The sequence below is a fragment of the Camellia sinensis genome, chromosome 12 (genome assembly GCF_055761805.1).
Source record: "Camellia sinensis isolate YWXY chromosome 12, ASM5576180v1, whole genome shotgun sequence".
Classification (NCBI taxonomy): Eukaryota; Viridiplantae; Streptophyta; class Magnoliopsida; order Ericales; family Theaceae; genus Camellia; species Camellia sinensis.
The window spans coordinates 129,553,255-129,625,343 of NC_138972.1; the positions used below are offsets into that span (position 1 = coordinate 129,553,255).

At 38.2% G+C, this 72,089-nt stretch overlaps 1 protein-coding gene, 1 long non-coding RNA gene and 1 other non-coding gene across 3 annotated transcripts; all 3 read left to right on the forward strand.

Moving 5' to 3' along the window:
• The first annotated feature begins 21,599 nt into the window (after positions 1 to 21,599).
• On the forward strand, positions 21,600 to 24,790 carry LOC114271048 (uncharacterized). Its single transcript, XR_003632197.2, has 4 exons — positions 21,600 to 22,047; positions 23,724 to 23,873; positions 24,189 to 24,355; positions 24,642 to 24,790. It is a non-coding gene; the product is annotated as an uncharacterized LOC114271048 (transcript).
• A 115-nt stretch (positions 24,791 to 24,905) lies between these two features.
• Positions 24,906 to 26,811, forward strand: LOC145804778 (uncharacterized). Its single transcript, XR_014347167.1, has 2 exons — positions 24,906 to 25,075; positions 26,346 to 26,811. It is a non-coding gene; the product is annotated as an uncharacterized LOC145804778 (long non-coding RNA).
• Positions 26,812 to 34,277: 7,466 nt separating this feature from the next.
• LOC114271047 (zinc transporter 8) lies at positions 34,278 to 41,879 on the forward strand. Its single transcript, XM_028212663.2, has 3 exons — positions 34,278 to 35,211; positions 36,652 to 36,801; positions 41,360 to 41,879. Exons 1-3 carry the CDS (start codon positions 34,585 to 34,587, stop codon positions 41,663 to 41,665), a joined length of 1,083 nt encoding a protein of 360 aa, XP_028068464.1. The 5' UTR covers positions 34,278 to 34,584; the 3' UTR covers positions 41,666 to 41,879.
• Positions 41,880 to 72,089: the final 30,210 nt, after the last annotated feature.

The following is a 72,089-nucleotide window of genomic DNA, read 5'->3' on the forward strand; positions in this document are numbered from 1 at the left end:
GGCAAGCAGTGTATGGCATGGAATTTTCAAGCAAATGTGAGCATGGCTACACTCCCCATCATGCAATGGACTCAAGGGAGCATGACCCTCAACCCTCGGGCCATCAATTATGCATTTTGATGCGTGATGGCCTAAGAAGCCAAGTTTGCCTCGTGATGGCTTGAGAAGCCAAGTTTGCCTCTTAATGTAAATGCATGGAACAAACAAATGAATGCCAACACCCTATCATATTGAGATCAAGGGCATTAGTGACCCAAGGGTTGAGACGTGTTTCGTCACTTTGAGTACGAACACACCTCACCCCTCATGCTTGGTTTGATACCCCAAGCCAAGCAATGCAATGCATATATACAAACATGGCTCAAGTTATGCAACATAAGGCTAAGATGCAAAACATGTCAAGTGCAATGCAATCTATTATGCAAGCATGCAATGTCCAAACATGCAATGCAACTAGCTAAACAACATGCAAGCATGCAAATGTAATGCAATGTAAGCATGCAACCAATACAATGTAACATACCAAACATGCAAAGTATGCGAGGATGGACTTATACTGAAATGAGAAGGCCTCAGCCCTCTCCAAAACAGTGGCCAATGAGGGTGTAAATGGTGGACAAATGTTTATGCAAACATGCACATCAATGAGCCTAAGACTAAAGCACAAAAGAAAGAGCATTCTACCACCACTATCATGACCACACATGGTACGAATTAAACAACCAAAAATAGAGTTTCAACATGCAAAATGAGCCCCCAAAACCCACTGATATGGCAGCCCCAAAGACTTAAACACTTAAGCATGCACAATCCTCATTTCAAGGCACAACAAAACAACTCTTCAAGGCATGAAAGAGATGATAAATGCAATCATACGAGCATGGGTTATGGACTGAAATAGCATGGGAAATGACTCCAAACCACTGAAACAACCCAACTCAAGCATGCTCATGACTCACACCCTCAAGGCTCACAAGCCAAAATACAAAGGGGCTATACCAAACATGGTAAATATGATCAAATAAGCTCCCAACAGATTTTAAGCATGGTAAGACATAGCTAAGAACTTCACAAAGTTAGGCCAAAACATGAGAGCATAGTAGGTTAAATGCATGATGCACTTCTAGACCAAAGAGAGGAATACAAAGCAAGTATATTAAACATGAAAGAGGCCATTAATCCGACCAAAAACAGAGGCATAATATGACCCATCAACACCCAAAAACCTCTGAAACGAAGCCAAGAACAACTAATCATGCATGCTACCCTTATGAGCCAAAAACAAGGACAAAAGAGAGACAAAAGAGAGACAAAAGGAGAGCAGTGTCCCTCCCCTATGAAAGACCTCAAAACCTATTCTTCACCACTGAAAATCCATTGGATTTCAGTGGTGAGAAGGCCAATACACAAAGATAACCAAGGCTTAACAAAGAAAGCACAAAAAGGGCCAAACAAGGCCTAAGAAGGGGAGGTCGACCCCCAATACCAAAACAACCTTAATGAAGTATCTTAAGCATGCAAATACAAGACTTTTTTCAGTTATACACGAAGCTCAAATCAGTATGCAAAGCAAGTCAAAAGCTAGTGCAAGATTGGGGAATCTAAGGCAAAAGTATTACCCTTGAAGAACACCTCAAGAACAGCAAGTCCAGCCACCTTCTTCTGATCAAAACCAGCTAAAAACCTCAAAAATAAACCCTCAACCCCTCCCAAAGTCGAAGTATGGTGTAATGGTGTGTGTTTTAGTGCAAAAGTAAGAACAAATCACCCTTTTACGCCCTCAAACACACATAAATGAAGAGAGAGAGGGAGATATAGAGAGAGAAGATGTATATCAGATATATATATATATATATATATGTATTTTGCTCTGGTTTTTGCTCAACCCATCAAAGGAGAAGAGGGGTCTCTTATATAGACAATGCAAAGATTAGGCTTCCAAGGGAAGCTATTCAAAAAGGGTCAAGGCTTCCAAGGGAAGCTAAGCTAAGGGTGCAAGCTTCTTGAGGAAGCTATGACAAAGGGTCAAGCTTCCTCAAGAAGCTTGGACCAAAATGGTGCAAAGGTTCAAAACAGCCACACCCGTGCATGGGGGGCAGGGTCTGTGCATTCCAGCTGGCACAACTGGCATGCATTATGCCTAAAAAAGGCAAAAAGGTGGTATCGGCCAGAAAATGAGGCCATTGGTCAAACAGATGGTCGGCCAGCCACACAAAGTGCCGACCGGCCAATTGACTATTTCACCAATGGCCGGTAGTCTCAAAACACAGCCGGTGGCCTCAAGCCATGGCCGGTGGGTATCAGGGGTAGTTCGCAAGCTACTCTCTACCCTCAGGTGCAAAAAAAAAAAAAAAAAAAAAAACGAACAAGTCCTTGGTGTAAAACCAAGCACAGAACAAGCAAGTCGAGAGATCTTGAGGCAAGGCACGTAGCCAAGACCTCCGGAAACTCAAAACAAACACGAACATGGATGATCACCAAGTGTTCAAGCGGTGACGTCCAAGTCTTGAGGACGGTCAAAAATGGGGTGTCTACAGTTGCCCCTTTTTAACAGAACTCGAAAGTCATAACAATGACGGGAGTGAGTGTCAAAGCCCAGAGACAACCCATTTTTGACAAGGCCGAAGACTTAGACAAACATACAAGCTACAGATAAGATATGCGCCCGAGGGCAGGGGCAAAATGCAACTGACAATGCAAGAAGCCGAACATAACATATGATCATGCAAAGAAAGCTGTAACGAAGCATATCATGTAACAGTTTTAAGCAATCAAACACAAATCCAACTACATTATAATGCAGAAAGGATGTAAGAGAATTATGTAATTCTCGCTACGTTTCACGCGAAGAATACAATACCTGTGCGGCTTGTCTGGTTGCACCAGCTTCAAATGAACCGTACATACAATATCGTGCCTGAAAGAGAAAGAAAACTTAACAGGTACAATATCGTTAGCAATATGCATAACAATGCAATTGAAAGTGCATGACAACGCAAGTCGAATAGAACGCATGACAAATACGATTTGAAAAAGCATAACAATGCCATGAAGGTAAACACATGTAAGTAAAGCATAACGCGACAATGCATGCAATGTGTATAAGAAGAACTTGAACACATGTAGGTAAAGCATAACGCGATAACGCATGCAATGTGTATAAGAAGAACTTGAACACATATAAGTAAAGCAACGCGAGTATGCATGCAATGTGTATAAAAAGAACTTGAACACATGTAAGTAAACCAATGCATGTATGCATGCAATGTGTATGACAGGAATGAACACATACAAGTAAAGCATGCGGGTTAACGCAAGCAATGTGTAACCTCCTGTAAGATGCATAAACACATGTAAGTAAAGCACACGTAGAAACGCATGCAATGTGTATAAAAGGAACTTGAACACATGTAAGTAAAGCATAACGTGACAACGCATGCAATGTGTATGAAAAGGAACTTGAACACATGTAAGTAAAGCAATGCACGTATGCATGCAATGTGTATGGCAGGAATGAACACATACAAGTAAAGCATGCGGGTTAACGCAAGCAATGTGTAACCTCCTGTAAGATGCATAAACACATGTAAGTAAAGCACACGTAGAAACGCATGCAATGTGTATAAAAAGGAACTTGAACACATATAAGTAAAGCATAACGTGACAACGCATGCAATGTGTATGAAAAGGAACTTGAACACATGTAAGTAAAGCATAATGCGACAACGCATGCAATGTGTATAAAAAGGAACTTAAACACATGTAAGTAAAGCATAACGTGACAACGCATGCAATGTGTATAAAAAGAACTTGAACACATGTAAATAAAGCAATACACGTATGCATGCAATGTGTATGGCAGGGAACTTGAAGGGGCAGATTCAACTTGAAGCATGGTAAAGACATGTTATTCATGAAATTGAAATGCAAAACACTGCAACACAGTATAATTGAAGCGATTTGTGGAATTCACAAGATAAGAAAAGGATACGGGAAGGGACGTTCCTCGCACACACCGAGCATCGCTCATAGAAGATACGACTTGAGGTCAACTCGAAGGCCTACTAATGTTCGGAAAGTGCACTTCCTTGCACTGTCTTGAGTAATGAAGGTGGCAAACCACATAGTTGTCCCGGACAAGGGCACGGGAGGTGTATTGACCACAAGGGGAGGTTTATCGGTATTAATTCCGATACTTTGCTGCCCTGCTCTTCTTTTTCTTTACTTTCCTTTTTTTCTGCTAGTTTAAGCACATTGCACTGCCTCAGGCAGGTTTTACTTTTTCAAAAGTGTGTATTTTTGCAAAACACATAAGGGAAATGAAACAGCTATTTTGTTCAAAAAGGTGTTACATTTGTGCTTTCTATGCATCACATCGCATGGTATCACATAACAATGTGAACGAAATTGAACTTGGTTTGAAAATTGAGCATTTACATCGTGATAATCAGGTAGTGAACCGACTTACAACTCGATAAGCAAAACAAAGAAATTCGATAAGCTGACCAGGTGTAATACAACTCGATTAAGCAAATGCAAATATTTGAGGAATGTGACATATAACTCGATAAGTAAATTTACAACAACTCGATAAGCAAATAGGCGTGACGTCGCAAAAATCATCATCGGAGGGCATCGGAAGTGGTGGCATTCCCCAAATTCTCAGCATGTTCAACCATATAAACAACTCAGGGGACAAGAAGGAAGACCACCGGCCACCAGGGAAATCCTTCGACCTCATGAAATGGCCATCGGCCAGCATATTTGATCAGTCGGCCAAAAGTGGTGGTCGGTCGGCACTATATTTGGCCGGCCGGCCAAAACTGGCAGAGACCAGCAGAATGTTGACATCTGTCCTCCACTCAACCTTATCCCCTACAAAAGGCTTCAGCTTCGTAGTTTTTTCTCAATTCCACATTGATTTGCTCCAAATGAAAGAGTTTCTTGCCCAAAATCTCACAGCCTAGATTGCCAACTTGGACGGCTTGGAAAAGCTGAATTTTCAGAACTTCGACATATATGCACTATTCACTCTGAGTTGCACCCCGCTGCACTTTTCGTTTCTTCACGCCGCGGCAAGGTTTTGGAATCCGATGACGCATGTCTTTAGCTTTAACGGGCAAGAGGTATGTCCTACCTTCGAAGATTTCCAAGCTTTAATGGAATCCGAGCGCAACGAGGAGATCTTACCCCGGCTTGACTTTGGCCATGCTCAAACCTTAGGGCGAATGTGTGGACTCACTATATACGACGCTCGGTCTCTGATTTGTGATGGAATGCTAGATATTCCGAGTTTGATTTGCCGATTTTTCGACGCCGGTGACCGCGGCAACCATCATTGGCAAGGCTTCCGTGCGACACGTCTTCTGTTTGTGCATGCTATCTCATTTTTTGTTTGTCTCAGGCTCCGGAGGATCTAGCGTCCGGTTGATCGAGGTTGCCCAAGGCTTGAAGGAGGGTAAGAGCTGCGTTGCCATGACTCTGGCTGAGACATTGATGGGCTTAGACGTCTTTTATCGCCGAGAGACGACCAGATTTGCGGGGAGTCCACTACTGCTGCAGGTAATGTTCCCACCCAATCTCATATGTGTATTGCTTACATCACTCGGCCCTCAAGCTCGATTTTTCTCACAAAACCCTTTTCTCACTTTTCTCTTCTCGTACGTCTCTCTACTCTTTATTCTCTCATTTTTCATCCCTTCCCAAGTATGGTTGATGGATAAACTGCAGGTCGTGGACTCTTGCTCAGCATACTCATCTCGCGGTTACTTCTTCCGATAACGTCTAGTCGATGCCCTTGATGAGGGCTGGTGGTTTGATTGGATGTGTAGCTTGCCCGCAGACCGCATTGCTTAGCGGTGCCCTTGGCTCAACCTACCGGCAATGGGCTATAGCATGTCCCGGCAGACTGGGATTCAGTCGATTGGCTTTACTCACTGTGTGTTCTATTTCCCATTCCGGTTCCAGCGCCAGTTCGGCCATGATTAGACTTGCCCGGCAGAGGGGATAGAGTATCCAGCTGCATTCCCAGCCCAAGGTGCGCAGCTTGCTCGGCAGGCCGCAGCGTGGAGGACTAGAGAGCTCCTGGCCCCCGCTTCCACTTTCAGTTGCACTTTGTCTGACGAGTGCATAAATTGGCTCAATGAAGAGGCGCAGATTGGGCCCAGCTTGGCATCAGAGGCTTCGACCAGCTCTGGAAGGGGGCGCAGGACCACCTGACCTATCTATGCCTCGGATTTATTGCTTCATTAGTACTTTCAAGTTTTCTTTATGAATGTAATAAAAAAATCAACTTCAATTTGTATGCAAGAGCAGGAGAACTCTGTATTGAAATCAATGAAATTGAAGGTTGTGGGTACTGAAAATTTTCCGTTTTGGTCCAAAAATGGTCTAAGTTGTAAAAAGATTAATTTGAACAAAGTCAGCTTTTATCAAAACTGTTCAAAACCATTTTCGATATGGATCGGAACTGGACACGCCTGAGATTTGTCACTGAGATGCACAACCCCGGATTCCAGCAACTGGAAAGTTGCCCCTAGTCTGAGTAGTACCGCAGCACTTCTTGGCAACGGAAAGTTGCCTCTAGTCTGAAAAGCACTGCACCGGAGATCATAACCGAACTCTTGAATGCTGAATAGACAAAGATGGCCGAGGTGATCAAATGGACAAAGTTGATCGGGGAAGTGTTTATGGCTGAACTTCAGGACGAAGTTGCCTACGTATCCCAAAGATGGGAATCAAGCCTTATGTAGTTCAGGCTCGAGTTCACTTGAGTATTTTCACTCTCCTTTTGCGCTCTAACTTTTGCCAATGTCGCCCTTTGCGGGTTTTCAACCTTGCGAGCTCAGTTTTTATAATTTCTAATTTTTTGTGCTCTAACTTTTGCCTAGGTTGCCCTTTCAGGTTTTCGGCCTAGCGAGCCTCTCAGGGGTAATATTTCTTCAATTTGTCCACGTTGATCGGTTGTGAGAACTCTAGGTCATCTAGATCCATCAGAACCACAGCCCCACTTGACCAGATCGACTTAATGATGTAGGGACCAGTCCAATTGGGCCTGAACTTATCCCTTGGGTCATGGATGGAAGCTCAGTTGTCCTTGAGCACCAAATCTCCTTCTTTTAGATTCTTGGACTTAACTTTCTTGTTGAAAGCCTAGGCAATTCTACGCTGATAACCTTGAACATGGTACAGTGCTTTCAATCTTCTCTCATCAAAGAGCATGAGTTCTTCAAATCTGTTCTGCTGCCAATCTGCCTCAGCTATCTGACACTCAGCCAGCACTCTCAAAGACGGAACCTCAATTTCAATAGGTAGAACAGCCTCCATCTTATAAACCAATGAGTACGGAGTCGCCCCAGTAGAAGTTCTAATTGAAGTCCGGTAGCCCTACAGAGCGAACGGCAGCTTATCTGGCCAGTCCCGGTAGGTTTCCACCATCTTCTGTAAAATGCGCTTGACATTGTTGTTGGCAGCCTCAACCGCTCCATTGGTCTGAGGCCGATATGTGGATGACTTGTGAAAAGCCACATTGTATTTCTCCAACAAGTCAATCACTTCCTTCTTGAAGTGAGAACCATTATCTGAAATTATCTCATTTGGGACCCCATAGCGACAAATGATGTTGTTTCTGATGAACTTCGCAACATGTGAAGCCTTTAACACTGCATAGGATTGGGCCTCAACCCACTTTGTAAAGTAATCTATCGCGACCAGGACGAACTCATGCCCGTTTGATCCCTTCGGAGTGACAGCCTTGATCACATCGATTCCCCAAACCAAAAATGGCCATGGCGAGTTCATATTGTACAGCTTCGACAGTGGAATGTTCATGCGGTTTGCATGGATCTGACATTTGTGGCATCGCCGATCAAAGCCGATACAATCTTCCTCCATGGTAGACAAGTAGTAACCCTGTCTGAGGATCTTCCTAGCTAGCAGTACCCCGTTCATATGTACACCACATTCCCCCCCATGAATGGCCTCTATTAGGCGCTTCGATTCTTCGGCTTCAACGCACAGCTTATGCATTCCCAGATGACCTCTGTTATATAGCTTACCCCCACACATGATGAATTGAACGGCCATTCTTTTGATTACCCTTTTATCTTTGGCATTTGCCCCCAGTGGATACGCCTTCTTCTCCAAGAAGTTCCAAATATCGTAATACCAGGGGTTCTCATCCTGAACCTCATCCATAGCAGCAATTGACTTGTAGGCTGGTGCAAATTTCTGGTCAATAATGATTGGACACATCCGGACTCCAAACGGGATGTCTATCATAGAAGATAGAGTTGCTAATGAATCTGCGAACCTGTTGTTCTCTCTTACTAGATGAGCAAAGTTTAACTTCTCAAACCGAGGAATCAACAAGTCTAAGGTTTGGTGGTACATTATCATCTTTTTCTCTTTGATTTTCTAATCTCCTTTTGCTTGAGACACAACAAGGTTCGAGTCCCCAATGACGTCCAACCGTTTGCCCCTAGTTCCAGGGCTGCTTCTAAACCGATAATACACGCCTCATATTCTGCTTCGTTGTTTGAGACTTTGAATCGGAGTTTAAAGGCTAGAGGGATACGGGAATTATCGGGTGCTATCAGCAACACCCCTATCCCATACCCGTGTTGGTTTGACTCTCCGTCAAAGTACATCGTCCAAGTTTCATCGTCGATATGCAAAATGGCCTCATCTGGGAATAAGTACTCAACTGCTTCACCCCCTCCCACCGGGTGATCGGCTAAGAATTCTGCCACTGCTCTTCCTTTAACTGACTTGCGCGTCACATATTTCTGATCGAATTCTGAAAGCAACAACAACCAACGAGCCAGACTACCCGTAAGTGCTGGTTTCTCGAAAAGATATTTGATGGGATCCAGTCGTAAAACCAACATTACGGAGTGAGCTAACAGGTAGTGCCGCAGCTTCCTGGTAGCCCACACCAAAGCTAGGCAAGCTTTCTCCAACGGCGTGTAACGAGTCTCATACTCTAGCATCTTCTTGCTCAGATAGTAGATGGCTCTTTCTACTTTGTCCTCTGATTCTTGTGCGAGCATACAACCCATTATAGTTTCAGTTACTGAAAGATACAGAATCAACGGCTTCCCCGGCTCAGACGGTGACAGCACAGGTGGGTTCTGTAAGTATTCCTTGATCTGTTCAAAAGCAGCTTGGCATCGGCCGTCCCACAGGAATTTCTTTCCTTTCTTCAAGAGGCCAAAAAGTGGTTCACAAGCCAAGGTTAATTTTGAGATAAACCGTCTTATGAATTGCACTTTACCTAGAAAGCCTCGCACCTCCTTTTCAGTCCTCGGTGGTGGCATTTCTAAGATGGCCTTGATTTTGGAAGGGTCGACTTCGATACCTCTCTGTGTAATTAGGAACCCCAGCATTTTTCCCGCTGTAATGCCAAACGTACACTTCTGAGGATTCAGCCGCAACCGAAATTCTCTGATCCTTTGGAAGAACTTTTGCAAGGCAGTGTAGTGCCCCTCTCTTTCTTTAGACTTGACAATCATGTCGTCCACATACACCTCAACCTCTTTGTGGATCATGTCATGCAATATTGTGGTCGCGGCCCGTTGATATGTAGCTCCAGCATTCTTCAACCCAAACGGCATCACTTTGTAGCAGTAAGTCCCCCACGAGGTGGTGAAAGCAGTCTTTTCCCGATCTTCGGGTGCCATCACTATCTGATTGTAGCTTGAGAAGCCATCCATGAATGAAAGCAACGCATGCCCCGCTGTGAAATCCACCAACTCATCGATATGAGGCAAGGGGAAGTCGTCCTTCGGACTAACTCTGTTCAAATCCCTGAAATCCACGCATACCCTGATCCTGCCATCCTTTTTCGGCACCAGAACGACGTTGGCGAACCAAGTCGGGTATTCGGAAACCAGCAGGAACCCTGCGTCAATTTGCTTGGTGACCTCTTCCTTAATCTTGAGGGCCAGTCTGGGCGGATCCTTCTGAGTTTCTGCTTGATGGGTCGAGCCTCGGGGTCTAGAGGGATCCGGTGCTGTACAATCTCAGGATCGATTCCAAGCATGTCTTTGTAGGACTACACGAAAACATCTTTGAAATCTTTTAATAAAGAGACTAAGCGCTCGCGTTCCTCTGAAAACAACGTGGACCCGATCTGGACCAGCCGCGGGTCCTCCTCAGTATCCACATTCATAGTAGTGATTTCATCAACTAAGGGTTTAACAAATCTCTCCTGCTCTTGCTCAATTAAGTGTTGCAAAATCGGAGGAATTTCTTCCTCATCGTTTTCATCAAAATTTTGAAAGTCTGAGTTAATGCAATAAATCAAGGGCACAGAAAAGTACTCAGAAACCACAGCCACATCATTCTCATTAAGCATATCCAAATTGTCTAATTCTTATGTTACAACAGACTCAAAAGAGAAAGAAAAAGATGACTTGGACAGGACTGTGGCATCCGAGTTGTCACCCCCAGGAATACCGAACTCAGACTCAGTCGAGCTGGAACCTGATTCCGACTCACAAGACTCGGTGGAATCAGATTCTGGCTCACTACCTGACCCGGTGCTGCTTGACAAAAATCCCTCTTCATACTACCAAATGAGAGATGGTGCGATAGATGCATCCAAAATGTTTGCTGGTAGGCCCGCAGCTGTTTCATTCCCGATCATGGACACCGAGAAATTATCCCCCAAGCACTTCTGTTCGATCGGAGGATCTAAAAATAGACAAGCCATTGCTACTCCCATTTCAATTTCAAAGTCCTCAGACTCCACTTCCTTGCTTTGCTTAGCCTCAGCTAATGGGTCCATCTGCTCTTCGGCAACGTCATCCCCGGATAACTGCAGGTCGAAGAAGATCTTAAGCCCCGGCACGCGCTTCTTCTCCGCATTCAACCATGGCTCTAGGAAGCCACAAAATGGAAAGTCCTCCCCCTTCCGGACGAAGCGTCCGTTTAGGGTACCCTGGATGGGCCGGTGCATTAATTCAAAAGGTTTCCCCGTCTGCTTTGCTCTGGCTCTTCCAGCCATCTCCTTGCCTTTCCTTATCCAATCGTCTTTGGTGGGCAGATAACCTAAGCCAAAGGTATATGGGTTGTGTGGCACTTCGGCCAATGCTGCGATGCCCTTCCGGCCACTCTTTCCCAATCCCATCCCGGGGATGTGTTGAAGCTTATTCATGAGGTATATTGACTGAGCACTGACATACACCCCTTTATTAACAACCAAGATGTTCTGCACGATCCGGGCCTCAGCCAGAGTGAAACCGGATAAGAACACATCCTCCATACCGTGCTCAATTTCTAGGACTGGTGTAGACACGTCCGGCGGTGGATGGATCGATGAATTTCCAAAAACAATGGCTACTCCCTTTCCATGGGGGTATTTCACCATCTGATGCAAGGTAGAAGAAACTGCCTTCACTTGATGCAGCCACGGCTGCCCCAAGAGTAGGTTGAAAGCGGCGAGAACCTCTAGGACGTGAAAGTCAATTTCATGCTGCCTCGGCCCAACCTTGGTCTGAATTTTCACTGTCCCCATGACTTCTCTGCTTGTGTTGTCATATGCTCGAATCACCTGGGTTGTCGGCACAAAATCCGTGGTCTTTAAACCGATTGCATAGGCAGTCCTTGCTGGACACACATTGATGGCGGACCCTGTGTCAATAAGAACCACCGGTATCCATTTATTTCTACACTCCACAGAGATGTAGAGTGGCTTGTTGTGATTCGCACCCTCAGGTGACAATTCCTTGTCGGAGAAAGTTATCATCGGGGTAGCTCCTCCCGGAAAAAATAAGCCCACTAGCTGTTCGGGCGTGGTGTCTATTGAGAGCTTGGCCTTGTCCATGGCCGATAAGACAGCTTGTCGATGCACTCGCGATGCCATAAGCAGTCCCCAAATAGAGATGTCTGCTTGTATCTTTTTAAGCTGTTTGAGCACAGCCTTATCTTTAAGTAACTTCTCCTTTTGTTTTTTAGCTTCCTTATCCTTCCCAGACGCCTCTGGCTGATCTAGATGTGGAGGCTTAAAATACCGTCCACTCCTTGTCATATGATCGACCTCGCCGATGTATCAAGTATCGTCCAGCCGGTTACTTCCCCAATCCTCATCCGTGTGGGCAAGACATAGATCGTCGTCTTCCCACCACATTTCATCGGCAGCCGACAGACACCTGTCCGGCTCCGGTATGATCACACTCGCAGTACTTTCTGTCCACACGCTCGCAGCGTTCTCCGTCCTCATACACACAGCACTTTTAGTTCCCGCATGGGCCTTAGCTTTCCTGATTCTCTCAGAATCCTTAAACCTTTCCTGTTCTGACTGTGTCAATACAACTAGCTGTTCAATAATTCCTGTGTTCAAGATGCTCCAATCCTGAGCGAAATTCTCGACACTGGTGCTCTCCGGCGATGTACTCTGCTCTTCGGCCCTTCTGGCCGTCACTAACATTCTCGCCCCTGCCGGGCCTTGTTCTGGTTAGAATTCTTCCACAATATCTGGTTGATCATCCAACCACCCGATAGCCTCTGTCTATTCCTCATAATCAAACCAGTTGATTGATGCATCCCCTGGGTCTTGGTCATTGAAAAACTGGAAGTTGGCAAGGTCCTCTTCCATAGCCGTCAAATTATCCGTCCCCTGCTCAAATCCATCTCCTCGGATCATACACAGCTCTGCCCTCTCCGGCAATTCTACAATGGGTCGAACCTAGCCTACTGATAGAATATAATCACTTGGATTGTAGGCTTCCTCAGCAGAACTCCCAGATTCCTCAGATTCTAGCTCAACAATCCCATTCTCCACTGAAATCATCCCTATCCCGTCTTCGATGGTCATCACCATTGGCTTTGGTTGGGTTCTGGAGATGTCCAACATGTACAAGTCAGTGCAGTCATGGAGGAACACCTCCGGTTTAGGTAGGTGGGAATGAGTGATATATATGCTAGGATCGTAAGACACGACCCCAGTCTGGATAAAATTGATTCTTTTAGGAGGTGGAGCTTGGTTGTGTGGTGGGAGAGGGTTTGTTGTAACATTAGGTTTCTCGGGAGGCAAAATCACCCCGTTATCGATGAGATCTTGAACCTCATGACATAATCGGAAGCACTGGTTGGTGTCATGACCGTGCTGTTGGTGAAATGCGCAATATTTGGCTGGGTTGTGGGTAGGGGGAAGTCTTTCCGGCAATGGCCGCGGCTCTAGGGCCTTCAAGTGCCCTTTTCTGATTAAAACCCCCAGAGCCTTGGACAGGGGCATATATAGTGGAGCGAAGGTTCTTTGGTTTTTGGGTGGGTATCTGGCTTTGTATATTGCTTCCGGATGCACCGGAGAAAGGCGTAGCTGCCATGGGTCTTGGAGGGGGAGGGGGAATGGTGGTGACCATGCTCACTTCTGAGGCTCTTGCAGTTGTAACGCCGCTCGGGCCTGCATTGGTGTTGCGATTGAAAGTTCTTCTGGGTTGCTCCCGATCATTATCAATTAAGCCTTGCTTTAAGGCATCCTCAATCTATACTCCCATCTCATGCAGATCATCAAAGGTATGGAAGGGGAGCACGATCATTTTCTGCATCAACTTAGGCTGGAGATTGCGCACAATCATCCGAATTTGATCTTTATCTGTGGGCCTTAGGGTCATCATTAAGGCCTTAGCCCTCCATCTGGTCACGAACTCCGAAAAGCTCTATTTAGGCTCCTGCCTCGTTGTCTCAAGATCACGGGTCGTAATCTCGATTTGCATGTTATATGAGTATTGCGCAATGAAGGCCTCAGCCATCTCGTCCCAGTTTCTCTTGACATCATCTTCTAATTTGGCGTACCAGATGGCCGCCACACTCGACAGGGTCCGGCCGAATAGAGACAGCTTCTGCAGTCTGGTGAGGCCCATCGGCCTTAAGATGTCTGAAAACAAACGCAGGTGTACCATAGGATCCTCGGATCCATCAAACCGGTCAATGTGCGGCATCTTGAATCGGTCCGGCAGCGTCACAGCTGTGTTAGTGTACCCATCTTCAATATTAGGGATGGTCTTGACTCCCTGGGATCTCTTGAATAGCTTTTCAAGCTTGCTTAACTTCAATGCGGTGGGATCTGTCTTGAACTCAAAGGGAGAGTCCGGTTGGTAAGTGGGTGTTTTGGATAACTGGGGTAGGATTGGGGGCGGAGGTGGCCCTGTGGGAATGTCCGTATCATTCTGAACATTAGTTGTCTCCCCAAGTATTGGAACTCCTAGCGGGGGAGGAGCTTGATGCGAAGCAGATGCTCCGGCTTGCTGTTGTAGCCTCACGATTAACTCTGCTTGTTCAGTTATAACTATGGCCTGTTGCTTGGCGAACTCTGCCTGTCGAACAGCGTCTTGCTGCATAGTTTTCATGCTCTCTTGGAGCTGGCGCACCGTCTCCTCTAAGCTTGCCATACTGCTCTAATCTGATTGAATTTCTGGTATATATTCCCTCTCTGCGAGAGAAACAGAACCCTAATCTATACTGAATTTAGGTGGGGTAGATAAAGCCCTTTGTACTGATCGCTGAACTGATATTCTCTGCCTGGCTGCCCTCTGTCTAGGAACCGGGGGTAATGAGTAGTACACTGGTTGTCCGTCTACCAGACCCTCAGATCGATGGAGTCGGCGACCTCTAATCTAGGGTGCTTGGGGAATATCTACTAGGTCAAAAGCAATCGTACTAAACTACCTAGCAAAAAGATAAATAAAGCGATAATAAGGAAATAAGCGGCCAGACAAACAGACAGCATAACAGCTTAAATAAACATAACACATGGTTGGGCATGACAACACCCACTACAAGAAAATACACCTTTGGCGACTAAATTTTTAGTCGCCAAAGGTCCTTTTTTAGTCGCCAAAGGTCGAATTTTCACTTTTTCCGACAAAAACTTTTAGTCGCCACTGTTGTCGCGAATTCATGGTCGCCCATTCCTTTGGCGACTAAAAACCTATTAGTCGCCAATTCACAGGTCTTCAGCGACGAAACAAATTGTTGCCAAATGCAATTCTATTTTTTGAAATTATACATTTAGTGACTAAATTTTTAGTCGCCAATAATGATTTTTTTTTATTTATTATTTAAACATTTCCCGACTAAGCTTTTCCTCGCCAAAAGGTATACCTTTCGGCGACCAATGCCTTTAGTCGCCAAAACCATATTTCACAAAAAAAAAAAGAGTTGCCTCTGCTGGATGTCCCAAGGTTCGAACCTGTGTTCCCAACACTTGCACCCCACTACGCCTTTACCAACAACTTGCTCCCCCACTACGCCACTCCCAAATCACATGAATATTATTGCAACAAATATTATTTATATACTATATTCACTGGTATTAATACAAAATTGTATATATGAAAATAATTTTTTTTATTTAATATATTTTATGTAAAAAATAAAATATTTACAAAAAAAATAGGGTAAGCACTTTTGGCGACTAAATCTGAATTTTAGTCGCCAATACTCCATTTTTTGGCTACTAATTTCTTTTCTGTCGCTAAAACAGTTACAACCCGCCTAAGGCTAGCACATTTGGCGACTAAACTCAATTTTGGTCGCCAAAACCTCTACTTTGGGCGACTAAAATGCATTTTAGTCGGCAATTCTTGACCTTTAGCTACTAATTTTTTTTTGTAGCCAAAAAACGTCACTTTCAGTGACTAAATTGTTTTTAGTCGGCAAAACTGCTATAATTAGCGACTAAACCTATTTTTTGTCACCAAAACCATAACTTTTCGCTACTAAATTATTTTAGTCGCGAAAAACTGTGACTTTTGCCTACTAAACAAACTTTAGTCGCTAAAAACCCTATATTCGGCGACTAAACTTCCTTTTAGTCGCTAAAACCCTGCTTTTCGGCGACTAAACTCTTTTAGTCGCTAAAACCCTTATGTTCGGCGACTAATTCCATTTTAGTCGCCATTTCATGCACTTTCAGCGACGAATTTTTTTTTTTTAGTCGCCATTTGTGTTTTTTGTTGTAGTGACCTTGTCGATAAGCTGAACACGCTGTTCTCAAACACTGATCATTATTCCCCAAATCACTGTCAAAACTGGATCTGATACCCGTGGATAACTGATTAAAATACTAGTGCCCGCAAGCCTAATGCCCAAACTTGCAAACTGATACGTGCAGTCCTGTAGAGGCCAACTCTAAGAGCACATAGCAAGTAAAAGAGAGCCAAAACACCCCTATGTTGGGGTAAGATTTCCCTGTCCTATTTTGTCAGGAGTTAGGGTTTCACTACACACGTAGCGGTTTCAAACAACCTATGATCGGGTAAGCAACCTGTCCTAGCTTGGAATGGTCACTATGGATTTCGATATGCACTAGGTCGAATGGTCAAAAAAAGGGTGCCCCGGTAAAACTGGGGTTTGTGTTCCCATACTGTCAGAGCCCATAACCGGTCAGCCTTATGGTCATGCCTTGACAAAACAAGCCTCCGGCAAACCGTTCAAGAATGGCAGATGGCAAACACTATGTCCTGGGGGCACTAATGCACATGTAATGCAAAGAAACACATAAGTGAAATCAAAACAGGATATCACGAGTTCGAGACGAGTTCGAGTCAAGCTCTCTAAATCTCCAACTGAGTCGCCAGAAACTGTAGACGTCCCCGAACGCCCCGGGAGGATGAGTCATGTTCTGTTCGTTTTGGGCTCACTACAGTTCGGACTCTCAAATCGTCACGGTTCTTAATCTGAACCAAAGAGTCCAAATCTGGCAAATCGTTTTGAAAAACAGATTTTTGTAAAGAAGTGCCAAACATGGATTGCTTTGCCAGATACAGAGTCGCCACCTAAATATTTTATTTTGAGAGAATTTAGAAAACCCTGACTCGTTTGCCTAAGGCCACGTGTCCATCATCACCATAGTTGCCTCGGCTCGGGAACTTGGGTACGATTGGGGAAGGTCAGCTATGAGCACCACCTCTCGCCCGATCCGAAGATCAGTCTTTACTAATCATGATATCTTGTTTTGAAAACATTATGCGTTCTTATTCTTGTTATTAGCCTAGATTTACTATGTGATGCGCACAGCATACAAGTATAGACTGAATCGCCTGAGTTAGAACAAAACATTTTATGTTTGTTGTTGAAAGCAGTTTGCTACTCGTAAGTAGGCTAAAATGTAAGTTTTGCCACCCTCAAGTGAGCTTTAGAAAAGATGATTTTTGCCACTATCAAGTGGGCTTAAAACTTACAGTTTTAATGCATTATTCCAATTCAGGTAATTTAACCTCCATCTACAGGCATTCAAACAGTTATATCACATAAGCAAATAGCCTCATGGTAATCATGCTGTCATGGCAACATTCGCACGCATGCAAGGATGCTAAAGCATAAAAGCTTACCGAGTACTCCAAGCCAAAACAAAAGCTATGTTAGAAATCCATGCATGATCCTAACTATACAGGAATGCCTAATGCAACACATGCAGGAATGCGAATACAATGGGCTCGACTATTCTAAAATGACATATGAAATGCTACAACTAACACGTATTCAATTTGGAATTGAAACACGAATGCAGTTAGTATGATGCACCGAGCCCGGTGCATGCAAGACAAATGTATGAATGCACGCATGCATAACATAAGGTATGCTAATTTAAATATGTCCTAATACAAACCATCGAAAGCTAGTAAATAAAAGGGAAGAAAGAAGTGGGGTTGGAAGACATACACACACTCACACACACTTATTACACAATTGCCCCCGCTCGGAGGGTCCGAAAAAATATTACACAACCAAATGAATACCGCTAAATTAATTATTACAGAACTTCTAACTAATTAACGGATTAAATATAGAAGGAAGATGGCCGCAGCCCTGCCTCGGAATGCGCGAATGGTGCATGCTTGACTCGTCTCGCATGGAAACCCGTACCATGCCACTGTTGCCTCTGTTTACAATGCCCTGCTCCTCTGAAAATTTGCACAAGTCCCAAGGATGCTTCTCTGAACACTGGGGAGCATCACCGACCAAGTGGGAACACCACCGGCCGAAGGGAATGGTTATCAACCATTGGTTGAGCCACCGGCCAATTGTATTTGGTCGGTCGGCACTCAAAGTAGCCGGCCGGCTATTTCTTCCTGCAGAATCCTGCAGTTGACAGCAACAGAGGGCAAGCAGTGTATGGCATAGAATTTTCAAGCAAATGTGAGCATGGCTACACTCCCCATCATGCAATGGACTCAAGGGAGCATGACCCTCGACCCTCGGGCCATCAATTATGCATTTTGATGCGTGATGGCCTGAGAAGCCAAGTTTGCCTCTTAATGTAAATGCATGGAACAAAGAAATGAATGCCAACACCCTATCATATTGAGATCAAGGGCATTGGCGACCCAAGGATTGAGACGTGTTTCGTCACTTTGAGTACGAACACACCTCACCCCTCATGCTTGGTTTGACACCCCAAGCCAAGGAATGCAATGCATGTATACAAACATGGCTCAAGTTATGCAACATAAGGCTAAGATGCAAAACATGTCAAGTGCAATGCAATCTATTATGCATGCATGCAATGTCCAAACATGCAATGCAACTAGCTAAACAACATGCAAACATGCAAATGTAATGCAATGTAAGCATGCAACCAATACAATGTAACATACCAAACATGCAAAGTATGCGAGGATGGACTTATACTGAAATGAGAAGGCCTTAGCCCTCTCCAAAACAGTGGCCAAAGGGGGTGTAAATGGTGGACAAATGTTCATGCCAACATGCACATCAATGAGCCTAAGACTAAAGCACAAAAGAAAGAGCATTCTACCACCACTATCATGACCACACATGGTACGAATTAAACAACCAAAAATAGAGTTTCAACATGCAAAATGAGCCCCCAAAATCCACTGATATGGCAGCCCCAAAGACTTAAACACTTAAGCATGCACAATGCTCATTTCAAGGCACAACAAAACAACTCTTCAAGGCATGAAAGAGATGATAAATGCAATCATACGAGCATGGGTTGTGGACTGAAATAGCATGGGAAATGACTCCAAACCACTGAAACAACCCAACTCAAGCATGCTCATGACTCACACCCTCAAGGCTCACAAGCCAAAATACAAAGGGGCTATACCAAACATGGTAAATATGATCAAATAAGCTCCCAACAGACCTTAAGCATGGCAAGACATGGCTAAGAACTTCACAAAGTTAGGCCAAAACATGAGAGCATAGTAGGTTAAATGCATGATGCACTTCTAGGCCAAAGAGAGGAATACAAATCAAGTATATTAAACATGAAAGAGGCCATTAATCTGACCAAAAACAGAGGCATAATATGACCCAACAACACCCAAAAACCTCTGAAATGAAGCCAAGAACAACTAATCATGCATGCTACCCTTATGAGCCAAAAACAAGGACAAAAGAGAGACAAAGGGAGAGGGGTGTCCCTCCCCTATGAAAGACCTTAAAACCTCTTCTTCACCACTGAAAATCAACTGGATTTCAGTGGTGAGAAGGCCAATACACAAAGATAACCAAGGCTCAACATAGAAAGCACAAAAAGGGCCAAACAAGGCCTAAGAAGGGGAGGTCGACCCCCAATACCAAAACAACCTTAATGAAGTATCTTAAGCATGCAAATACAAGACTTTTTTCAGTTATACACGAAGCTCAAATCAGTATGCAAAGCAGGTCAAAAGCTAGTGCAAGATTGGGAAATCTAAGGCAAAAGTGTTACCCTTGAAGAACACATCAAGAACAGCAAGTCCAACCACCTTCTTCTGATCAAAACCAGCTCAAAACCTCAAAAATAAACCCTCAACCCCTCCCAAATTCGAAGTATGGTGTAATGGTGTGTGTTTTAGTGCAAAAGTAAGAACAAATCACCCTTTTAGGCCCTCAAACACACACAAATGAAGAGAGAGAGGGAGATATAGAGAGAGAAGATGTATATCAGATATATATATGTATTTTGCTCTGGTTTTTGCTCAACCCATCAAAGGAGAAGAGGGGTCTCTTATATAGACAATGCAAAGACTAAGCTTCCAAGGGAAGCAATTCAAAAAGGCTCAAGGCTTCCAAGGGAAGCTAAGCTAAGGGTGCAAGCTTCTTGAGGAAGCTATGACAAAGGGTCAAGCTTCCTCAAGAAGCTTGAGCAAAGGGTGCAATGTTCTCTAGGAAGCTTGGACCAAAAGGGTGCAAAGGTTCAAAACAGCCACACCCGTACATGGGGGGCAGGGTCCGTGCATTCCAGCTGGCACATCTGGCATGCATTATGCCTAAAAAAGGCCGATAGCCTCAAAACACGGCCGGCCACACAAAGTGCCGACCGGCCAATTGACTATTTCACCAATGGCCGGTAGCCTCAAAACACGGCCGATGGCCTCAAGCCATGGCCGGTGGGTATCAGGGGTAGCTAGCAAGCTACTCTCTACCCTCAAGTGCAAAAAAAAAAAAAAAAAAAAAAACGAAGTGTAAAACCAAGCACAGAACAAGCAAGTCGAGAGATCCTGAGGCAAGGCGCGTAGCCAAGACCTCCTGGAACTCAAAACAAACACGAACATGGATGATCACCGAGTGTTCAAGCGGTGACGTCCAAGTCTTGAGGACGGTCAAAAATGGGGTGTCTACACCACCCATTGCCAAGCCCAACCCTAACATCTGGTCTCTATATCTACCCAAGCCTGACCTAGAAAACAATTATAAATTCTAAGCCCAACCATTAGGTTATATGTTAAAAAAAAATTTAAAACGTTCAATAATTAAATTTAATCACACATTATATTTCTTAAATAAATATACTGATATGATTATAAATTGAAAGATTTTATGTATAAATTGAAAGATTTCTTAAATGAATCTAACCATACATCACTATAAATGTGAGTTTTGATAAAACCAATAAAAATAAAATATAGATTCTAAAAAAATATATATTTTTTAATATATTATAATTAAATAATTTATTTATTTATTAGTGAGTAGGCCAGGGTTGAAAGTATACATTCCAAGCCCAACTCATTAATATATCGGATTGAAAATGTTGGCCCAATTTGGTCCTATTGGCTAAAATAATCTTCCAAAATCCTTACAAAATTGGGTTGGGAGGGCCAACAGGCCATGTCCATCTCTAATAGTAGGTTAATTTTTTTTAGTTGGCAAAAGTAAAATACTTAGTTACTAATTTTTTTTAGTTCGGGTATATTCATTATTGGCAACTTAAAAAAAATTCAGTAGCTAAAAATGCCAGAATTGGCAACAAAAAAAAAACTCAGTCGCTGTATATTGACTTTTGGCTACTAAAATATTTAGTCGCCGAATGGAAAATAAAAAAAAATTATTTTTTCTCTTTGGTGACTAAAGTTTTAGTCGCCAAAAACTTACTTTCAGCGACAAAAAAAAATTTAGTTGCTGTATATTGACTTTTGGCTACTAAAATATTTAGTCGCCAAATGGATAATAAAAAAATTATTTTTTCTCTTTGGCGACTAAAGTTTTAGTTGCCAAAATTTTATTTTCAGCGACAAAAAAAAAAAATTTAGTCGCCGTATATTGATTTTTGGCTACTAAAATATTTAGTCACCGAATGAAAAATAATTTTTTTTTTTTTAAATCTTTGGTAACCTATCTTCAGCGACTAAAATTTAGTCGGCAGATGTGTTCAAACTTTTACTAGGAAAATTTCATATTGGCGCCTAAATTTTTGCCCAAATCTATTACTTCTTCACACGGTTCTTTCTCTTTCTTGCTCTCCCTCTGTCTCTCTCTCTCTCTCACATAGAGAATCAATCACCATCGCCCCTCATCTCAACATCGCACACGACTAGTTGGGAAGAACCCAATCATTGATATCGAGAGTTTTGGGGTTTCGAGAGTTTTGTTGCCGAGAGAGATATTTGGGAAGAACCCAATCGTTGATATCGCCGGTGGTGGCACTCAGCCGCCGGATGTTTCATTATCACCGGAGAATTCGCCAGAATTGTATGTGCCGCCGAGTCATTTATTATCGTCGCTGGGTAAGAAATCCGATCCGAAGCGACCGGGAATGGCGTACAGAGATCCGTTCTTGCTCTTTGTTGTATAGCATTGTATCTATAGGTACGAGATTGATCATTTCACATCATAATTATTAATTTTTTCTTTCTTTTTTTCTGAGTTTGTTTGTGTATTTTTGCGATTGATTATCATACGAGTAATTGAATTTGGGTCTACAAAAGTTGCCTTTTTTTTTTCTTTTTTACTCTTTTGATGTTCATTGTGTTGATTTTGAAATAATTTAGATGAAATATGACCAATTTTGCTTGTAGAATTGCATTTTGTTGTTGTAAAAAGATTGAATTTTGATCATTGTTATCAACCCAATTGTGGATTTTGAAAAAGCATCTATTTAGGGTTTCTTTCTAGTGCGTGTTCATTTTGATGTCTAATTGTAACAAAAAAAATTGTATAATTCTAACATATAATAAAATAATTCAATTAGTTGTATGTATTTTATTTTAAGAATAATACTAGCAATTTGATATGAGTAAGTATAGTATATTTTTTGAAAGCTAATCAAATTCATTGGCAGTTGAAAAAGGCATTCAGACATTAAAATTTGAACTTCTTAGATTATTAGTTAGTGTTTCTACAAGTCAGGATAGCAACCATAGAATATTGAGTTAAATAATAACTAAAAGCACCATTATTAGTTTATGAGTTGCACTATAGAGTTTTATGTGTACTTGACATGTTTGCTCGGGGCATGTTCAGTTAGTCATGTCAAACACATGTACCTTATCCAAGTGTTACATGTCTAACACAGCTACTTCATGCTTTTAGAGAAGTCCATGTAACATATCTAGTAAATGTGACATGTTAGAGGAATTGAAGACTCTCACACATGCATGTGTGCGCATACAATACAACGATACACCTAACTTCAACAAATGATATAGAATGCTTGAATCCTCAACTTTATCATCCTATAAGTCCAAAGCAAACCCTATCTTCTTCAAGAGAATGTCCATGATTTGCCAGCACATAGCCTGATTCATTTTCTTCCATAGAACAAAATTAAGAAATTAAGCCATTAATGGCTGTTTTAAAATCCCCTGAGGCCTCATAATTCCACCACTACAACTAGTGTTTTGTCTACTTGGCAGTATTTCTGTAATCCAAATATAATTCCAAACTCTGAAAATAAGCCCAGTGAGTTCTAGTAACCATAAATCAAATTGTCAAAGTTCTTCAACCAATCATAGAAATAGAAAAAGCTCCATCTAGTTAAGTTCAACAAGTGCATGGCCTATCCGGGTTGTGAAATTTTTGGGTATTTCTTGTTGGGTTAATTGTTAGCATTCTTCAATGTCGTCTTTGTGGTCAACATTTTTCATGATTTCTATATTTTTTATTTTTTATTACCAAACAATGTTATCTTCAAACAAATTTATCAAGTGTGAGTTGTTTTAAACTTATTTTCCAAACATAAGTAATTCTTTGAAATCGGCTTTCTTGTTTTGAAAACAGCACTTGACTAACACTGACACAATTTCAATTAACTTGCTGTAAAAAAATTTAAGACACGAAGACGTGTTTTCAAAACTTAACCCCCCAGTTTGTGAAATAAATAAAAATTTGTAACTTGCATTTAGGAAATTTGTTTAAAAATAAAATGGGTTTGGTAAATAACATGGTCTCATATATGTACTTGCAATAGTGCACTTGCATTTTCATGTGGGAGTTGGCATTTATATAGAATTTTTTTTTTCTTATGTGTATATTATTGTGTGCAGCTACACGGGCATGGAGTCAACCTGTGATAAAAGGCACACCACCGGTGCCCAAGGATAGCCATAGTTGTACCACTGTGGTAGATAATCTATTTGTGTTTGGGGGTACAGATGGAATGAACCCTCTTAAGGATTTGCATATCTTAGACACCTGTGAGTTACCACTTGCTTTTCTCTTTTACATTTCTCATCTGTTTAACAATTGAGTTATTTAATTTTATAGTATGTATCCAATAGCTATGACGGTATTATTTTACTGAAGTGGTCCTAAAATTGCTAAAAATGGTTTTGTTTACATCTCGTGTGAGTTTTGTTTACATCTCGTGTTCATCTCCTCAACAGTGTTGCCAATGATACTAGATCTATGAAGAACTATATTAATTCATGTTGAATTGTTTTTATTTATTTATTTATTGTATTTTTCATCACTCTGATCTGTACTTCCTTGTGTGTTTTATAAATACATAGTATCAAATACATAGATCTCACCAACTATAAGAGGTGGGGTACTAAAGGCACGGGAAGGCCACAACGCGGCACTAATTGGCAAACGACTTTTCATATTTGGTGGCTGCAGAAAATCTTCAGATAATTCTGATGAAAAGCTTTATGATGATCTCTATATTTGAATACGGGTAAGTTTATTGATTGCCTAGAGTTTATGGGACAATGTTGCTTCTCTATCACTCTGAATGCAATATTTATGTAATGTATTAGTATGGGATTGTCCTTTTTTTAGTCTTGTTTAAAAAAAGCATGGTGGTAGCTAAAATGTAGGTTTTAATTTATTCTTCATGATTTTTCAAGGGCTCTTGATTTGCATGAATCCTAGCCACTTGACCCCAGCTTTGTAGTAGTTTGATTCAGAGAACAAAGTGGAAAAGAAAAGGTTATTACTCACCTTCCTACTCGTTTATGTAGAAACTTTTGTATGGGCATGCGCTGTAACATCAGGTGCTCCTCCACCTCTAAGTGTGATAGCCATACATGCTCATCTTGGAAGAGCAAAATCATTGTAATTGGTGGTGAAGACGCATATTATCTCTCTGATGTTCATATCCTTGATGCAGGTATCAATTCTTCTTGAAATTACCCATATTGACTGATTGCCAAGATAGAATAAAAACTAAAACTTTCAATTTGCTTGAGCCTGTAGTAATTATATCTAGTTAATAAATATAGTAGTGGCACTATTTTAATAGATGCTCTTATGAGGGGGAAGCTGAACACTTCAGGCCAACTCTTGCCACCTCGAGCTGGGCATATAACTGTTGCCTTGGGAAAGAACTTGTTTGTCTTTGGGGGTTTCACTGATGAGTCAAGCCTATACGATGACATTCATATGCTTGATGTCGGTATGTAATGAAATGACCGTGCTTCTTAGGTTTAGATCATAAAGTTGTTAGTATCTCTTTCTTATCATTGTAAACTATACTTTTGAGTAATAAAATAGCCCCTGAACCACCATGTGGCTCTCACGGGCCGCTTCCCCAAACAACCGTGTGTCTCAGACGGATAGCTTTGCCATGACAAATAGGACTTGTGAAAATTGATGGAACGTAATTTAGACTCGTAGGTTGGGAGTTAGAACCAAATACGTGCAAAACTTAGTCGGAAAAAGGGCGTTTCGGGGGAAAAAATTCAAAACAATCCCTGAACGACTGTGTGGCTCACACGAATAGCTTCACCATGACAAATAGGACTTGTGAAAACTAACGGAACGTAATTCAGACCCGTAGGTTGGGAGTTAGAGCTGAATGCCCCCTAAACTTAGTTGAAAAAGGGCATTTCGGGAGCGAAAAATCAAAATAGCCCCCAAACGACCGTGTGTCTCACACAGGTAGCTTCGCCATGACAAATAGGACTTGTGAGAATTGACGGAACGTAATTCGGACCCGTAGGTTGGGAGTTACAACCGAATACGTCCTAAACTTAGTTGAAAAAGGGCGTTTCGGGGGCGAAAAATCAAAACAGCCCCCGAACGACTATGTGGCTCACACGGATAGTTTCGCCATGACAAATAGGACTTGTGAGAACTGACAGAACGTAATTTGGACCCGTAGGTAGAGAGTTAGAGCCGCATACGTCTAAAACTTAGTCGAAAAAGGGCGTTTCGGGGCGAAAATTCAAAACAGCCCCCGAATGACCGTGTTGCTCACACGGATAGCTTTGCCATGACAAATAGGACTTGTGCGATCTGACGGAACTTAATTCGGACCTGTAGGTTGGGAGTTAGAGCTGAATACGCCCTGAACTTACTCAAAAAAGGGCTTTCCGAGGGCGAAAATTCATAACAGCCCCCGAATACGCCTTACACTTAGTCGAAAAACTTGCAACACTTAGTTAAAAAAGCAACAACTTTATTAAAATAACATCTACATACTCTTATAATTGCCTTTATATATTTGTAGGACGAAGAAATTACATATTACATTGTTTGTACAGTTGGCTGGAATAAATATTGCAAGATACATATATGTATATATACTCTTTTTTTTTTTCTTTTCAAGAAGACATTTCTCGATTGTTCTACCTTAAATGCATGTTAGAACATGTTCCATATGGCTGACTGAATTGCTATTTTGTAACCAATTTTAATGTTTCGTTTTTTATTTTTCTTTGTAGATGGTTTTGTTGTGTGGACTTGTGGATAATCCATATTGGTGTATGGAGAAGAATTTTCACTTTTGTGTAGAACTAATATAATACTTTTGTCGTCCTCAGCTTTTGTGTAGTTCATTATTACTGATACATAAAACTTTTGGCAATCAATAGATAATAACTGTCGTAATACATAGATCACCTTCTGTCATGGTACATATATACCGTTTGTCGGCGTAGATATAGGACGTTTTGTCATGGTCCATAGAAAACTTTTGTCGTGGTATATATATCACATTTTGTTGTAGTACAGATTACGATGGTGATTTGTACCATGCCAAATGGTAATTTCGCTTGGTAGTAAATGTATTTTTTTGTATACAGAGGGTTTTGATTTTTGTATGACATATTTTGTATGGAATTATTATTTTAGTTTGGACAATAGTTGATTTGTATGGACTTTGATATTTAATGTTATTTATTTTTGGTATATGGATGCAGTTTGTGGAATGATTAATAGTATATATCATTTTGTTTCTATACGTATTACAGGTTGCATTGTATATAGACAGGTTGTGGAGAAATTATAATTTCGCGATAAAACTTAAACCATGCTTTTGGCGACTAAACAATTAGTAGCTAAAAAGAAATTAGGAAAAGACATTTGGTGACTAAAAGTTTTGTAGCAAAAAAAAAAAAGACATTTAGCGACTAAAAGTTTTGTAGCAAAAAAAAAAAAGACATCTAGCGACTAAAAGTTTTGTAGCAAAAAAAAAAAAGACATCTAGCGACTAAAAGTTTTGTACCCAAAAAAAAAAAAAAAAATAGACATTTGGTGACTAAAACTTTAGTAGTCAAAAGAAAATCAAACATTTGGCGACTAAAATATTTTGTAGCTAAAAACAAAAAACTAAATTATAAATACACTTTTGCTGACTAAAATTTTAGTAGTAAAAAATGTAGAACTTTAGGCGACTAAATATTTAGTAGCCAAAAGAGAACTCTTTGCCGATTAAACATTTAGTATCCAAAGATGGGGACTTTCGGCGACTAAAATCTTCATAGCTAAAAAGGTGGGACTTTAGGCGACTAAAAGTTTGGTCGCCGAAAAGGGTCTAATTTAATTTAATGTCTAACCTTTTGGCGACTAAATATTTAGTCGGCAAATGAATATATTTGGCGACTAGCTTTCCTGACTACTCTTTGGCTATTAATTTTGCGACCAAAAAAATTAGTCGCAAAAGCCCTTCAGCGACTAAAAATTGACTTTTGGCGACTGAAAATTTAGTCGCGAAAAGTGAAAATTCTTGTAGTGCCCTTATATGTTTGGCCACTTTTCTACTTTAACCCTTAAAATTTATTTTTTTCCACTTTGACCACTTATGTTTCAAGTTTTTCCTAATTTACTCCTATAACTAATTTCTATTTAAAATTAAACATAAAATGTTAAAATAACTGTCACTTAATATAAAAATATATTATTATATTGAGATTTAACTTTATATAAAAAAATGTGAGTTATGTATAATAAAATATTTTTATGTCACGTGACAATTAACGTTTTATTTTTTGCCCAATTTTTAACAAAAATTAACTTTAAAAGAAAACTGGAAAAACTTGAAATATAAAATGAAAAAAAAAAAACTTTAAGGGCTAAAATGGAAAAGTGACCAAATATAAAGGTGGTATAGTGTAATTTACTCTAATGAAAATTATCAATAATATAGTATATTATAGATAGTGATTTATAATTAATGAAAGTTAAGATATATAAGATGAGAAAGAAATGAGTGAAAGTTAATGCTAAGACCCTGTTCGGTTCATTTTGGAAGGAATTTAAAAAGGAAAAAAAAAAAGTGTGAAATATAGTTAGATTTCATTCATATTTCTCACCATTTTTTTTTTCCTTTACGAATCCATGAACAAAGCATAGCATAAGTGTAATATTTTGAGTTCCAATTTTATTATATTACAAAAGTGATATATATTATATATATGAATATATTTAAGTTGTTTCGTCAATAGATTAAAATAGCAAAAAAAAATCAAAAAATTATTATAAAAAATTAACTATTCCTCCTACTTTTCTGTACATATTTTTATAAAAAGTTAAAAAAAATTAACTGAAATAATCAATTTTCAAAACACTACTTATAAATATAAACAAGACGGGGTGAGTTGAATAAGCAGGAGAAGCAAAACTCGTTTTTGTCCCACTTTCTTCTCGGAGTCGGAAAAAACAATGGAAATCAAGACAGGAGATTCAGGGATGGGCATGAAGGGTGAAAATGGTCATCCTAATCCATATTTTTGGGAGAACAACTGTCCAATGAGTTTTTCATAAGACCATCTCCAACGGTTCACCAAACTTGACATCAAATTTGAATTTTGGTAAAAAAGTGACTGTTTGGTGCTCCAACGATTGCACCAAATCGGTATCAAAAAATTCATCAAAGTGAGAACAGGCAGCAGCTTTCACCATTTCACTGTGCGTGACCGTTAGGGAGACCAACTGGTCGACCAGCCGGTTGACCAACTGGTCCACCAGTTCCTATACAAAAATTTGGTTCAAACTGGTTAAAAGGTTCAAAGAGGTAAAAAAAAAAAAAAAATGCCTTACCGGTCGACCGGCCGGTCGACCAATGCCCACCATTGGAGTAGTTTGTATCAAAATGAGAAAATGGATCTTTTTTAACTCAAATTTGGTGAAAAATTTGATAAACGATTGGAGATGTTCTAAAAGGGCAAATTAACAACACCCCTTGAGATTTGATTAAAATATAATTTTTTTTAAAAAAATTTAAGAAAATATATCTCGTCATTTGATGTTTATATTTGCATAATAAGTTACTCCCTCATTTATTAAGCATATATAAATCTCAAGAGATAATTTGTAATTTTCTAAACCTCAAGGGAGAATTCGTATTTTAATCAAATCTCGAGGGGTGTTGATAATTTATCCTTGATAAAATATTTATATATATGTATATAAATAAAATTTTAATAATTAATATTTATAAAATTTATTATTAATGTGTAATTTTTTTATTATTTTATAATTTCACACCGAGTTGTTATTCCTCTGTAGCTTTTCTGTTTGTACTGTGGCCGATGGTGCCATCTCATGTAGAGGGATAGAGAGAGGAAATATCGAGGAAGGTGGCCTCAGAGCCATAGAGTTCACATCATCCTTCTATTATTATTTGAATTAAAATTATTATTATATGGCATCCAAAATGCAGTTAAGATAGCTCAGTCAAATATCCTTATATGTCGACATGCTCTCAACACTTCATTTTTTAAAAAATATTATTTTAAAAACCATTCAACTTTCGGGCTCATTGCAATTTGCAAATGTCAAGCTGGGAATTTTATAACCACAGCCTGATGGTGAATGCTTTTCATTTTCAGGTTTGTTTCAGGTCCGAATTTTGGGAGGCGAATAAAGGTTGTTTTGTAATTGGTTTTTTTTTTTTTTTTTTTTTTTTAGAAATCTCGTTTTATGTTCCGATCGAAATTTGGACTTGTCTGTGGCATGTAAGGTTGCGCTCCATTGATGCCTCGGTGGTGAGTCTCTTTTTATGGGTTGGATTAAATCAGGCTGACAACCGGTTATCCCGGGACCTGGACTTACGAATGTCGTGATGACACTACAGAGCATCCTTTTCTTTGTTCAAAAAAAAAAAAAAAAAAACTGGGAATTTTATATTCCCATTAACTTCCAAACTACTTGCCTCTTTGAATCTGGCCTTGGTCTGTTTTTGAAAGCATCATTCACAATGGGGTGTTTGGAACTTGATTTTTGAGTTTTTTTGGTTTTTTTTTTATTATAAGACAAATGTTTCACAAAATCACAAAAAATAAATCCAAACAAAATATCACATTAAATCTCATAATCATTTTACTTTTTCTCTCACAAATATCATATCAAATTACAAAAAAATCCAACTATCTTCCCAAACACAAAAAAAAATTTCTCCAATAATATCCTACAACTAAAAAAACCTACAAAAAAAACTCACTTCCCAAACAATATTTCCGTGGTGCTTCAAATTAAGCACATGACAAAAAATTTAATTTTTTCATAAAAATTTTAAATTGATGTATTTTAAATCATCGAAAAACTTAATTTATAATTGAGAGATTCATTTTTTTTAAGTAAATTACACTAACCACCAATATAATAAGTCCTAAAAATTTAACATAAAGAAAGGTTAAATCAAACCGAACTAATGCAAGTGATATTTCTAGTATAAAAAGGTATGAAAATATATCCCTTTTTTTTTTAATCCATATGAATAGCAAATGACTGATAAAATGAGGTTGTGTTATGTAAATTTGAAAATTAAAAGTTTATGAGAGCATAATATAATCAAAAATGCTAGAGGCCCCAACTATTCTACCAAAAGTTTTACCAAATGTTTCACATGGGTGTGGGACTCACATGAGACCCACATTGTGTGGATCCCACACCCATGTGAAACATTTGGTAAAACGTTTGGTAAAATATTTGGGGTCTCTAGCATTACTCTAATATAATTACGTTAAATTTATGGGTTTTAGTTTGTTTGGTTTTTTTTTTTTTTTTTTTTTCTAAACTTTAAAGGAAGGTAATTTAATGTAGTTTATCCTTAAATTTTAGTGCTAAGAAGCAATAAAAACTTAAATTGTTTCATTAAATTGCGATGTAGTTTTCTCCACCAAGTGATGTGGTAAATTTGGAATTAAAAGGCATTTCGAAATTATGTGATTCTCAATTCAACTTTGAAAAATCTAAAAATTTCTTAGATATTGATTGTGATTATTTATCAATTTTAAGCAGTGAATATCAATCTCAATCAAACAATCAAAGACAAATCAACACAAAGATTTTACATGAAAAAATCACAATTGGAGCACCTCCAATTGTAATAAGAAAATTACGGGTAAAAGTCACAAAACAATCCACTAAGAAGGCATAAAAGAATTATACAAGTATACTCTCAATTACCTAGTGAATCTACGCCCGAATCAAACTGACTCATATGTGCCTTTTCCAGCCCCGTCTTCATCTCAGAATTGTCTTGCCCAACGATAAATCCACAACGCTGATGTCGAATCCACGATGATGAACTACTCCAGAATCCACCAAAGCTTCAGGCTCAAGTTCCACGGAATCCACCGAAGAACAATTCTCTCTTTTGTATTATAAAACAAACTAAACAAACCCTTTGATATAATCCACTCAATTCATGATTAAACTCTCATAAATATCAAAGGAAATAAGAAAAAAAGCTCCAGATAAAAACCTTAACACCTAAGAAGAATATCTGCAGCCGTAACCCTAAAAACGGATGAAATCACATATTTATAGAAAACTGATCTGTAATCTTCGCTCGAGTGCAAGAAAGAATGCTTGAGCGCAAAAACACAACTTCTAGTACTTTTACAGACAGTTCAAACTTTTGGAACCAAAGATTCTTTGCTCGAGCGCACAAATAGCTGCTTGAGTGGACAAACAACTTCGACTGCAATTTTTCTTCTGGCTTCGAGGGCGCTGCCTCTCGACTCCGCCAGGGCGCTGCCCTGGACCCGCCAAGGGGTGCTACCCTTTGGACCCCACAAATTGATCGGGCAGCTCGATCCCCGACATAGTCAGCGAAGTGGCAAACATGAAAGAAGTAACTTTTGAAACATCTCTGCAAGGCACAAGTCGAGTTGGATTTACATCTAAAAACTCATAGTCTCACTGAACAAAATTACAATAGAAACGAGTTTTGTCAAACGAGATTGCCAAAAATAAAAACTTAACAAACTTTTTTATATTGTTTGTTTTTTTATTGCATTACTCTACAGCTTTTTTTAGGGGATTAAAAGGGTTTGAGGTTACCACATTTAATTTTTTTTTCTTCATATTTTTTTTTTTTTTTTTTTTTGCGTGTGGGTCATATAGGATATTCCATTGGGAAGAATTGTGATACCCAAAAAAGTGCACTATTCGTTCAAATCCAATATCATGGTTTAACTACATCATCAATAAAATAGTAAAAAATAGTTTTTCATTTTATCCCAAGTTATATCTTAGTAAAATTAAATAAATTTGACTTCTTTTAAATTGGCCATCTCAACTTAAGATAGTGTTTGGACTTGTATGCCCATTTTGAAACCGATTTCGGTGATTCGTTTCATTGACTTTTTAAGACTCATTTAATAGAATATTCATACAAAAAATCAAGATGACATAATATCAGTAACTATATATTTGAATCAAATTTATATTACAAAAAATGGATGCCTATCCTTGAAATTACATTTGTTGTCCATTTTTTAAAAACAAATATGATTGAAACATATATTTGTCGATATTTAATCATCTTTATTTTTTGCATGAATATTTTACTCAACTAGTTCTAAAAAATGAACAATTTGGATTACCGAAATCGATTTTGAAATGTGTTTACCTGTTGACGCTACATTTAAAACATCAAAATGCAAAGGTGACACGTGACAAGCAAGAGGTACCATGCGGGATACATCAAGATAATGAAGAGTCTCACATTCGAAGGTGCTCACGTAAGTTGCGAATGCAAGTTTTCAGCCAATGGAGATGCTAAACAACACGTGAATGGCACATGAAGAAGAAGTTAGCAAAGAAACGATTATCAACAGTTATACACGCACAAAAAGGAATTCATGGCCCCGAAGAGTAGCAAAAGGGAAGGAGATCATGGCGAAAAATAACAGCCTAACTGCTTCGAAGACGCTAAGAAGTGACTATAAATAAATTAAAGTAAAGACTGAAGAGGCCCCTAACGAAATACAGATTCTATATCTTTATCAATATCATTTATCTTTAAGTTTTTATACTTTACTTTCTTGCACTTTAGTTTTATGCATTGCACTTATTTTTCGTAAGAACAGATTAGTTTTATAATTACAAAACTCGGTCGGTTTAAAGTTTCGAAATTGTCTTTATTAAAAGTAACATATTGTAATTGTTTGTTTATTTAATCAATTGCAATTTTTTGCCCAATCTCTTCCTCCCATTATATTACGAATTTGAATTACAAGTTTTGGTTCAACTTTTCAACACAATTCAATAAAAATCTCTTCATTGAGACTAAGAAAATCTTAGCACAATCGTTTGATACAAATTAACATTTATTATCTGTAAGAACTTTTCAAATCCTTATTGGCACGCTTGAATTACATTTCTGACATGCGAAGTGTAAAAATAGCCAACCATACCAAGTCCAAACACTTTCATTGAGATGACAACTTGAAAAAAATGGTACATGTATTACTAACCAACCTATAATCTCTAGGCATTATTTATCTTCATAACCCACAAAATTAATAACAAAATTGTATTTTTTTATTCAATAATCATAACTTGTTGATTATTTTTTTGGTCATAAATGTGATAAAAAATAAAAAATAAAAAATAAAAAATTATTGGATTGATTCAATTTTTTATTTTTTATTTTTATAAATAATATACACAGAGTCTTAGAAAACAAAAAATTTAGAAAATTGAAACGAAATTCATAATGAACTCATGAGGAATTAAATTCAAATTTAAATGGAGAGAAATCCAACCTAAAAAGTCAAAATATCAATATTAGAGGACAAATCTCTTATAGGGAGATTTATTAAAAAATATTTTTTTCAAGTGTTTGTATTCTAATTAATTCATAAGATATTCTTATATGTCCTATTATTTAGATATTTGATCTATTAAATTTTAATTCTCATATTTAAGGTATTTTATAGGCATTTCTATCCTTAAAAATATTTTTTCAACAGTTAGTAATTTGGTAATGTTAACATTCATATTTTACAATGTAAATATTCACATCATGGAACATTTACACTGTAAATGTGAATATTATTAAAAATATTTTGATAATTATGTCACTCATAAGACTTATTAGAATATAAAAAAATAATACAAACTAAATAAAATATAAATAAGTAAAAAAAGATTTATAAAAAAGTGATGCTTAATGACTTACTCTAAATGAAATGTCCTCATTATTTCTTCACTAATTGTCATGCGTACAAAGCCCACACAAAACAAATCATACACCTCATCAATCTTACCAATTAAAAAAAACACGCCTCTCTAATCCAACTACGAATAATCATACTCTTATACTCTCCTAAACCCAATTCTATTCTGTTATCTGTTCCATTCAAATCAAATCCTCTCTCCCTCTATATAAAAGGGAACAATACTCTATCACTCCTCAATGGTTTCAATCAATTTGGCCCTAATTCAACAATGAATATCACTTCAATCTTCGTTTTCTCTCTCTTCATACTTCTAGTTCTTCCCACCACAGTTCTCGGAGACTGTACTTGCGATGCCGGAACGACCAACAGTGGAAGCAACAAGAGTAAAGCACTCACATACAAAGTGGCCGCGATAGCTTCTATTCTCGTCGCCGGAGCAATCGGAGTCTGTCTTCCGTTGCTCGGCAGGGCCGTACCGGCGCTCCGGCCCGAAAAGGATGTGTTCTTCATCATCAAAGCGTTCGCCGCCGGCGTAATTCTGGCCACTGGCTTCATCCACGTCCTTCCCGACGCCTTCGACCACCTGACCAACCCGTGTCTCACCGGAAAAGCTTGGCAGTTTCCGTTCACCGGATTCGTGGCGATGATGGCGGCGATTGTAACTCTGATGATTGATACGTTTGCGACGTCGTATTTTAAGGGGAAGGCCGATGATGATGGTAATGCCAAGGCCGGAAGTACTACTGTCAACGTTGAGGACGGAGGTGGAGATCACGGCGGCGCTCTTCATGTTCACACTCACGCCACTCACGGCCATGCTCATGGATCCGCCGCCGCGCTTTCGTTACATGACTTGGGCGCCGCTGATCTTATTCGACACCGTGTCATATCTCAGGTACTCCTATATATGAATTTTCCAGTTATTTTATTTTAATTTATCTCGTATCTTCACTTTTTTTTTTCATCTTAATTTTTTACCATATCAATCAAAGTATACATGCACTGTATCTATTCAAAAATATCTATCTATACGTACGTGAATACTGAATTTGATATTCAAGCCTTCAAATATTTTTCTCATGGCACGTGTTAGATTTTTTATATGTAAAACTAAAAAATTATATATTTTACTACAACTCAAATAAAGTTTGAAATTCATTAAGAACGTATTTATTATTTAAATATATTAATTTTTTATTATTTATTTTTATTCTTACTTATTTGTATATACATCTATATGTATTTATATCCATAACTGCTGCTGTTAAATACGTTTTTTTCTTGTTCATTAGGTTTAGTTACTGTTTGATACTTTTGAAAACGTTTTATTTTGTAAAAATATACTAGTAATTATATTTTTGTAAATAAATATTATTTTATTTTAAGATGATATAATTAATTATTTAACCTCAATTATCATATGAAAATTATTATGAAGTGGATACTAAAATTTAAATTTGACCATATCTTATCTCAACAAAGGGAATCCCGATAACCAATTGGGCTACTTGGTAGGCACTCTCCAATTGAGGGATCATGGTTCAAGTCAAATGTTATTATTGATTAGTTTGTCTTTTTTTTCGTTGTTTGTTTTTACGAGTTTGTATTGTTAGACTTTTATAAGTATCTAATTATTTAATTTAATGTAATTTTCTAAATAAAAATTGTAAATATTCTTTTTCTTATTGAAAAAAAAAAGAGTAGAAAGTATTATACCAAGACTCTTTCAACGGTTAGTAAATATAAATTTTACTCTCTTTATCCGTAAATTTATACATATCGATCTTCTCAATAATAAAAGCCAGACAAATATACTTGTTTTGAAGGTGACATATAAAGGGCAAAAATTATATATTTTTATAATTGAGTTCGCAAATGGCATATATTTTTATGGAAGAATTGCACTTTAGTGCATTAAAAAAAAAATTACAAACTAGTGAAAATTTTTATCAACTTTAATAATTACAGTTATAATTTTTTTCATAAATTTGTAAAAACTCCATTGATTTGTAATTTTTCTTATTTTTTTATTAGGTGTAATTATAGTCCAGTAGAATTTTAAAAACATAATTATATTTTAATAAAAAAATTTATAATTATAATTATTAATATTTATAAAATTTATTACTAATTTATTATTTTTATAAAATTTCACTGATTTGATATTTTCATATTGAATGAAAAATAATTTGATTGGTGTTTGACTTCGATTAGTATTTTAGATTTTAAAGGGCACATGCATGGTTAGATTCTGTGATGATATATTTTAATTTGTGAAGGTGTGAATAGCAATGGATGGTTTGGTAATGATGTGTTTGTGGTTGTTTTTTTTAAGGTTTTGGAATTGGGAATTGTGGTCCACTCGGTGATTATTGGAATCTCATTGGGTGCTTCGGAAGAGGTCAAAACAATAAGGCCTCTTGTGGCTGCTCTCACCTTTCATCAATTCTTCGAGGGCATGGGTCTTGGTGGATGTATCACTCAGGTACCACTTTACACATTATTAAATTTAATACTTGTCACATATTCTTTTATCATTCTTGGCTTTTGTTTATGTATAATTTTTTATTTTATTTTTTGACAAAATTGTAAGGTAGTAGGGTAACTTAGTTGGCTACCATAATTTTTTAAGGGCTTAGTTCCTAGAAGAAGATTATGAGTTCAATTCTTCCTAATGTTGTATATGGTTGGAAATTTGAGGAGGAATTTGGAAAGAAAAATATAAAAGATAGATGAAATATGAATAAAATATACCTACATTTTATCTAGTTTTACAGACATTTTCCTTTTCTCTTTTCAAATCCTTTCCTAAATTTTCCAACCAGAGTAAGCGAATTGAATTAAGAGGGTAAACACTTGGCCTCATAAGTATTAAAAATTAACAATTATTTTTCACTAAGCAAAATGATATGGTATGGTGAAACTAATAGAAGCGAAATGAGAAATATATATAATTCTTTTTTTTTTTATTAAAATGGAAATTTTTGCAAAGGTAACAGATAAATTTAAAATTTTAATTATAAATAACTATTTATATAAATAAATTTAAACTCTTTTAGATTTTTTTCCAAGAAACTAAAAGCTTAGGTGACATTTGGTAACGTTTAGGTTTTTTTGTTTATTTTATAAAAAAAATTATAAACTAATTTTATTTATTTTTTGTAAACTAATTTATATTTATTTTTAGAAAAAAGATTAAAAACACGGGTGGTCTAAATAAAATGTTTGAAAATTTTAAAAAACAAAAATGCTTCCGTGAATGCTACCCCGGTTGTTGGAATAGTTGACCTTGTGTGCACAAGTTCTTCCCTATTGCTTCCTTGTTCCTTATGCATTTTTCTTCAAATTTTAAATTTTTGCACGTTAAAAATAATAATAACAAAAACTGCTCTGTGAATGTTCGAACGGCTAACCCAGTGTATTCGCATTCTTTCTGCATTGCTTCGGTGTTCCTTCCACATTTTTTTTTTAGTTTTTAAACTTTTGTAAATACATTTTTTTAGTTTATGATTTTTAGCTTAATTTTAAATTTGAGTGATCTGTTTATAAAAGCTTACCAAATAAGTTTTTATATGACTATTTTCAAAGTTTTTGTAAATATAAATAAAAAACTGAATGATTACCAAACAAGTCATTAGTTATTAAGCTAAGGTTGGTTGTACTAATTTTTTTTTCATCTTCTACCTAATTTCATACTAATCTTTTTGGGGATTTAGGTTTGTAACTAAAAATTCACTGCAAGTTGTTATATCTCTCATTACTTTTTACACTTTTTTATTATAAAAAATTTAAAAGTCAACTAAAATAACCAATCTTTTGCGCATATTTTTACAAAAAAGTTAAAAAATTAACTAAAATAATCACTTCCCAATAAAATAATAAGTAATTTTATTTTTTATTTTACTCTACCCTCACTTTTTACTACTTTCATCTTAACCAAACTCAACCCAAAGCTTTATTTTAAAACTATAAAATAAAACTTGCCACCTCATTATATACTATGTATAATTTTATATATAATTAATGTGGTAAAACTATTTTTTTATAAATAAACTCATTTTCATTCAAAAGAAATTAATGAGATATTCCTCCTAAATTTTGAATGGTAGGAAAATTCCAATGTATCAGAAATCTTAAAAAAAAAATTCGCTTTCCATTCACATTGTTTTTTCTTATACATGAGTAAAAATCGGAATGTCATGTCATTCTTTATAAATATATTTTCTAAAATATTTTTATATATTTAGCATTAGTCAAAGATATTGCACTCATTTGTGTGAAAAGCGTACACATCAAAAGGCTTGTTTTCAAAGCCTTCAATTGGCCTTCAATTGGCCTTCAATTGTTGAAAGTCAAAGAAATGTTAAAGGCGAGTTCTCTATGCTGTCAGCACTAATAAGAAGGCCATTTTTGTTTCCATCTTGAAGAATTTGGTTTCCAATTTTAATTGACAAATTAAAGTCTGTTTTATATCATTTATAAATTTCTTTTTATAATTTTAATTTTTTATATTATTTTTTAAAAGACTTAAAATAAATTGTAATTATGTTGGTGTAATTTTGATAATTTATTAAAAATTTGAACCAAATTAGTTAAATAAAATTTTATTTATTTTTTATTATGCAAATATCTATAATACCATAAAAATTTATAATTGCGCAAAAAAGGTGATTTTTTTTGTTCATGCGTATTTAAGGGTTTTAAATAAATTTTTTAAAAAATACAAATTATAAGGTGAGAAAATCTCACATTTTTGTTCAAATAATTTTTAAAAGTCAAATAATTTTAATTTAAAACTACAATTAAACACCTTCACTAGCTAAGTGTTATCAAATGAGACCTTAATACCTAAATCATAAAATATGTGATTAATTACGTGTCAAAGACCTCAATTTAAAACTATTCATCCTGTTTAGTTGAGTTTTCGGAATATGTTATTTATTTATTTTTTAAATAAAAACTAATTTGATAAAAATAAATATTTTAAATATTTGAAAACTATCCTTGCTAAAAAAAAATGAATGGTCAGATTTTAAACAAGTCAACAAAATAGATTATTATTATTATTATTATTATTATTAGTATAAGGGGGAATTACACCACAGTGAGGTCCAGAAAGAAAAAAAAAATCATCAAAAAAGTTTATATATTTAATTATTAATATTTTAAAAATATTCTATTAATTTGTAATTGGCTTAAGTACCAATGAAAGTGATATTTTCCCTTACGATGTTATTACATGCACTAATTAGTATACACATTAGTGTATCAATTAGTATTTTATCATTATTATTGAGCTCATTTATTATATAAACAACTGTGCTAGGGACTCCAGTGGAGGTGACCCCAGCACCCCCAGCTCCACATGACCCATTGTGAGAGCAAGACTTGAAAAAAAAAATAAAAAAAAAATTCCCAGCCAATGAAAAAACAGTGGAGGTGCTGGGGTCACCTCCACTGGGGCCTCAGTCATTTTTCTATATAAATTATAAATTTTTAAAATTATACTATATTATTTAATCATACACTAATTAATATATTAATTAATATATAGAGCATTATTCTTCCCCTTAATATAATAGTCTTCCAATAATGGAGTTGATATGTTGGTAGATGCACACCACAGGATACGCAGATACAGAAAAGATTTAGACCTCTAGTGAGGTGACTCCATCACTTCCACTATTTTTTTGATTGGTGAAATTTTTTTTTTTTTTTTTAGACTTGTTTCCACAGCCCCACGCGGAGGGGGGTGCTGGGTCACCCCCACTGCGGTCCCCAGCAGCGCTCCGCTCCATAATTATTCAAACTCTCAATTTTGTCAACGGTCTAAAAGCTTCACCACATCACTCTAATAGTTTCTCTCAGTGTTCAATTTTTAATGGCTTTATAAGTGTAATTAGTCACACAAAAATAAAACAAAATATTTATTATATTACTTATATACATTTTATAATGAAACTAGGTCCCCCAAAAAAAGGGCAAATTACAAATATCTCCCTCAAAATTTAATTAAATTACAAATATCCCTGAGGTATCAGAAATTATATCTCGCTCCCCTGAGGTTTATATTTTCATAACAATTTTCTTCCTGAGGTTTATATTTCATAACAAATTATCCCCTAATTTGTTATATAAATATAGCTTTCAGGGGAGAATTTGTAATTTCTCAAACCTCAAGGGGTATCTGTAATTTAGCCAAATCTCGAGGGGAGTATATGTAATTTGCCCAAAAAAGAAAAACCAAAAAATAATATTAGAAGTCTCCTATTGAAAATGTCTCTTCTTTATAATAATAAAATTCTAAATTTTAGCCTTCATTAATTTCACTTCATTTGTGTGGGGTAAAAAAATTCAATACCAATTTATTTATGTATTACATTATTTACAAGTTTTTTTTATTTAATGTGTATGTCATATGTGAGACTTGTGGATGCTGTTGTGATCTTTGTCACAGCAGTATCCGAGTGGGTGCTTTTTCTGAGTATTTTTTGATAATTCAAATCGTCATATTATAAGATTTGTTGAGTATATTATTCGTGCAAAAAATTAAGTTAATCGAAAATCTGTAATCCCATGATCAAATACTATTTATTTTTAAAAAATTATAAAGATCAAGTCAAAAATTTATTATTATTATTTTTATTTAAAATATGCTCTCATTATGAAGTTATAAATGTCCAATCAATTTGATTTTACATGGATGATCTATTCAATAAATTCTATAATATGAATAGTTCAGATTATAAAAAAATATTAAAAAAAATCCATCAGGATATCACAAGAGCTTGCTGCGACTAACAACATTCCTTAGTTCATGTTATATGACCGAGTTGATGTGACTTGGCCAAACTATCAACATCTCGAGCCAAACAAAAAATGACTTATTGAATCCCACATTTATTACGTAAACACAAGGTGTTTGCTCGATCATATGCAATATTCATTACATTAAAAAAATTTATCTTCGAAATTTTGCAGTAATTTGTTAAGATATATAAGATTTGGACTGACTATATACATATTGGTGTTGGGTTATGTAGGCAAAATTCAAGTGTAGGGCAGTGGTAATCATGGCAATGTTTTTCTCACTGACAACACCAGTTGGGATAGCAATAGGCATCGGTATATCGAGTAGTTATAACGAGAATAGCCCAAGGGCCTTAGCGGTAGAGGGCATTTTGAACGCAGCCTCAGCTGGAATACTGATCTACATGGCTTTAGTCGATCTTCTCTCAGCCGATTTCATGAACCCCAAGATGCAAGCAAACCCAAAGCTTCAGCTCGGTGCCAACGCTTCGCTTCTTCTCGGCGCCGGTTGTATGTCCCTTTTGGCTAAGTGGGCCTAAATTAATTAACTACAATATTTTATTCACACAATTTCTTACTCTTTAAAATTCCCTCAATGAGGTGGCAAGGTAAAATATATGTAATGAGAATTTTGAGAGAATATTAAAATGTATGTCAACTTTTTAAATTTTGATTATCACATCATTCGGGAGAATTTAGAGAAGGAGAAATTATGTGGAAGAATTTTTATTTAATTAATTACTTTTGTTTCCACATTGCCTTCTTCTTCTACTTATTAAATTCCCCCCCCCCCAACCATGTATATTTTGCTTTTTACTAGAAAAATGTTTTAGGAAACATGATATATACGTATAAAGGAATGGAAACATATAGGGCAAATTACATATACCTCCCTCGAGATTTGACTAAATTACAGATACCTTCTGAGATTTCAGAAATTACATCCCGTCCCCTAAGATTTATATTTTCATAACAATTTGCCCCTGAAGTTTATATTTTTATAACAAATTACCCCTTAATTTGTTATGCAAATATAACATTCAGGGGAAATTTGTAATTTTTCAAACCTCAGGGGTATTTGTAATTTAACCAAACCTCAAGGGGGTATATGTAATTTGCCCAAACATTATATAATAGGTCTTTTTATTTTTTTTTTCTTTGGATGTAAGAGCATCTCTCTGTTTGGTAATAATTACAAAGTTACATTTTTTTTCTTGGGTCTTTAATGAATTTTTCAAAATTTTGTGCTAATTTTATTTTTATCTTCCAATATCCAATTCAAATGCAGCAAACTGATTTCTCCATTCACGGCAACGGCAGTGGTGTTATGACACCAATTTTTTTTTTTAAAATTATGTCACATCATTAATTGATATATTAATTAATATACTAATTGATACACATAGTATTATTTATTTTGAAAAGTTATTGTTCATATATTTGTAGATGGTGGGCCCTCTCTTATTTCTTTGTGCTCAGGAGAAGAAACAATTAGGCCTTTGTTTGGTTTGGGCTTTTTTGTCTTTAATTTGGGCCTTTCCAGTCATATAATTTTGGACTATGTATAAGTGCTGCAAATATTTGGAGTCCAAATGTTGGACTATTTTCTAGGGGAGAAAGCGATTGCTTTGTTCGCTTCTGCCTAGTGCCGGCCTTGATGGAACCCATATGAGACTCGTCCAACAAAAATTAAAGATTCAATTAAATTTAATGTTTTAAGTGATACTGAATAATTATTGTTAATTGAATAATAATAATTATTTTTTTAAGATGATTTTTGGCGCCACAATGCTTGGCTCAGCTTGAGATTAAATGGTACGGCTCGCTTAATACCTAGTGTTAAGGGTGTGACTTTTGTGAGTTCGGTTGGGTTAAGAGATTATCCAAACTCAGTTTAAATTGTATTGAAACCTGTCCGACTTGTCCAGGTCCGAATTGTAATTCAAGATTGTTTGTTCAACCCCGACCTGAGTTAAATCCGATTTATACATAAATTTCAATTATTTTATTTTATTTTTTATTTTTATTTACATCTAAATTATTAATTTATTAAAATTAGGCTCTATTTAGATTGTTTTTAGAAAATAATTAATAATATCAAAACAAATAATTTATATAATGTAAGAGAAATGTTGCTTTGGTAGACTTTAGAATTTATGAGTGTAAATAAAATATGTAAGATTTTGTATTACTTGTGTATATAATATATATTCAACATGATTTAATGATCTAAATTATTTTAATATCATATAATGGTTAATAATTTATATATATATTTGATATTTTTATATATCTATATACATAATTCGGATTTCGGATTGTTTGGATTGTTTGATATCTTTATCCAAACTTATCCAAATTTAATTCAAAGTTCTAAATTTTTGTCCAAACTCGTACTAAATTTAAAAATATCATGTCAAAACCTTAAAAAAAATTCGGACTACGTTCAAATTATTCGGATTTAACCCGCCCAAGTTACACCCCCACTAGAGCTGGAGCCGATCGACCAAAATATTTGTGCATACCTAGCAAGTGTTCTCTGTTAAAAAAATACAACTAATGTTTTATATTAATTAAATAAAATACTACTCATTTTTTAGTAAATTATAAATCATATTTATAAAAAATTACTAATTACAGAGACCCCGGTTTCCAAATGAATTTATAAATTACTTTTTATTATTTAAATTTCTTGCTCTATATGTGTCATTGTATACATAAACAAGAGTTAGTTGTTATTTGTTAAGAGAATTGACAACATAAATGATATCAAATTCCATTTTACAGAAGAATTTGAACTCTTGATTTCACATCACAAAACAATGCTATACAACTACTAAATTAAATGTTCTGATTATTTTATATGATATGTGAAATTTGATATAGAAGATGCCACGTACGCATTTGGCTATTTGGTTGAAATTTATAGAAGTGTTAATTTTAACTTTTTAAAGCACCAAGTATGAGTTGAAATATTGATTGAAAATGTTATAAGTAAATGTCAATTAATAACAAATACTCTCAGAGCTGGTGGCTTGGTGGCGAATGTAGTGCATTTCCTAGCACTGAGCTAAGGTCGATTCTTGAGAGGGGGTGTTTGAAATCTTTTAAGAAAACACGCTATGTACTCCCATCGACAACCTGTCCTCTGTTGGGAGTGGGGGTTAATTCCTGATTGGCAACTGGTTATCCCGGGGTTAGGGCTCACGAGGCCGTGATGACACCACAGAGCCCTTTTTTCATGTTAAAAAAAAAAACAAAAACAAATACTCATCATATAAGACAAATTATTAATTTTTTTATATATAATTTATGTGATTTGACTTCTCTCACAGGTTATTTTTAAATTTATTGTGGGCCTCATTTTGATAGTCAATATTATTATTTTATAGACAAAAAAAATCAAAACATATAACTATAATTCTCAAATCAATTTAATTTTTTTATATGAATTATCTATACATATAATTAAATAAATTGAAAAGATCAAATCGTAAACTAAGACTTGTGTTAAGCCTTACATGACCCTACAATAACAACATCTCCAACATGTGGACCAGAAGAAAGTCTCTCCCAATTCATGTATCTCGAGTTTCACAATAGGGATTGAAAGATTCTCATTCACAAGATAAACTCCAATGTAAATAAAAGTAGGAAAATTACAAACATGTGAGATTTTCTTAAAATAATTGCACTATAAATTTTTGTTGTACAAATTTGACACACATGAAATACTTTCATCAAACACAAAAAAACACTTACATCATACATACAATAAATTTATATTATTATAAAAATAATATTATTTTTTCACTGTCCACTCGAAATATAATTTTTTTCTCCCATAAAAATTCCAAGTGGGTGAGGAAACATATATTTATAGTACAAAAGAAATGGTAGACTAATAAAATTGTGGTGTCCTTATTCGATGGTCAATCGTTATTGGCTTTTGGTTTGGATCAAACATCACGCGGCTTAGGATTTCTTACGATAAAGTGTGGACTAGCTGGACCAAACTCTAAGGTTAAGGTTGTATTTAATTTATAATTTAAATAGGAATTTAGAAAGTAAAATAAAAAATAAATAAAATATTAATGAAATATAATTATATTTTACATGCTTTTTACGTATTTTTTTTTAAATTTTTTTATTTAAATTTATAAATCAAAACAATATAAGAGATTAAACTATATGTTGGTAGTCGACGAAAGTCCTTGTTATGGCCGTTTCTGTTGATTTAACTCTTATTCCCATTATATACACTTAAAAAAGACTTTGACATGGGATTGGGATGGGTCATTCCTATTATACGCACTTTGAAAGACTTTGGTTTGGGATTGGGATGGGCTGTTGGTTGACTTGACGAGGAATTTGATTAATATTTTAATTATATATCCCATTCTCATACCAAGGAGTGGCTTGATAATATTAGTAGAGTTTTCTGCTTAATAAATTATTGAAAGTGGTGATCGTCGGTGGAGAGTACATGGATACGGTAACTAAATAAGTTACGAGATAATTGTTAGAAGGTGACCACTAGAAGGTGGCTAGAGCTGGCTAGTGGTCATTGACATCTAGGGGTGCAATTCGGGCGGGTTCAATCCGAGTAATTCGAGCTCAGTCCGAGTTTTTTTAGGGCTTGGGCAACTATATTTTGTAATCTGGACGGGCTTGGGCAGATTTTTGATGCCCGAATTGCAATTCGGGCCGGGCTTGGGTAGAACCAATGGCCAACCCGAGCAACCCGAACCCGAATTCAATTTAATATATTATATAAATTATATAATATATAATATATAATATATATATAATTTAATAAATTATGTAATATATATAAATTAAGTAAAAGAGTTAGTCTTAATTTTTATTTTTATTTTTATTTTTGGTTAGTCTTCTATTAAGTAAAATAGTTAGTCTTAATTTTTATTTTTTATTTTTTTTGGTTAGTTTTCTACCATTAGATTAGCATCTTTTATGTCTACTCTTAGATCTACCTACAGGTTTCTGAACTCGGGCAATTCGGGCAATTCGGGCAATTCGGGCAACCCGAGTTCAAAATACAAAGCTTGGGCCGGGCTTGGGCAACAATGTTCGGGTTCATGGTCGGGCTTGGGCGGGCTTGGGCAGTGCCAAATACAATTCGGGTCGGGCTTGGGCAGACCCCCAACCCGACCGAACCCGCCCGAGTTGCACCCCTATTGACATCTAGTAATAATAGAGATTGGTGGTAGAAATAAGAAGTGATGGTGAAAACTTGGGTTAAAACAAGGGTCCGGCTTCTGTCCAGTCTAGGATCGGATTAGACCGTGCTGTTGGGTCTGTGGGGGTTCACAACGGGTCCCGTTTTGAAAATCTGAACCGTTCAATATGTAGAACTCATCGAATACTACATGCCTAAAAAAATCACGTTGATTGGATATCGATAGCTATGTGATCAAATCAGTTTTATATAAAAAAAAATGGACGGTGAAAAAATTAACGGTTGATAAAAAACTGTTTTGTTCACATAGCTATCGATATCCGATCAACATGATTTTTTATAGGCATATAGTACTCGACGAGTTCTACACATTGAACGGTTCAGATTATCAAAACAGGACCCGTGGTGAGCCCCCACGGGCCCAACAGTACGGTCCAGTTCGATCCATCCGATCCCGGACTGGACAGAAGCCATGGCCTAAAACAAGTGAAAGCATATTCTTTTTTTAAAAAAAAAATAGAAACAATTTTATTTTTATTTTTTTTAAAACAAAAAACAACATACCAAGGATAACAAAAATGTCATCACATCCAGATTTTCTATTCAATGATGTCATTGTTATAAATTATAGTATATGATAATTTTAGGTGACAAAAAAAGGTATGTAAATTTTTATGTACAAAAAAAAAAAAAAAATAGTGTATGGTTAAATTTGAATCACCCAAGTTTTTCTTAATATAATTTCAAATATTTCTTCTAAATATGTGAAAATATATTTTATAAATTTAAGTTTTATCACAGGCAAAATATCTCAACTCATCTCTATGAACTCATTGTCTAATATACCAAAAAATAAAAAAGTTCATGCGTAACACATACAGTTTTGGTTATTATTTTCACATATTGGATGGCCATTTTGATTTTACATTATTAACCTCCAAAGAATCCCAAAATAGCAAAAAAAAAAAAAAAAAACAAAAACAAAAACAAAAAAACAAGAAGGTCAAAGCAAACATTTCATGAGGGACGGAAATTTATATATATTAATTTTGTTTTAAAAAAAATCAAAACAACTAATACGAATTTAGAGAAATATGTTTTTGAAAAATGATAGCATACTAACACATTTACTAATAATTTTATTAACACACTCATAAGTGATAATTGATCTTATTAAAATTTATAAGTGAATTAATAAAATTATTAGTGTTAATTGATAGTTTTTTGCTTTTATTTCCAAATCACCAAATCCAAGCCAACTAGAGAGAAAAAAAAAATTGGATTAAAAGGGAAGAACGGAAGAAAGTGGAAGGTCACGTCCTTCTAGAATGCTGTCTTTTATCTTTTTAATAATTTTAGATTTTTTTATTATGAAAATGATGTCGTTTTAGTTTTAAAACAATTCTATATGAACTCAAAAAATTTACTTAGGATAAGCATTGTGTAATTAAAATTTATTATAAATGTATATAAAAATTAAATATGAACTATATCATAATTCGGGTTAAGTTTTTTAATATTTTTTTTATTTTTTTGTCTCTATCCAAGGGATGGGGGGATGGGTTTGTTGTTCCCTGCCCTACCTTGTATCATATTGTGAAAGGACAAATCAAGTTGGTAGTGGGGGCAATTGAGAGTGAGGTCGTGGTAGGTTAATTTTATAATTTAAAAAATAAAATTATGAATAATATAATATCTTATGGATAGTGATTTATAATTAATGAAAGTCAAGATATATAAGATCAGAAAGAACTATTAATATTAAGGTCGTGTTTTTTTAAAAGGAATTTGAAAAAAAAAAAGAAAAAAATGTGTAAAAAGTATATTGTATTCACATTTCACCTAACCTTTTTATTTTTCTTTTCAGATCCTTACCTAAATTCATGAACCAAACATAGTGTGAGTATAATATTTTAAGTTTTAATTTTATCATATTAAAAAAATTATATATCTTATATACATATAAATATATTTAGGGTTGTTTTGGCATAGGTTAAAAATAGTTAAAAAGTCACTATAAAAAATTAACTCTTCTTTATATTTTTGGACATGCAAGATGTAAGAAAAAATCGATTAAAATAATCAATTCCCTAAATAACCCTTAGTAAATATAACCGAGACGTGGTGATGGACATGCAAGATGTAAGAAAATATCCATCCTAGTCTATATCTTTAGAAAATTACAGCTCAAAGGACTTTTAAAAAAATATTTATAAATATATGAAAAAATTTAAAATCTTAATTATTAAAATTTATAAAATTTATTGCTAATGTGTAATTTTTTTTTATTTATAATTTTGCACGGAGTTGTTATTTCTCCATACTTTTTCTATTTGTACTGTGGCTGATGATGTATCACGTAGGGAGAGAGAGTGGTGATTATTCAGTATTCTTGGAGTATGGATACATGGTGCTTTCTAAAGTTTTGATTGATAAAGACGGATAAGAGCCCACAATTTATGTTGGGGATAAAAATAATATAGAGATTAAGTAATTGACGATTGACTTGAAATATAGTTACGTGATATTTAAAAATTATTAAATAATTCCCAGAGAGAGAGATAGAGGGTCGAGGAAGGTGGCCAGCTAAAGATAACTAATCGGAGAATCGGAAGAAGAAATTTATTGGACATTTACTTTATCAACTCATACATTAGAGTTCACATTATTTAAATTATTATTATTATTATATAAATACAGTTTTTTATTTTTATTTTTGAGGACTAGCCATCAAAATATATTAAACAAATAACTTAATAACATCAGTTGTTAGTGTATGTGCTGGTTAAATTACATTTCTTTTTAACTTATTAATACAAACATAATCAAAACCTTTATTATAATTAATAATATCACTAACAATAAAAATAATCTGCCAGTCTACTATTGTTCCTTTGCTCTGCACCATGTTGACCAAAACTTGACTATCGTTTGAATAGTTAGGGGTGTGTTTGGTAACGTTTACGTTTTTAGTTTATATTTACAAAAATTTTATAAATTGGTTTTTGTTTATTTTTTGTTTATTTTTAGAAAAACATAAACTACAAACGCGTTTGGTAATTGACAAAATATTTAAAAAATTTTAAAAATATAAAAAAGAGTGAGAAATGGCAAGTGGTGGCAAGTGGCGGCGAAAGACGGTGGTGGAAGGTGGTGATGGTGGGTGGTGGTGGGTGGTGGCGGGTGGGTGGGTGGTGGTGGGTGGATGGATGAAGGTGGCGGGTGGTGGTGGCAGGTAGGTGGCGGATGGCGGATGGCGGGTGGTGGCGGGTAGGTGGCGGGTGGTGGTGGTGGTGGTGGGTGGTGGGTGGTAGCGTGTGGGTGGTGGGGGGTGGTGGTGGCTGGTAGCGGGTAAGTGGCGGGTGGTGGTGGGCGGGCGGGTGGGCGGGTGGTGGTGGTGGTGGTGGGTGGGTGGATGAAGGTGGCGGGTGGTGGTGGCAGGTAGGTGGCGGATGGCGGATGGCGGTGGTGGCGGGTAGGTGGCGGGTGGTGGTGGTGGTGGTGGGTGGTGGGTGGTAGCGTGTGGGTGGTGGGGGGTGGTGGTGGCTGGTAGCGGGTAAGTGGCGGGTGGTGGTGGGCGAGCGGGTGGGTGGGTGACGGTGGCAGGTTGTAGGTGGTAGCGAGTGGGTGGTGGTGATGGGAGTGGGTGGTGGGTGGTGGTGGTGGCAGGTGGGTGGCGGGTGGGTGGTGGTGGTGGTGGTGGTGGTGGTGGTGGTGGTAGTGGTAGTGGTAGTGGTGGCGAGTGGGTGGCAGGTGGCTGGTGGTGGTGGGTGGCAAGTGGCTGGTGCTGGATGGTGGATGGTGGTGGTAGGTGGTTGGTAAGTGGTGGTGGCAAGTAGGTGGCGGTTGGTGGTGGCGAGCGGTGGATGGTAGTGGCAGGCGGGTGGTGGTGGTGGTGGTTGTGGCGGTGGTGGCGAGTGGATGGCAGGTGGGTGTGGGTGGTGGTGGTGGGTGGTGGTGGGAGTGGTTGGTGGGTGGTGGAGGCGTAAGACGGTGGTGGAAAATGGTAGCGGGTGGTGGATAGTGTTGTGTGGTAAAAAAATAAAAAATAAAAAACTCAAAACTCAAAACGGAAATACATTTTTTGTGTTTTCATTTTTTGGCCAAATTTATAAACTGAGACCACTGATTTATAAATCAAAAATTTTACCAAACAAGTTTTTATTTGAATTTTTAAAATTTTATAAATATAAATAAAAAATTAAAAACGTAAGTGTTATCAAACGGCACCTAAACATTTTTTCCCTGCATCCCTGGCCCAATATAGAGCTTCCAAACATGCCATTTCTTCAGCCACCAGTGGACTAGGACGTGGATACACCACTAATGCACGTTGATGTAGATTTTAACATATTATCCACGCAAACCCAAGCAACGCCTGCACAGGTGTGCGCTGATTTCCGTGCTCCATCAATGATGAACATCCAAGGATATGAACCAGCAGAATGCCCCCGTGCCTGTGGGGTGTTTTAGAAATTTGACTAAAACTTAATTTTTAATTTATTTTGTCTCAGTTTAGGGAGTGGGTTGGTTTTTTTATTTTTTAATTTTTTAATTTTTTGACTATTTAGTCTGAGATTAAAAAACTTGATTTGGGAAGAGTTTTTTGATTTTTTTTGTGAGAGAGGAGTGTAATGATTATGAGTTGGATTTGATGTTTTGTTTTTTGTGATTAAAATAACCTATTTTATTTTTTTGTTACTATTTTAGCCCCTAACCCATCAAAACCAACTTCCCAAACTATACCTTTGGATCATATTAATTTTCTATTTTTTTATATGTTTTTAAAAAAAATCAAAAAAAATTAAATTTTCACCAACTTTGTAAAACAAACCTGTATCCGAAGCTAGCACAGCCAAATAATCCATATGTCGAACATGTAGTCAACACTCTCTTTAAAAAATAAAAAATAAATATTATTTTAAGAACCATGCAGCTTTCGGGCTCATTGCAAATGTCAAACTGGAAATTTCATTTATTATTTGTCTATTTATTTCCAGGATTTATATTTATATTTCCATTATCTTCCAAACTACTTGGTTCCCTTAATCCAGCTTGGGTCTTTGTAATTATTCAATAGTTTTTGTAGCAATTGTATCCTTCAAATCTTTTGAAAAGTGTATTTGGATCATTTATTTTATTTTTAGAATCTTTGGTGTTGTTGCATCTTAGTTTTGGAGGAGTACAAATTCATTTAAATTTGTTGGGATTGCTTGTTCACGTTTGTTTATGTTAAAAGTTGTTTGGGAACTTTAAAATTTTGTTTTGGGGTTGACACCGGTCTTGGTGGTGTCGACACCTGCCTTTTGTTGTTGGCCTCAAGGGTCGACACCAGTCTGGAAAGAGTGGACTCTTGTCCTGAAATTGCTTGCTGAAATTTGGTGTCGACACCAGTCTGGGAAGGGTTGACACTTTGCATGTTGTCAAATATAAGTGTTCCAGCTTTTCTTCATAAGGGTCGACACCTCTGCTGCAGGGGTCGGCACCTTTGCTGCAGGGGTCGACACCTGCTAATTTTTTCCCAGATTTTTAGTCAGTTTGGGTCCTACTTTTTGGGAATTTTGACCAGATCTTTTGGGTTGACTTTGGGGTTTAATTTTTTATTTTGACCTAGTACTATAAATATGTCCACCACTTAATCTTTTGTTTACTTTTCCTTCTCATTTCTTTCTCTAAATCGTGAAACTCTCTCTTTCTCACAAAAAGCACGTTTTCACCCAAAGATTCTTAGATCTACTCACTTGAAGGCTTCTCCTCGCCTTGCTTCTTTGAGATTAATTGTAGAGTTTGTCGAGAGTTTCATTTTGATCGGAGCCAAACATGGTTTCTCCTCCATTGACTTTTGGGCTTTTCTTCTTTCTTCCTCTTCTAAGCTTGAGGTACGGACTTTCTATACTCTTGTATAATTTTTAACTTGGGTATTTGATGATAGTGAAAATAAAGGTTAGGATTTGGATGATTTTAGACAAACCTAGGGTTCTGGTTTAAAATAAAAAAGAGGGGTTTTCAAAATAAAGGTGTTGAAATGGTTATGGATATGGATATGAGGTTGTGTTGTGTTAAACTTGTTGATTTTGGCAAACGGGTTGTATTTTAGGAGGAAATGGGGTGTTGCCCTAAAATGTTTCAAATGGTTATTTTGTATAAATCATGAAATTGGTTCAATAAAGGTGAAATTGGTTAGATGTGTATGTTAATGGTGCAGTTGGAAAATTGTCATTTCTCATTGATGGACATATGGATAGTTTATCTAATGTGAAGTTTGTATAACTGCTTAGAAATATCTGTTTTGGGCTATCGGTGGAGGATAGTTATAATTGTTATAGAAATTGCATGAAAATTAGGTATATTGAAACTAATCTCGTATTGATTGTCATTGAATATGACTATGTGTTAATACATTATATATGTATCATATTTGGGAGGAGAAAGGGGATATACTCTGTGTTTGGGAGGAGAAAGGGGATGGACTCCATTGAATTAAGTTGGCCTGTGTGTCTAGGGTGAAAATTCTGAAAACCGCCAGTATATACATGGGTGCTGATTCTCACGGACGAAATTTTCATAAAATAACAGATTGAATTGTCTATGTTATAATTGTATTGGTAGAGAATTATTGGGATGTAATCTCAGTTGGATTGTTTGGGTAAGAAGGGATTTAACTCATGGATTGAGATGAAATGAATTGCCATGAACTAAAGTAAGACTAAAACGGCTTGAGATGTAATACTTGGCATAGTATGGTCATGTAACATCACGAATGATTTGTCATTGGCATTGCATGTGCACACCATACATATAATTTTGTTAAGACTCATATATTGTGATAAATGGTTTCTATTGGGCTTTAGCTCACCCTACTTGGGAAAAACATTTTCAGGTGCTGGTGATATGCCTCCCGCCAAGGACTTAGCTTTGGAGGATTGTGGAGCTAAGAGCTCACTTTTGTTTATTTGTATTTATTTGATTTTTGTACAAGCCTAGGGCTTTATTTGTATTGAGCTTCTAACTCTTGGAAGGTTGTAAGCCAGTAGGACATTTTTATCTGTTTATCTTTCTCCCTCTCTTTTAATTGGAAACATATGCTATAGATTCAGGGTTAGACTTTATGAATGTATGATGCATATGCTTCTCTTTTGTATATCATATTGAATTAATGGAAGATAAATTTATTGTTGTTGTTATTATATAATGTATATGGTGGATGGATTACTGTATTATTTTCGGGGCGTGACAATTTGGTATCAGAGCGTACTGGGTTTGAATACTTTGGGTACGTGGGAAGTGGTTAGTACCACAATAGGTTTGTCTCGCTTGATAGAGACTTTCGTATGAACGATGTGTACTTGTATGATAACATGCTTACGTGATTATATGAGAATGTGATTAAATTTCTAGGATGTTGATTGAGTCTACGGGTTTCTTGAAATCCTATTAGAAGAGCACTTGATCACTGCTGATTCTAATAGGAACTCTGGTAACACCGTGGAATGGTCATTATCCGGGAATAAAATTCGTATGTGTTTATGTGACAATATGCTTATGTCGAGTGAATTATTGTTGTCCACCGCTTAAGGACGCGAGTGAGTTAACTTCGGCACATTTGTAAATGTGCTAATCATTTCTGTTACCTTTATTAGGATGTCAGGACGTGGACGTGGTGGTGGTAGGCGTGGTAGACCTAGGAGGCACGAGGTGCCTTTACCGGATGAAATTCCTGCACAGAAAAAAGGGGCTGGCCAGGCTAATGCAGCCGAACCAGTTGGTCAACAGACCATGGGTGCCCTAGCCCGAGAAATGGCCATAGCGTTGCAGGAATCCGTGGACATTCTCAGGGCTGAGAATCAAGTCCAGGCCCATGTTGCTGAGACAGGGCCATCTTTCTTGAAACAAGAGTTTTTCCGGTTGAATCCAGACAAGTTTGTGGGTGATCCCAAGGAGCCACTGAAGGTGAATGAGTGGCTAAAGCAGATTGTGAAAACGTTCGAGATGCTTGGCATCGAGGACAACCAATTGAGAGTGACCTTGGCATCCTTCCAACTGAAGGGAGATGGGGGTCAGTGGTGGAAGTATACGCATGGACGTATTGGGAGGCTTTTGTCAACGCTTTCCAGGACAAGTATGCACCCCCCACGATTCGAGAGAAGTTGAGGGACCGGTTCTCTAAGCTAGTTGAAGCTCGACTTTTTCGTGTCCCTTTTTGGAAGTCGAATAAGCCCTATAGTATCGGGCTCGTGCGGTTCTGAATCTGATTCCACAAGTGCAATGTGAAATAGATAAACCCCAAAGAGTCCCAATTTGGAAAATCTTTTGAAAAATTGATTTTGAATCAAATTTCCAAAAAATATATTGCTTTGCCAAATATAGAGTCGCCACTTAAATATTTTTTGAAAAAATTTAGGAAACCCATGACTTGTGCCAAAGGCCACGTGTCCGTCATCACCAAGATTGTCTTGGCTCGATAACTAAGATACGAGAGGGGAAGGTCATGAATTGAGCACCCCCGCTCGCCCGATCAAAGATCGGCCTCTATTAATATGATATGAATCTTATGTATATTATATGCTCTTGTTCCGGTTTATTAGGCTGGCATTACTTCGTGATGTGTACACACACAAGTATAGACTAACTTGTGAGAATTGAAACATTTGGCTCATGTTTGTTTGCAAAATTATTTCGAATATGTACCACTTGAAAAAGTGATCTCATATAAACATTACTCAAATTATTCCAATTCAAGTAACTAACCTCCACTCACAGGCATTCAAGCAATTTATCAGATAAGCATTTAGCCTCATGGCAAGCATGCTAGACATGGCAACAATCACACACATGCGATGTGCTAAAACGAGTAAAGGCTTACCTGGTACTCAAAGCCAAAAAGAGAAATGAGTTAGAAAAATGCATGATTCTTAACTATGCGATATGACTAATGCGATACATGCGATATGCAATCTAAATAGGCTCGGCTACTTAACATGGCATATGAATCAATTTGATAGCATGCGGTCTGAGCACGTATTCAAAGAAGTTTTTAAACTAACAATACAAGTTAGAATGATGACCTGAGTCTCGATGCATGAAATACAAGTGGATGCAAACATGAAGTATGCTAAACAAAATATGATGCCCTAAACTAATCATCATAAGCTAGTAAACAAAAAGGAGAAAGATGTGGGGTTGGAAGACATGCACATTATTACAGCATTGTGCCCTCACATAGGAGGGTCCGAATAAACTAACTAACTAACTGATTAAAGCTAAACTAATTAAGAAATTATTACAAACCCAAATGAATAATTTAGCTAAACTACTTAACTAATTATTACAACAACAAATTAATTAACTAATCTAGCTAATTAAAATAATTACAACACGAGGCGAATTAGCTATTCTAACTAATGAATTACAAAGCCACTATTTTAATTATAACACTAAAATATTCATAACACGAATCCCGAGGATCGATGGAGGACTCATGCATGAATGCGGTTTCCACCCAAAAAGCCACTGTTTCTGCTACTGAATGCCTCTATTGCACAGTAGAACATTTGCACTGGTTTCCACCTCTAGACCAACTCTGTTTTGCTAGGGGAGTATACTGCTGGATTTTGCACTGGTGGTCGGCAGAGGGCCAACTGTCCACTGAAGGTGGCTTGCCGGCCACAAAAGATGGTCTGCTGGCCACCAATAGTGGCTTGCTGGCCACTGCTGATTGAACTTTCCTACTGCAATAGAGAGCAAATAGAGTAGAGACAGTGCATTCTCAAGGGTTTGTTCGTACAATTTATCCCTCCTTATCATTTGTACAGCTCAGAGGAGTAGTAAACTTGGTTCACAAACCATCAATGGATGCAATTTCATTGCATGATGGCCTATGAACCAAAGGGTGTAAGTTCAATAAATGCAATAAAACAAGACTCTCAAAACCACCTCCCTATCATGAAAGATCAAGGGAAGTAGTTGACAATGAATCTTAAACCATTTTCATCACTAATGAGTATGAAACGACTCAAGACTCAAGGGTTCAATTAACGTCCGATTGAACCCAAACAAGTTATTATCTTGCACCTTCTTTAGCCTCAATTTTATTACTTCATTTTAGATTACCATCTATTCTTTAATCAATTAAGTCCAAAGGTGAGCTTTAAGTCCTCTAATGGAAAGAGAGCTCAAACTAAGAGTTACTTTAGGCATGAAAGAGACATCATCCCGTTGGTAATGAAACCCCAAAGGGATTAAACCATTAAGCATGACATCTCAATCTCATGCTTAAACAAACGAGTAGTTTGAAACCACTGTCAAAGAAAAACAAAAGCCAAGAAAGAATGGAGGTTCTAGAGGTGATTAAGAGTGATCACAAGTATGGAAAGCCATAAATAAACACTATCAACTCAAATAAGATGATGTCTAATGCCTAAAACACCAAGCTTATGAGGACAATTACACTACAAGCATGCAAAATAAAGCTCAAATGCAACAAACACTTAGAAACAATCCTAAAACAGTCCTAAACAAGTCCTAAAACATGCTGGAAACAAGTCCTAAAACATGCTGGAATTAAGACAAAAATAGCTAAAATAATAAGCTAAAACATGGATCATGCTAGGCTTGTAAGCAAAACACAAGGAGAGGAGGCTAACACCTTCGATTTTGGACTTCAAAACATGATTTTGGCCACTAAAATAACTCTGAAAATCATTGTTTAAAAGCTCAAAAAAAGATAGTGTAAAGGTGAGAAACACAAGGGTAAAGGCCTTGAGAGCAAGGTGTAAAGAAGGGTGAGCCAGCCTTCAACCTTTATTGGCCTTAAAACCCAAACTTCAGCCCAAAAATACAGAGTTTTTACAGCCCAAAAATAGTTGGATAGTAGTAGGAAAAATAGTGATTAAAGCAAGTAAAGAGGCAAAGCTTTATACTTCTTGAAGAGGAAACCACTTTCAAGCAATAAAACAAGGCAAACACACCCTAAATAGCTCAAACAAGGCTCAAAGATACCTCAGTTCAAAGATGGAGAGGTTTGGTTAACAGTGTATAGGCAAAGGTGAAGAGTGTATCGACAAAGGTTAAGAAATTTGCGAGCGAGAGAGAGAGAGAGAGAATTGTAGAGAGAGAAGAAAAATTTTGCTCCAAAATTTTTCTAACCCCATGGCAAAAGGGGAGACCTCCTATATATAGAAAACCAAGAAACTCTCTCAAAAACATCAAACCATACACGTAGGGGCAGATTCAAGCATCTATGCAAACAGCTGAAATAACTGTTACAAAATATCTGCAAAAGACATTGGTGGCCGACAGGCCATCACTGGTGGCCAACAACCAGAAGTGATGGCCAGTAGCCCATATCAATGGCCAACAGGCCACCAGAGGTTGCATGCTTGAATATCACTGGGTTTGGTCTAAAACAAGACAACAGAGGTGCAAGGTTTAGAAGACTCAAAGCTATGGCATTCCGCTAAGGACTTTGAGCACTTGATAAGCATATATACTCATCATTGGGTATGCAAGCAATAACGTCTAAGTCATAAGGGTCGTCAAAAATGGGGTGACTACAGTTGCTCCTCTTTGACAGAACTTGGAGTCATGAAATGACTAGAGTGAATGTCAAAGTTCGAGGGCGGCCCATTTTGACAAGGCCGTAAGACTTGGATAAACAATCAAGATAGAAATAAATGGTTGCGCCAGCAAGCTACCTACATATCCCTTTGTAAGGAATCAAACTAGCGTAGTTCTAGGACATGCAAATGATATGCATAAAATTTTTTGAAAGTTGGACTCACATGCTTCGTGAAGCCGGCTATTTTGAAAATTGATGATCATGTAAGGTGATGCAAAAAGCAATAACAAATGCAATAAACAAGAAAATGAGAGAACAACATATGAATGAGCAGCTTCAAGCTTAAACCCAACACAGGTTCCATGCAAAAAGATCTAAAACACACTCTAACCACGCCAAAACAAGAGATGAGAAAAGAAAACACAGTTCAGGGTTGCGTCTCACGCGTCGTGAGAAATGAAAATCGCTCGGGGTCGTGTTTAACACGTCCCGAGATGATACCGCTCAAGGTCACGTTTCACGCATCCTGAGATAAAAAACAAAATCGCTCGGGATCGTGTTTCACACGTCCCGAGATACAAAAGAAACGGCTCGGGCTCGGGCTCGCGCTTCGCGCGTCTCGAGATAAAACACATTTAGGGCCACGCTTCACACGTCCTGAGAAACTAGAGAAACCGCTCGGGCTCGCGCTTCACGCGTCTCGAGATACAACACACCTGGGGCTGTACTTCACGCGTCCTGAGAAACAAGAGAAACTGCTCGGGCTCGCGCTTCACGCGTCTCGAGATACAAGAAAATGGTGCGCGATAGATGCACAAAGTGATCGTTTGAGATAGATGCACAAAGCATATTCCTTGCAAGATAGACAACCGATGCATGATATTAATTGAAAGCATGTTCTATGCATGAATCATGAGCATATTATCAAGTGAATTTTTTGTCTCTTCAAAGATATTGTTCCCTTAGCTCAGATTAGAATCAGAAGATTCTGGGATGAACTCAGTGGGTTTGTGCTCATTAGCGGGTATGATATGTTGGCTAGAGTAATGATTGGCCATTGGCAAACTGTTGGTGGGTTTTATGTTATGGAATGAGTTATTGACAGCTTTGGGATTGTCAGGTGGGGTGATGACCTTCTTATCAATCAGGTCTTGAATTTCATGGTAAAGGCGAAAGCAACGATTTGTATGATGACCGTATTGCTGGTGAAATGTGCAATATTGGGTAGAGTCATGTGTAGGTGGGAGAGACTTAAGGAGAGGCCGAGGATCAAGTGGCTTGAGATACCCTTTCTTCGTCAGTACCCTCAGTGCACAAGTTGGGCTCATATAGAGGGGGTGAAAGTTCGTTTCGGGGAGGGGGAAGTACCAGGTTTAGAAACATTGGCAAAAGGAGTATCGGGTGTTGGTCGGGTATCCATAGGCTTGGGACTGGAATTAAGATGGGTGTTTCTGGTAGGCCATCCCTTTCCGTTATTTTCCCCCGGTTCAAAATGCTCTTATCCTGAGCGAAAGTGTACTCCACAGTTTTTGCGACAACTGTAAGTACTTGCTGTTTGTTCAACCCTTTGACCTTCAATGCCTTGATAGCCTACCGAAGTTATGCATAAGGATCAATACTTGTCTCAACTTTGTTCTTGCCACTTGCTTCTGCTTGGCCAAGGGATTGGGTTGCTATGTCAAAGCGGAGCCCAGTCGTTGTTGATATGTCACCACCCAAACTTGGGATAGCTTCAGATTGGCCCTTTTTAACTGCAGCTCACCCCAAGATTGAGGAACTTGGTGACGGAATTGAAACCCCAAATGTTAAATCTGCCACTGTTCCTTGAAGGTCTTCAATCATTCCCAACATCTCAATAGTAGTAGGTTCACTCATCTAGCGCCCTTGGCATTCCCGGATCGGATTGGGTGCATCCATCATACACAAATCAGTATTTTTCGGAATGAACACCTTAGGCTTGGGTAAATGGACCGAAGTGATGTATATGCTGGGGTTGAAGATAGGCGAGAATGTATAGATGAGATTAAGGTGGGCAGGAAATGTTTGGTCATGGACGGGAAGCGGGTTGGTAGCAATAGTGGGGTCCTGTGGTGGAGCTATTATCTGGTTATCGATGAGATTCTGAACCTCATGATGAAGGCGATAACAACGATTAGTGCCATGACCGCACTGTTGATGGTAGACACAGTATTTGGTAGGATTATGTCAAGAAGTGGTTGGGGATCAAGGGGTTTGAGGTACTTTTTTTCCACTAGGAGTTTTAGTGCGCTGGTTAAGCTCATATAGAGATGAGCGAAAGTTCTACCTTAAGCTCGGGTTGGGCTGGCTGTTTGTAGGCTTGGTTTGGCAAAAGGGTCGGCTATGGCGACTGTATTGATTTCAATGGGTTTGGGAATAGTGCTACTACCAGTATTGGTACTCCTGGCAATCACCTTCCTTATCGGTTCACTTGTTCTGGGAATGACCCCACTGTTGAACGCACTCTCAATCTGCACCCCTAATTCATGCAAAGTTTTGAAGGTGAATAGTGGAACAACTATTAACTTCTGCAACAAGTTAAGCTCAAGGTTTTGCACAACTATCCGCACTTGGTCCCTCTCAGAAGGGTGATCCGTCATACGTGATGCTTTTGCTCTCCACCTTACAATAAATTTTGCAAAAGACTCTATAGGATTCTGACAGGTTGCTTCAAGCTCTTGAATGGTCACTTTAAGTTGGGTATTGTAAGAGTACTGATTGACAAACTCCTCAGCCAACTCTTTCCAGTTCTGCTTCACTGTATCTTCCAACTTGGCGTACCAAGTGGCTACTATACCTGACAGGGTTCTCCCATACAGAGAGAGCTTTTGAGGCTTAGCCAGACGTACCGGTTTCAAGATGTCCAAGAAAAACCGAATGTGTACCATAGGATCTCCAAACCTGTCGAAACGGTCAGTGTATGGCATTTTGAATTTGTTTGGGAGCCGTACGGCAGCCTCAGTGTACCCATTCTCAATGTCGGGAATGGAATCAAGTCCCTGTGCCTTTTTAAATTGCTTCTCAAGATTAGCAATCTTTACCGAGGTCAGGTTGAGATCATTAACATCAAGGGGATAAAGCCTCTCATTAGGCTGCACCAGGGGTCTAAAAACTCGAGCTCGAGCCACCCCTCCTCGGGGATCCGGACCTTGCACATTTTCAGTTGGCGGAGGTAGGTCAAAGTTCGGCTGGGGGCCCAGGACTAGATGTGTAGTAGATGCCCCAGATGGGCGTTGCGTTTCAGTATTGGTCTCATCATGCATAGCAATTCCCTGGTTTAATGCTGCTATTGTGGCCACAACTTCTTCCGGACTCTGAGCCATCATGGGTCTACTGAGTTAGATAGGTGTAACCTAAATGCTGACCAACAAGGATTTCGACCGGGTTATACTTGATGTATCTGAACTGGATTAGTTTAGACAGGTTTGACTGGATTGGGCTTTTTCAGAGTGGGCCTCTTGACATTGGCTGGATCTTTTCTGAGCTGACTTTTGGTGGATCAGATGGACTAGGCCTTTGCTGAGTGGGGTATTTTTTTTTTTTCTGGGATTTAATAGACTATGATGGATTAAGGTAGGTACTGCTCCTTCTCTGGCTCAGACAAACCTAGCATTGAAAACAAATGCTCCATCAGATCAAAATATCGGGTATGCTGGTCAAGTCAAAGTAAGATACAAATTTTCCCCGGGTTCTGGTTTTGGTATATTTCCACCATATTGAACACAAACCCATGGATTTTGACCCAAATCTAATTCTGATATGATCTTCAAGGTAAAAGGTCCTCCTCAATATTAAGACTCTCAAAGGATTGTATCACACATTCCCAAAGAGTTCACATTTTGCACAAAAGCACTCAAAACACCCCTATGAGAGGTTAGGGTTACCCTGTCCTAGTTTCGTCAGGAACTAGGGGTTCATTACGCACACATGCGGTTTCAAACAACCTACATTCGGGTAAACAACCTGTCCTAGTTTGGAATAGTCTCTATGGCTTTCGATATGCAACTAGGTCGAATGGTCAAAAGGGTGCCTCGGTAAAACCGAGGTTTGTGTTCCCATCGTGGCAGAGCCCGTAACCGGCTAGCCTTATGGCATGCTTTTCCAAGCAAACCTCCGACAAACTGTTCAAGAATAGCAGATGGCAAACACTGTAACTTAAGCGTACCAATGCAAATGCAATGTAAAAGAAACACATAAGTGTAAACAAAACAACATATCATAATGCTCGAGTCAAGTTCTTTAAATCCCCAATGGAGTCGCCAGAAACTGTAGACCGCCAAACTCTCTCCGTGGGCCCCTTTTCGGAGAGGGCGCGAATTGGGTTCTACCTACTACGGTTCGGACTCTTGTCACGGTTCTGAATCTAATTTCACAAAGTGCAATGTAAGACTGATAAATCACCAAAGAGTCCAAATCCGGCAAATCGTTTTGGAAAATCGATTTTAATCAAAAAGCGCCAAATATGGACTGCTTTGCCAGATTTCAGAGTCGCCACCTAAATGTTTTATTTTGGAAAATTTAGGAAACCCTGACTCGTGCCTAAGGCCACGTGTCCGTCATCACCAAAGTTGTCTCGGCTCGGGAACTTGGGTACGAGGAGGGAAGGTCATGAAATGAGCACCCCCGCTCGCCCGATCAAAGGATCGGCCTCTACTAAGCATGATATGTTATTTTGAAAATACATGTGTTTGTTTCGGTTTAGTAGCTAACTTACTACGTGATGCGCACAACACACAAGTATAGACTCGATCACGAGAATTGGAACAAAACAACTCATGTTTGTTTTTGAAAATGGTTTGAAAGTGCTACTCGCAAGTAGGCTAAAGCGCAGATTTGCCACCCTCGAGTGGGCTTAAAACATGATTTTGCCACTTCAAGTGGGCTTAAAACTCACAATCATCAAGTTGTTCCAATTTAGGCAATCAAGCCTTCATCCACAGGCATTCATGTAGGTAATCAAATAAGCACATAGCCTCATGGCAAGCATGCTATCATGGCAACACTGACACTCATGCAAGGATGCTAAAGCATAAACACTTACAGTGTATTCCGAGCCAAAACAGAAAACTAGTTAGAAATATGCATGAATCTTAACTATGTTAAATGCCTAATGTAACACATGCAAAATGCAACTAAATAGGCTCGACTCTCTAATCATGACATATGAATGCAACACTTGATACATGTATTCAAATAAGAATTAAAATATAATGCAGCTTGAATGATGCGCCGAGCCCGGTGCATGCAAGACAAATGAATGAATGCAAACATGCAAGCATGAGGTATGCTAATCGAAATATGCCCTAAACTAACCATCAAAAGCTGATAAGTAAAAGGGTGAAAGAAATGGGGGTTGGAAGACATGCACACACACACGCACCCTTATTACAACAATACGCCCTCTCGCAGGAAGGTCCAAAAGAATAAGCTAAGCTACATCTAAGCTACGCTAGCAACTAATCTAATAATCTAATTAGACTAATTATTACACAACCAAATCGAATAATAAGTAATCTATTTACTAATTATTACATCACTTAACTAATTAACAAATTAATTAATTAATTACAAATTCAATGCTAACTAACAAGTAAGCATAAAACTAAGCTGCTCCAGCTCTGTTCGAAGAAGGAGAGGGTGCATGCTCAGTTTCCGCCCCGAAATGCTCTCCGGTTACTCTCTTGAGACTCTGTTTGCAGGGTGTCCTTGAGAACTTACCAAATCAAGGCTTGGGAGTGCACCAGTGGCCTGCCGGCCATAAGGGGCTATTGCCGGCCACCTGCCGGCCAAGAGTGGGCCTCTGCCGACCAACAATGGAAGGGTGCCGGCCATCAATGTGGCACTACCGGCCACTAGTGTGCTGTGACACCATTCTGCAATAGAGCACAAAAAAAGAGGCAATGGAGAGTCTCCCTAGGGCATGTGTGTACTATGCCACCCCATATCACTTCAAAACTTCAATGGAGAGGCATCATTGAATCCAAGACCATCAATCGAGCATCTCAATGCTTGATGGCCAAAGATCCAACTTGCACAAATTCGATAAATGCACAACAAACAAGACACTAAGCCCACGGCCTTATCATTAGAGGATCAAAGGCAATGGAGACAAAGGGAATTGGCCCATTTTAATCACTTTAAGTATGAAATGGGCCAATTCACCTTGTGTTCAATATAACGTTCGATTGAACACAATGCAATGCACACAAAACATGATTATCTTAGCATGTTTTACTTAGCTCAATTCTTGTTTACACATTTTAAGTTACCAAGTCATTCATTAACCAATTTGTCCAAAGGTGAAAGTCCTCTAAGGAGAGGAGGTCAACCAAGAGAATGGTTTAAGGCATAGGAGAAACCATGCCTTTGACTAGGAACAACCCTCAAAAGAGGGTTAAAGCCATTTAAGCACAACCCTCAATCCCGTGAATTAAACTCAAACTCAAGACTAACCAATCCCCAAAACAAATCAAAAGTGAAGAAATGAGGGAGATGGCAGATTTTTCAATGCTAAAGTGGCATGAAATACAAGACTCTAACATGCAAACACTTCTTGTACAACATGCTAGAAGGCTTAAGCTTTAAAACTAGTGAAGAGCTTTACAATAGGACTATATAAAATCAATCACAAAGGACCAAACCTGCCCTAGATAGACATCAAGCATGCCAAAACAGTGGCCAAAATGAGCTGAAATGATAGCATGAAAGGCAAGAAATGCATGCTCATGCATTGGCTTATACACAAGGCATAAAGGCACAACTCTCAAACACAATGAAGAAGTCATAAATGTGAAAGTGTGACTAAGCTATATGCTCTAAAATCATATGTGAAATGATGCTAAGGCATGCAAACAACTTAAGCTTAGCATGCAAGAGGCCCTAAAACTCAAAGCTAGTTAAGGCATTCACACAAGAGGCATGTAATACATAGCCTAAATGACTCAAACAGCTCTAGACAGAGCTCAAACATGCCAAGTTAAAGGCCAAAAATATGCTGAAATGGTAGCCCAAGAGCTGAGACAAGCATGCATGCAAATTGGCTCATGATCAAGGCATAAGGCACAACCCTCTAAAGCATCGAAAGAGTGGAACATGTGAAAGTGGGACTACACTATATACACTGAAATCATGTGAAAAATGAGGCTAAGGCATACAAACACCTGAAATAAAGCATGCAAGAGACTTTGAAACTCAAAGCTAGTCAAGGGCCTTTACACTACAACCATATAAAACAAGCCTCACATGGCCAAGACCACTTAAAATAAAGTTTAAGCATGGAAAAACATGAGCAAAAACATGCTGGAGTATAGCCAAAACATGCTAGAATTATAGGCTAAAACATCAAGTATGTAAAGCTAGTAAGCAAGATTTACACTACAAGTGTAAGAAGCATGCAAGAAGTGGCCAAGCCAGCCACAAACAGAGTTAGAGAAGGTCTAAAAAGTCACAAAAATGTGCTTGAACAAAGCCACAAAGAAGTAGAAACACATGCTCATTTGGTAAGCCAATAAGACATGCAAGCAAGACAAAAGGAGAGGGGACCACACTCTCCCATTTTAGACCTCAAAACCACCTTTCCACCACTAAAATTCCTTTGGAATTCAGTGGTTTAAAGACCAGGAAAAGATGGTTTCAAAAGTTTGAAAGATGGCACAAAAAGCTATACAATCTAAGGAACAAAAGGGAGAGACAACCCCCCTAACACAAAATAGGCCTAAACCACCATTTTTAGGACTGAAAAATAGAGATTTTCTCAGTTCAAAACCATCCCAAAAATAGTGTAGAAAGATGGCAAAACAATAGTGCATAAAGAGCTTAAAAGGGATAAAAGGTTACCTTTGAAGCACAGCACAAGAACAGCCACTTTTCTTAAGCTGAAACCACTTTTGGAGCTCAAACAAAGTCCCAAGCTACCTCATCCCAAAGATGATCCACTCTTGTTAAGGGTTGATAGGTTGAAGATGGATGTATGCAAGCTTCCAAGCACAAAAGCTTTAGAGAGAGAGGAATCTAGAGTGAGAGAATTTAGAGAGAGAGGCTCCAAAACCTTTGCCAAATTGTTCTAACCCTTGAATATGAGATATAAGGCTTCAATATATAGCAAAATACAAGCTTTTGGGTGAAAATATCTCAAGAGAGACAGTTGTAACCAGTTGGAGCAAAATATCTGCCAAAAACTGCTTTCTGCCATCAATGGCCGGCACATGACCATTGATGGCCGGCACTTGACCATTGTTGGTCGGCATGGGACACCATTGGATGGAAGGGGGCCGACCTAGGTCATTCATGGCTGGCACATGGCGAAACAATCCCATTTAGGGCCAGCATCTTCCACCTTTGGTTGGATAGAAAAATCTATTTTTTGGGCCCGATTTCAACCGGAAATAACTCCTTTATCTGGACTCATTTGTTGGTCATTATTGAGCCTAAATTCAAGCCCTTGAAGTCTTCTTTCCACTGGTGGCAGTCTCACATCAACATTCCAACTGTGCAAAAAGTTATGCCTATTTGAGTGAAGACTGCTCCATTTTGATCCTACCCGGATTCATGCCAAACTGTTTCTCTAACTTGTTTTCTTCTCTCCTCTCCCATTTTCTTCAACTCCAAACCCCTAAACAAGGTGTTTTGAAAGATTTTTCAAAGATTTCACCTCTTTTCCATTCATTTCCACTTTGTCCTTGCTCAGTTTATCGAAAAGCGCGACATTTAACAAAATACGAGCGTCAGAATATCGTAGGAACTTTTTCAAAAATATTTTGAAAGAGAGGGTTTTAAGGTCTCAAAATATTTTTATCAAGATCATTTTGGTCCAAAAAGGGGGATGAAGTTAGGATTTGACTCTTTCCTTGCCGAAAAAATTGAACCCTTGCACTGTGTGGAGAAGTGGTTTGGAAATACTCTTCAGATCTTGGGGAACGCTCGTGATCCTCTGCTAGTCACCTGAAAAGGAATAAAAGCTCCGGTCGAGGGTGCCAGAATTAGCACTCCAACGGGTAAGTCAGTCTCAATTCTCTGGATTACTTGTATTTTAAGTTAAGCGTAGTAGTTTTCATATACCTTTCTTTGACTGTTGTTCCTTTATTTATACTCGTTTCCAGGGCCTCGGTGCTTGGTCCACTTTTCGCTCACTATCTGCTTATTTATTCGGCCCCATAGTTCAATAGTTACTCGGCCTATTAATTATATTCAGCCTCATAATCGTGCAGGTTAGGGCCGAGTAATGTCTATCTTCTAAAGCGTACGCTTCTGATTCTGCTAATTATTCAACTCCCACAATTACCCCTAAAATCGCCATTGACGGCAGTTAATTGGTGTGTTTGGTTTTGAATTTGAAAAGTCAAGAGAGACATAAATTAGGCGGCTTCACCTATCCCAATGTGAATGTCAGAACACACACGCCTTTTGGTCATCATTATACGTTCCCGCGTCATTCGTGCATCTTTTGCATTTATTATGATTTGAAACTTCAGTCTCTTCAAATGCATACTTTTTGAATATTTGAGCCTCCTAGATCGCTAGCCAGAATCCCTTCTCTATTTCGCATCTTCTGCAACTTCTTCCCGTCTCTCCTTGTCTCCTTTGCCTCTTGTAAGTTTTCTTCTCTTCTATTTGTAATCCTATTTTCCGTGTTCATTTTTTATCTAGAATACCTTTGAGTCTTTACTACAATGGCTAAACATTTGAAAGACCTCCTTTCTGAGGGTCGTATTTTTGGGTTCCGGCGACATTTTTCTATCCCTGATGTTGTCCATATATCTCATGTAACAGACAATAACCTTGATATGGAGAGGGAGGACCAAAATACCATCGTCTTTCCTCTCCTATCCATTGTAGAGGGCGGGGTTCGCTTTCCTCTACACCCATTTCTTAGGGCCGTCCTCCGCCATTGGGGTCTGATTCCTTCCCAACCCAATGTGAATTTCTTTCGAATCATAATGGGAATCGTGGAATTGAACCGGTGCCTTAGGATCAACCTTGGCATTCTGGTGATTCGGCACTGCTACACTTTAGCCAAATCCTCCGGTCAGCTCGGGCGCTACTTTCTCAGGGCCAAGGACACCGACCATCACTTGGTAACCATGCTTGCCAGTTCTAGCAAACGAGTTAACGATGTAATGGTCAATGTTCGAGGCAACTGGGAATTCGGTGAAGGTGAAGATCGCCTAGACCCTATTCCCAGAAAGAGGGGCAAACCAGGTTGCCGTGTAACTCGTTTAGTTTATTGATCTTTCTTTTATTCAGCTTTTTCTTCAAGTCTAATCCGTTGTTTTTACAGGCAATAAGTTGAAGAAGGTTCTGACCTCGGCTGACTACGCAGTCCTTGTGAAGATTAAGACTGCACTCAAGTATTTTGGCCGTCCAAACGTACAGAAGCAGGGGAGAGCTGCCCATATACTCCTGCGGTACGAGCCCACTTATACTACGTTCTCGGCCACGGACGACATTTCGATCCTATCCGGTGAACACCACCTTACGGCTCTTATCTTCTCCAGCTTCAAGAACCTTAGGCAAATTGGTTTCGAAGCTTCTGATTCGGAGCAAGGCGTAGAGACGGTGGTCGAGGTAGTTATCGAACCAATGAGAGAGTTCACTGCGGAGGCTGAAGAGGTCGAAGAGGCTCTAAACTCAGCATTTGAGGCAGCCGGCCTTAACCAGCCTGACCCACCGTCTACTTCGGGTTGGGCGGAGTTTTCCTTCGGAGATATTTTTACAGATTTAGGAGATCTATCCGGCGATTTTTCTGAAGGTATGGCTAGGGAAAATCTAACACAGATGGCACGAAAGAGAAATGCCGAACACATGGCCACGCAACGAAAGCCGAGGCTATCCGTTCTGGACCTGCCCCGATTGAATCTTCGCAACCCGTTATTGTAAAAGAGACGGCTCAAGTTGTTGTGGCCGAGTCGGATAACGAGGCCGACAGCAGATTCTAGAAGAACGGCCGACTCAAGAAGAGCGGGCGAAAAACGAACCGCCGAGAGAGAGGCCGGCTCAGAGGAGAGCCCTGCTGACAAACGGCCTCGTCTAGAGGAGTCGGATGTGGTTGTTCCTTTCGTTGTTCAACCAAAGATCAAAAACACGCCGACCTCCTCTGACGCATCTGCCTTGAAGGATCCAGCTGTAGCATTAAGCTTGGCTACCTCAGTCTTATTGCCAGCTGACAAGGCCACTTTTTGAGCAGAGCCAGATTTGGTAGCTATAGCGTTAGCTGCCCATTCAGCCTTTCTGGTATGTGACTTGATCTTTTTTGGTTTGGTGGCTACGATATTTCTTGGTATGTGATGATCCTAACTCTTTGTTTTGCAGACGGTTGGAAGGATAGCCGAACTAGGCCGCCGCCAGCACGATGTCGTTGAAAGAATTGGCCGCCTAAAGTCGGAAGCTGAAAGTGAGAGGAGCATGGTCGAGTTCGAGGCGATGAGAGCCGCGATGGAAAGTGCTCGAGCTGAAGCTGAGAAGGAGAGGGCTCAGACTGCTGATCGGCTCAGATCCGACGCCGAGAAAAGAGCGAACGCGAGCAAGTAATCGCTCAAGTTAGCCAAGGAGGCGCTTGCCAAGGTGGAGGCCGAGTTGGAAGAGTTGAGGAAGGCCAAGGAAAAAGTCGACTCTAAGACTTCTGTGGCGTTCGAGGCTGGAAAGAGTGCCGCCCTTGAGAACTACGTAGAAGAAGTCCCCAAATTCGAGAATTGGGGATTCAAACATGGGTGGCTCAAAGCCCTTGCTGCCGCTGGAGTTACATTGGCCATGCCAATTCCATACGAGCAAGTGGACGTTGAGCCACTTGAGTCTGATCCCGAGGATTGATTTGGGAGACATTCTAGTTTTATTAAGTATTTTCAATTTCAATGTATGTTTTTGTTTGGTAGATTTCTGTTAGTAGAAGGTAATTTTCATGTATAAATTAGTTACTATCTGCGCTCAATTTATTAATCAAAATTTCCTTTTCATTTCACTATGAGTTGTATGCAGTTTTTTATTTTAATGAAGAGTTTTGCTTTTCACTACCTTGGATAAAATGATTACTGTCTGTTGTGCTTACTAACTATCGAGTCGATAGGAAGTAGGATCATAAGATGAGTAGATTAAATATCCCACTGCATAGCTGCCGATTGGATAATAGTGTAACTTGGCAATTAATTTAACCTTAATTTATCCGAACAAGTAAATCGACTCAGGGCCCCGTCGCATGCCCTTGCCCCAGCTAGTTCATGAACATTAAACGCCGAATAACATGAACTTATGAATATTGTATTGATGAATCGATGCGTGGAACGGCTGGGGCACTCAAGCTGATTAGATTGATGAATATGCCCTTGCCCCAGCTGGTTCATGAACATTAAACGCAGAATAACATGAACTTATGAATATTGTACTGATGAATCGATTCGTGGAGCGGCTGGGGCATTCAAGCCGACTAGATTGATAAATCTACCCTTGCCCTAGCTGGTTCATGAACGTATAACACCGAATAACAGTGGTTGATGGGGCGCTTGGAGCATATGACTCAGTCGACATCGGGCTGTTGACGTTTCAATATTAATGAGATTGCCTCGGAGGTGCTGCCCTCGTAAGGAATAAATGGGCGTGAATTTCATGAACTAAGGTCCTATTTATGCGCTCAGTCAGCAACTTAGTCCAGCTCTTTGAGGAAGATTAAATAACTGCGAATGTCGAATAGACTTTTTTTCAACAACAGAGGGGAAGCAAGGACGCTAGCTGAGCTGGGAGGAGGTATGAGTCTAAGTGGTGAACCTCCGTGCACAGGAAGTAGGACTTCGAGGAATCGGGAGAGACACCAATCTCCTCGTCGTCGAAGTAGGTTGCCCAGGAGGGAGAAGCAGCCATAGGGCAAATCTCCTCAACCCCATTCTGGAAGAGAATACGACGCGAATCCACGCCCATTGAGTTTTGCAGTCTTCGTGGGGAATAGACCCATGACAGAGGCAGATTCGATTGTTCGAGATCCAAATGTGGCAGTCGAGTTCGCTCAACAGATTTTTCCACCCGAGGTCTAGCAGTTAATGGTGGGTCGGTAGGACTTCGAAGTGTTTCGTGAAGGCGTTCATGGGGTGGTGAGGGGGTTGTACACCGCCTGAAATCGGCATGCGTCTCCGCGCCGCCTGGCGTGATATATAGCAGAGGGATGAACGCATTCGAAAGTTAGAAGCTCGCACGGAGAAGGCCGAGCGTGAGCTAAGGAAAATCAAGTCCAGCGAGTCTCAATCAGCCAGCCATCCCAATCCAGTTATGGAAGAGAAGGTGACCCAAAGGCTGATTAGTGATGCTATTGCTGATCGGAACACGGTTAGCATGTTCGCGATTGAGACTGCAAGGGCCTCGGCCTATGAAAAAGGCTTCCATGACGGCCGAAAGGTTGGAATTCAGACGACCAAGGAGAAGCTCACCGAAGAAGTTTGCTGATGTGAAAATCGTGGGTTTAGGCATGGTTGGATCAAGGCATTTCAGGAAGCGAAGGCTCTCCAGGCAGTAGGTGTGAATTCGGCGCTTCCGTTGTACCAACAGAGTGATTTCCCCTTCTCCGCTTTTGAAATTGAGAAGAGTGATGATGAGGGAGCCGCCGAAGAGAAAAAGGCCTTGTAACGCTTATGTAGAAATTATGTATTTATTGCCTGATTTTAATAAAATGCTTAATTTTCAATTTGTAGTGTATCTTTTATTTATGTCAGTACACTTGAATGTTCGCACGTTTTTAGACTATTTTTGTGCAGCCTGAACTATTCCATTTTGAATAGATGCATATTTCAGTAATAAACTTTGACTAGATGCATATTCCATTTTGAATAGATGCATATTTTAGTAATAAACTATTCCACAAGTCGGGGCGATGATATAATAAACTTTGACCGGCCCGAGTTAAGTAAGCATTTCATTTCGAATGTTCATGTGCTTTAATGTGTAAACGGTTCTTGCCGGCTCGATTTAACAATATATATTAAATATTTAATATTATTTGGCATGTACACTTTACGCGCGGCCCTGGCTCCGAATCCGGAGGCTTTTTCGGCCCAAAAATGTCCTAAAGACGTCATGCGCTGATGGGGCTCTGAATCCAGAGACTTATCTGGCCAATCCTGATATCCATGAAAGGTGCTCCGAATCCGGAGTCTTTAATCGGCCAATCGTGATATCCACGAAGGGCGCTCCGAATCCGGAGGCTTTTTCTGCC

Coding starts and splice junctions, on each gene's coding strand:
- LOC114271047 (XM_028212663.2), top strand. CDS start 34,585: ATGAATATCACTTCAATCTTCGTTTTCTCTCTCTTCATACTTCTAGTT. Junction 35,212..36,651: donor GACACCGTGTCATATCTCAG/GTACTCCTATAT, acceptor GTTTTTTTTAAG/GTTTTGGAATTGGGAATTGT. Junction 36,802..41,359: donor TTGGTGGATGTATCACTCAG/GTACCACTTTAC, acceptor TGGGTTATGTAG/GCAAAATTCAAGTGTAGGGC.